The sequence below is a fragment of the Leucoraja erinacea genome, unplaced genomic scaffold (assembly GCF_028641065.1).
Source record: "Leucoraja erinacea ecotype New England unplaced genomic scaffold, Leri_hhj_1 Leri_1126S, whole genome shotgun sequence".
In the NCBI taxonomy this organism is placed as follows: Eukaryota; Metazoa; Chordata; class Chondrichthyes; order Rajiformes; family Rajidae; genus Leucoraja; species Leucoraja erinaceus.
The window spans coordinates 1-51702 of record NW_026575370.1 but is presented as its reverse complement, the minus strand read 5'-3'; the positions used below and the strand labels follow the sequence as shown (position 1 = coordinate 51702).

General features: G+C 46.4%; 1 protein-coding gene across 1 annotated transcript; it reads left to right on the top strand.

Moving 5' to 3' along the window:
- The first annotated feature begins 28203 nt into the window (after positions 1-28203).
- LOC129715333 (advanced glycosylation end product-specific receptor-like) lies at positions 28204-49187 on the top strand. The gene is made up of 5 exons (XM_055665206.1): positions 28204-28583; positions 36353-36462; positions 42864-43056; positions 46863-46927; positions 49002-49187. The coding sequence occupies exons 1-5, from the start codon at positions 28460-28462 to the stop codon at positions 49185-49187; spliced, it is 678 nt and encodes a 225-aa protein (XP_055521181.1). The 5' UTR covers positions 28204-28459.
- Positions 49188-51702: the final 2515 nt, after the last annotated feature.

Here is a 51702-nt window from a genome sequence, read left to right as displayed (position 1 = left end):
AATCTAAAAATAAAAAATAAAGATGCCTTCCTTAGTGAAGACAGAACCAAAGTAGTTATTCAATTGGCCTGCCATGCCCTTGTTCCCTATGATCAATTCACCTGTTTCTGACTGCAAGGGGGATGATCAGCCATGATGACATTGAATGGTGGTGCTGGCTCGAAGGGCCGAATGGCCTACTCCTGCACCTATTGTCTAATGTCTATTGCCTCCAGCATTTTTGTATACTTCGATTTTTCCAGCATCTGCAGTTCCTTCTTAGTAAGTGTTCAGATTGTGTTCTGGTGCATGCAGACTTGAAACGCAGCGTCTCAACCCGAAAACTCGACCATTCTTCTGCTTCCACAGATGCTGCCTGACCCACAGCATTCTTCCAGCAGTTTAACTTTTGCTCGGGATTCCAGCATCTGCAGCCTCCACAGTCAGGCTCAGCTGCAGGTCCACACTCTGAAACTGCACCACACCGCCATCACTTGCTTAGATAGCAGTACTACAAGCAGGGTAGCACCAGTGGCCCAGATAATAAATAACACACTCTCAATGTTGATAAATAGAAACATAGAAATTAGGTGCAGGAGTAGGCCATTCAGCCCTTCGAGCCTGCACCATTCGCCATTCAATATGATCATGGCTGATCATCCAACTCAGTATCCCGTACCTGCCTTCTCTCCATACTTCCTCATCCCCTTAGATTCAGATTCAGATTCAATTTTAATTGTCATTGTCAGTGTACAGTACAGAGACAACAAAATGCATTGTCACAAGGGCCACATCTAACTCCCTCTTAAATATAGTCAATGAACTGTGGCCTCAACTACCCTCTGTGGCAGAGAGTTCCAGAGACTCACCACTCTCTGTGTGAAAAAAGTTCTTCTCATCTCGGTTTTAAAAGATTTCCCTCTTATCCTTAAGCTGTGACCCCTTGTCCCGGACTTCCCCAACATCGGGAACAATCTTCCTGCATCTAGCCTGTCCAACCCCTTAAGAATTTTGTAAGTTTCTATAAGATCCCCTCTCAATCTCCTAAATTCTAGAGAGTATAAACCAAGTCTATCCAGTCTTTCTTCATAAGACAGTCCTGACATCCCAGGAATCATTCTGGTGAACCGTCTCTGCACTCCCTCTATGGCAATAATGTCCTTCCTCAGATTTGGAGACCAAAACTGTATGCAATACTCCAGGTGTGGTCTCACCAAGACCCTGTACAACTGCAGTAGAACCTCCCTGCTCCTATACTCAAATGCTTTTGCAATGAAAGCTAACATACCATTCGCTTTCTTCACTGCCTGCTGCACCTGCATGCCTACCTTCAATGACTGGTGTACCATGACACCCAGGTCTCGCTGCATCTCCCCCTTTCCCCAATCGGCCACCATTTAAGACCTGCCATAAAATCCTAAATTTGCGGGCATGTGCAAAACCCCAGCCACTGAGCCAGCCCCACTGCTCTCTGGCAAGAACTTCACAAAGCATATGAAGGATATGGAGAGGACTTAGCAAGCTTTCGGTCTCATGAGGGCAGGCCCCGGGACGAGCAAAACCAAAAACACTAAGCAGCAGCACCCCATCGCATCCACCAGTCGATGTCTACATATGGGACTGGTGTAAAGCTCGGGGTCCGCATCTATCACCGAAAGTCTTCTTTAGACCAGGGCCCAGAGCGGACCCCATGGAAAATGTGCCACCCCCCAACATCACCGCCACGTCAGACTACGTGCAACAGCCGTTGGACCGGCAGGAAACAGAAGAATGCAAATCAAAATAGGACGTACATGGTAAATGGTAGGGAATTGAAGAATACAGTTGAACAGAGGGATCTGGGTATAACCGTGCATAGTTCCTTGAAGGTGGAATCTCATATAGATAGGGTGGTAAAGAAAGCTTTTGATATGCTAGCCTTTATAAATCAGAGCATTGAGTATAGAAGCTGGGATGTAATGTTAAAATTGTACAAGGCATTGGTGAGGCCAATTCTGGAGTATGGTGTACAATTTTGGTCACCCAATTATAGGAAGGATGTCAACAAAATAGAGAGAGTACAGAGGAGATTTACTAGAATGTTGCCTGGGTTTCAACAACTAAGTTACAGAGATAGGTTGAATAAGTTAGGTCTTTATTCTCTGGAGCGCAGAAGGTTAAGGGGGGACTTGATAGAGGTCTTTAAAATGATGAGAGGGATAGACAGAGTTGATGTGGACAAGCTTTTCCCTTTGAGAATAGGGAAGATTTAAACAAGAGGACATGACTTTAGAATTAAGGGACAGAAGTTTAGGGGTAATATGAGGGGGAACTTCTTTACTCAGAGAGTGGTAGCGGTGTGGAATGAGCTTCCAGTGGAAGTGGTGGAGGCAGGTTCATTGGTATCATTTAAAAATAAATTGGATAGGCATATGGATGAGAAGGGAATGGAGGGTTCTGGTATGAGTGCAGGCAGGTGGGACTAAGGGGAAAAAATTTGTTCGGCACGGACTCCCAGGGTCGAGATGGCCTGTTTCCGTGCTGTAATTGTTATATGGTTATATGGTTAATGCCCATAACCATGGAGGTAGGTGGGCCTGGTTCCTACCAGCATATGGAGTAATACTAACACACGGGAGTCTATCACGAGTGATCAGTATATACTCAATGGCATTAGTGGATACAAATACAATTCATACTAGAAAAATTGCCACCAGGTCAACATTCACCCCAGAGGGTGAATATTTTCCCCTCTCCGTTAAAGAAACGAGAGGGACAAGCTGAACTGGTGAGACTAATTACAAAGGGTATCATGGGAAAACATGAACCCTTGCAATATATTCACTAAACCCAAGCAAGATGGTGGTAGTCGCATCATCATTGACTTAACTTCACTAAATATGTTTGTTAAGTATATACATTTCAAAATGGAAACAGTTGTTACTGCCAAAAAACTACATTCCAAAGGATACTTCATGGCAAGCATTAATCTTAAAGATGTTTACTATTTAGTACCATTCACAAGGATCATCGCAGATACCTGAAATTTAACTGGATGGGGCAGCTATAGCAGTTTAAAGCGTTACCCAATGGGCTCACATCAGCCCAAGAGTGTCACCCAGACACTAAAACCAGCTCTGGCAATATTCAGAAGACAAAAACATATTGTCATGGCATATCTTGATGATATCCTAAATAGAACCATAGAAACATAGAAATTAGGTGCAGGAGTAGGCCATTCGGCCCTTCGAGCCTGCACCGCCATTCAATATGATCATGGCTGATCATCCAACTCAGTATCCCGTACCTGCCTTCTCTCCATACCCTCTGATCCCTTGGCCACAAGGGCCACATCTAACTCCCTCTTAAATATAGCCAATGAACTGGCCTCAACTACCCTCTGTGGCAGAGAGTTCCAGAGATTCACCACTCTCTGTGTGAAAAAAGTTCTTCTCTCATCTCGGTTTTAAAGGATTTCCCCCTATCCTTAAGCTGTGACCCCTTGTCCTGGACTTCCCCAACATCGGGAACAATCTTCCTGCATCTAGCCTGTCCAACCCCTTAAGAATTTTGTAAGTTTCTATAAGATCCCCTCTCAATCTCCTAAATTCTAGAGAGTATAAACCAAGTCTATCCAGTCTTTCTCATAAGACAGTCCTGACATCCCAGGAATCAGTCTGGTGAACCTTCTCTGCACTCCCTCTATGGCAATAATGTCCTTCCTCAGTGGTAGGCAAGACCATGGAATTGACTATGTTAGCTGTATCAGCTACAAAACAGTTATTCGAAACCCTGGGGTTGTCTTACATCCAGATAAATCTAAGTTTAAGCATCCACAATCATGGACTACTTGGGCTTCACAATTAATTCAGTCTACGTGACTGTAACATTGCCAAGAGACAACATAGTTGAATTGGCACAATCATGCAACAATTTAATGGTCAACAAACTACCAACTACTCAACAAGTAACAGGTTAATTGAAAAAATGGTAGCAGCATTTTCCGGCTACATAATTCGGACCTTTGCACCAAAAACAACATATAGGTCATTATGATCGTGTCATGACGTTACCCACTGAAGCAATATCAGAACTACAGTGGTGGGCAAAAAACGTTTGGCATAGTTTCAGCCTATTATCATCACTAACCCAATGTTAGTTATCCAAACAGATGCCAGTGCTCAAGGCTGGGGAGCAACTAACACCATATCCAGCACAGGTAATAGATGGACTAACCCTGAGTCGTCATTACTACTTACACTGGGCATTAATTATCTAGAGATGTTTGGGTGACTTTTATGGTTTAAAGCATATGCACAAATATGCATCACTTGCATGTACGGTTACAAATAGATAAATACTACGGTGGTGGCCTACATTAACCATATGGACGGCATAAAATCGGTATCATGCGACAAGTTGGTCAACACAATTTGGCAATGGTGTGTCGAAAGACATATTTGGCTATCAGCAACTTACCTGCCAGGTAAGCTAAATACAGTGGCAGACACCAGGTCACGTAAATTTAATGACAACATCGAATGGATGTTAAAACCCCCAGAAAAAGATTTCGCAAAAGTTATCAAGCAATATGGTACGCCAGATATTGATTTATTTGCATCCAGGCTAAATCACCAGGTACCTATGTATGTCGCTTGGGAACCAGACCCTGAGGCAGCAGCGGTAGATGCTTTCGCGCTGGATTGGGGAAATTCTTCTTCTATGCATTTCCTCCCTTCTGCCTCATCAGTCGGGGGCTACGCACAGTACAAATGGACTCTGCTTCAGGTATTTTGATAGTACCCGACTGGCCTACACAGCCATGGTTCCCAATACTCCATGACATGGTTGTTGAAACTCCGATGGTATTCCCCAGTGACCCAGAGTTATTAACACCCTGTGTCGGGCACAAGCCACCCGTGCCATGAAAAAATCAAACTCCTGGGTTGCAGATGCTGCACAAACCACTTCTGGGACTGGGATTATCAGAACAAACTGTCGACATCATGTCAGCATCCCTCCGAACATCCACTAAAAAACAGCACTTGTCCAGCATCAAAAAATGGGAGAAGTACTGCTTGGGTACAGGGACCACCTACTCAACCGCTACAGTTACCAACGTACTGGAATTCCTGGCGAACCTTCACCACGATGAAGGACTCAGCTACAGAGCCATCAACACAGCTAGAAGTGCCCTGCCTGTCTATTTAAAACCAGCTCCAGGACAACAGGCCATGGGGTCCCACCCGCTGGTGGTCAAACTAATCAAGGGTATTTACAACTCTAACCCCCTAGACCAAGGTACACCCATACATGGGATGTCCTGACATACCTCAGGGGATGGCCACCAGCCAGATCCCTCAACCTGGAACCATCTATGCTCAGAACACTCATGTTGATGGCACTTGTAGCTGCACAGAGGGTCCAGTCACTACACCTATTGCGACTGGACACCATGCTCACAGCTCCAGACCAGATCTCTGTCGTTATCCAGGGAATGATCAAACAGAGCAGACCGGGAACACCTAATCCAGTCGTGGAATTCCGGGCTTACCCGCCAGAACCACGGTTATGTGCCATGACCCTACTATCCTACATAGACACAACCAAAACATTCGAGGGAGATGGAAAGCCTTGTGGGTCAGTCATAAAAAACCTTATGGTCGGGTGACGAGCCAAACCATTTCGAGATGGCTCAAGCAGGTGCTAAAAGCTGCTGGGATAAATACTAACATGTACAAATTTCATTCCACCAGGGCAGCATCCACGTCAACGGCTAAAAGAATGGACGTGCCTATAGACCACATCCTGGCTACAGCAGGATGGTGGGGGGAAAGACCGTTCAGAAAATTTTATAATAACCCGTTGGCAAAACCTGTTTTATTTGCAGGAAAGATTTTACAGACTGCTAATATTTATAAGCCCAGGGGAGCCCAGGGGAGCAATATAAGCCCAGGGGAGCAATTTAATTTATTTGTTGTTATTGTTAAAAAATACCATTGTGTTTTGCTACAAACAGATTCATTGGTTGATTACGATAACACACTTCCTCCCTCAAAGACTTCGGCAGTGCGTGAAGTAGTAACTGTTACAAGGTTTGAAATCACAGAGCTTTGAAGTCTTCACGGAATCACTCACGTGACTCCGAAGTAAATTAGTAAGATTAAACGCAAACTTACCAGTTTGGAGTTTGATCTGTATTTTATGAGGAGTTACGATGAGGGATTACGTGCCCTCCGCTCCCACCCTCAATAATATGGGTCAAATTCATAAACTGATGTCTCCTTATCTTTACTATGTTTACTTCAATAACTGTGTCTATCTGTGATTCCACACCGCTGCTTTGAAGTAATCCCTCATCGTAACTCCTCATAAAATACAGATCAAACTTCAAACTGGTAAGTTCTCATTTAATCTTACTATTCTCTGCCACAGAAGGCAGTGGAGGCCAATTCACTGGATGTTTTCTGGAGAGAACTTTTCGGGCTAACGGAATCAAGGGATATAGGGAGAAAGCAGGAACGGGATACTGATTTTAGATAATCAGCCATGATCATATCGAATGGCAGTTTAGGCTCGATGGGCCGAATGGCCTACTCCTGCACCTATTTTTCCAAGTTTCTATGTTTCTGCTGACAGGTTAGCGCACTACAAAAACTTTTCACTGTGGTAACTTGGCACACATGGTATTAGTCTCAGTTTAGTTTATTGTCTTGTGTACCGAGGTACAGTGAAAAGCTTTTTGTTGCCTGCTAACCAGTCAGCGAAAAGACAATACATGATTACAATCAATTCTTTTGCAGTGCAGCGAGACTTCTGACGGGTGCCCGTAAAAGGGACCACATCACCCCGATTCTGGCCTCTCTCCACTGGCTCCCAGTATGGTACAGGTAGTCAACAGTTAGGCATGCAGGTGCAGCAGGCAGTAAAGAAAGCGAATGGTATGTTAGCTTTCATTGCAAAAGGATTTGAGTATAGGAGCAGGGAGGTTCTACTGCAGTTGTACAGGGTCTTGGTGAGACCACACCTGGAGTATTGCGTACAGTTTTGGTCTCCAAATCTGAGGAAGGACATTATTGCCATAGAGGGAGTGCAGAGACGGTTCACCAGACTGATTCCTGGGATGTCAGGACTGTCTTATGAAGAAAGACTGGATAGACTTGGTTTATACTCTCTAGAATTTAGGAGATTGAGAGGGGATCTTATAGAAACTTACAAATTCTTAAGGGGTTGGACAGGCTAGATGCAGGAAGATTGTTCCCGATGTTAGGGAAGTCCAGGACAAGGGGTCACAGCTTAAGGATAAGGGGGAAATCCTTTAAAACCGAGATGAGAAGAAACTTTTTTCACACAGAGAGTGGTGAATCTCTGGAACTCTCTGCCACAGAGGGTAGTTGAGGCCAGTTCATTGGCTATATTTAAGAGCGAGTTAGATGTGGCCCTTGTGGCCAAGGGGATCAGAGGGTATGGAGAGAAGGCAGGTACGGGATACTGAGTTGGATGATCAGCCATGATCATATTGAATGGCGGTGCAGGCTCGAAGGGCCGAATGGCCTACTCCTGCACCTAATTTCTATGTTTCTATGTTTCTATGTCAAGATGGGAAGGAATACATCGAAGTCCCTCACCCTGAGCACAGGATCGCCCCAGGGTTGCGTCCTCAGCCCCCTATTGTACTCCCTGTACACACATGACTGTGTGGCTAGGTTCAGCTCCAATTCAATAATTAAGTTTGCTGATGACACTGTGGTGGTGGGCCTGATCTCAGACAACGATGAGAAGGCCTACCGGGAGGAGGTGGCTGATCTAGCACTCTGGTGCCAGGATAACAGCCTCCTCTTGAACATCAAAAAAACGAAGGAGCTGATCATGGACTTTAGGAGGGCACATCATCCGAGGACGTACACTCCATTGAGTATAAATGGGGATCCTGTGGATAGGGTGAACTGTTTTAAATATCTGGGAGTCCACATCTCCGAGGATATGACATGGTCATCACACGCCTCAGCACTCGTAAGTAAGGCAAGGCAGCGCCTTTACCACCTCAGGCAATTGAGGAAATTCAGAGTGTCTCCGAGGATCCTCCAGTGCTTCTACGCAGTGGCGGTGGAAAGCATCTTGTCCGGGAACATTACCATCTGGTTCGGGAATTGCTCTGCCCAGGACAAGAAGGCTCTGCAGAGAGTAGTGCGTTCGGCCGAACGCACTATGGGAACTTCACTCGCCCCCCTGCAGGAACTATACAACAGGAGGTGCAACTCCAGAGCCATGGGAGACCCCTTCCACCCCTGCAACGGACTGTTCCAGCTGCCTCGGTCAGGCAAACACCTCCGTTGCCATGCGGTGAGAACGGAGAGGTTGAGAAGGAGTTTCTTCCCAGAGGCAATTCGGACTGTAAACGCCTATCTCACCAGGGACTAACTCTACAGAACGTTTTTTCCTTCCATTATTTATTATGTAAAAGAATATGTGTGTTATGATTGTGTTTATAATTTGTTTGGTTGTTTTGTTGTTCCGCGAGCATTGCCACTTTCATTTCACTGCACATCTCGTATGTGTATGTGACAAATAAACTTGACTGACTGACTGACTGACTGACTTTATGTACGTATTGTTAGATCTATGTACCATTGTATGTAGCATGTTAGTACCTGCACTTATATAAAGCACTTTGATTAACGAGAGTTGATTTTAAATGTGCTATTGAAATTAAATTGACTTGTCTTGACTTGACTACAGATACATGATAAGGGAATAACGTTTAGTGCAAGGTAAAACCAGTGAAGTCTGATCAAGGATAGTCCGAGGGTCACCAATGAGGTAGATAGTAGTTTTAAACCTGGGTTTTATGATGGACGGTGATTTTGAATTAGATAAACAAATAGGCGCAGTGGTTAAGTCCAGCTTCTTTCACCTAAGGAAGCTGGCAAAGGTGAAGCCCATTCTCGAGCGGCAGCATTTTGAAACAGTAATTCATGCCTTTATTTCATCTCGGCTGGATTACTGTAACGCACTCTATTCTGGAGTCTCACGGGCCTCGTTGGCTCGTCTCCAGTTGGTCCAAAATGCTGCCGCTCGCCTTTTAACTGGAACTCGAAAGAGGGAGCACATTACGCCAATTTTGGCCTCCCTTCACTGGCTTCCAGTGCACTTTCGAGTTCATTTTAAAATTCTTTTATTTGTTTTTAAATCATTGAATGGCCTCGCCCCGCCTTACCTCTCTGAGCTGCTCCACCTATACGCTCCTGCCCGGTGCCTCAGGTCAGCTGATCAACTGCTCCTTGAGGTACCAAGGTCTAAGCGGAAGCTCAGAGGGGATAGAGCCTTTTCTGTTGCTGCCCCGGCACTCTGGAACACCTTGCCGCTGCAGATCAGACAGGCCCCTTCACTGTCCATCTTTAAATCCTCCCTAAACACTCACTTTTATTCACTGGCTTTCGACACTGGCTGAGACATTGTTCCTGTTTTAGTGCTTTTAATGTCTTTTAATTTTTACTGTTTTTATAGTCCTGTCGTCTTAATGGTTTTAGTAGTTTGTAATAACTTTTTGTTGACTTCCCATGTACAGCACTTTGTGGTAACTGATGTTGTCTAAAAGCGCTTTATAAATAAAGTTGTTATTATTATTATTATTATTATTATTATTATTATTCAGGACCGCTCTCTGGTTGTGGTAGGATGGTTCAGTTCCCTGATAACAGCTGGGAAGAAACTGTCCCCGAATCTGGAGGTGTGCGTTTGTTTTCACACCAAACTAAACTCTGGAGTTTAGAAGGATGAGAGGGTATCTCATTGAAACATGTAAGATTATTAAGGGTTTGGACACGCTAGAGGCAGGAAACATGTTCCCGATGTTGGGGGAGTCCAGAACCAGGGGCCACACACACACAGTTTAAGAATAAGGGGTCGACCATTTAGAACGGAGATGAGGAGAAACTTTTTCTCCCAGAGAGTTGTGAATCTGTGGGATTCTCTGCCTTAGAGGGCGGTGGAGGCCGGTTCTCTGGATGCTTTCAAGAGAGAGTTAGATAGTTCTTAAAGATAGCGGAGTCAGGGGATATGAGGTGTAGGCAGGGAAGGGGTGCTGATTGTGGATGATCAGCCATGATCATATTGAATGGCGGTGCTGGCTGAAAGGGCCGAATGGCCTACTCCTGCACCTGTTGTATATTGTCTATTGTGAATGGCCTAATTCTGCCCCTATCACTTATGACCGAATACACCTCCGATCCCAAAGCTGAGTAAATCGGTATTGATCAGCTTTTAGTGACTGGAGTTTCAGTCAAAATTGAGATAATCTTCCCAAAACATTCACCACATTCATTCAATGTAAACTTATCTCTTTCATTAATCTTTGGCCTTTCATCTTTTATGACTCCGTCATATTTGCTCAGTTACCTTACATCAAATGTCCTTTGATCATTTTATGATGTGGAGGGTGAATCAGAAATTCACAGCAATTTTACTTATCGGTTCCGTTTGTGTCCAGCTTTGTCGAAGATCTTTGCAGACTTCATCAATGTCATTCCAGCTTTGATATTTGCAGAGATAACATCATCTTCTTCATCTGCAGCAACTAACATAGAGTGATACAGTGTGGAAACAGGCCCTTCGGCCCAACTTGCCTACACCGTCCCAACATGTCCCAGCTACACTAGTCCCACCTGCCTGTGTTTACATAGAAACATAGAAACATCGAAATTAGGTGCAGGAGTAGGCCATTCGGCCCTTCGAGCCTGCACCGCCATTCAATATGATCATGGCTGATCATCCAACTCAGTATCCCGTACCTGCCTTCTCTCCATACCCTCTGATCCCCTTAGCCACAAGGGCCACATCTAACTCCCTCTTAAATATAGCCAATGAACTGTGGCCTCGACTACCCTCTGTGGCAGAGAGTTCCAGAGATTCACCACTCTCTGTGTGAAAAAAGTTCTCCTCATCTCGGTTTTAAAGGATTTCCCCCTTATCCTTAAGCTGTGACCCCTTGTCCTGGACTTTCCCAACATCGGGAACAATCTTCCTGCATCTAGCCTGTCCAACCCCGTAAGAATTTTGTAAGTTTCTATAAGATCCCCTCTCAATCTCCTAAATTCTAGAGAGTATAAACCAAGTCTATCCAGTCTTTCTTCATAAGACAGTCCTGACATCCCAGGAATCAGTTTGGTTCACATCCCTTCAAACCTGTCCTATCCATGTACCTGTCTAACTGTTTCTTAAATGTTGGGATAGTCCCAGCCACAACTACCTCCTCTGGCAGCTTGTTCCACACACCCACCACCCTTTGTGTGAAAAGTTACCCCTCAGATTCCTATTAAATCTTTTCCTCTTCACCTTAAACCTATGTCCTCTGGTCCTCGATTCCCCTACTCTGGGCAAGAGACTCTACCCTATCTATTCCTCTTGTGATTTTTCGCCTTTATAAGATCACCCCTCATCCTCCTGCGCTCCATGGAATAGAGTCCCAGCCTACTAAACATCCCCCTATAGCTCACACCTTATAGTCCTGGCAACATCCTCGGAAATCTTCGCTATCTTTCCAACTAATGAAAGGATGACACACAGGAGTGCTGCAAAGATGGAAAATTCTCAAAATCAGAAATTGAGAGAATGACGAAGGGCACGGTGGCGTAGTGGTAGAGTTACTGCCTCAAACGCCAGAGACCTGGGTTCGATCCTGACTACGGGTGCTTGTCTATAAGGTGTTTGTAGATTCTTCCCATGACCAGCGTGGATTTTATCCGAGATCTTCGGTTTCCTCCCACACTCCAAAGACGTGCACTCCATTGAGGATAAATGGGGATCCTGTGGACAGGGTGAACTGTTTTAAATATCTGGGAGTCCACATCTCTGAGGATATGACATGGGCATCACACGCCTCAGCACTTGTGAGTAAGGCAAGGCAGCGCCTTTACCACCTCAGGCAATTGAGGAAATTCAGAGTGTCTCCGAGGATCCTCCAGTGCTTCTACGCAGCGGCGGTGGAAAGCATCTTGTCCGGGAACATTACCATCTGGTTTGGGAATTGCTCTGCCAAGGACAAGAAGGCTCTGCAGAGAGTAGTGCGTTCGGCCGAACGCACTATGGGAACTTCACTCGCCCCCCTGCAGGAACTATACGGTGCAACTCCAGAGCAAACAAAATCATGGGAGACCTCTTCCACCCCTGCAACGGACTGTTCCAGCTGCTACGGTCAGGCAAACGCCTCCGTTGCCATGCGGTGAGAACGGAGAGGTTGAGAAGGAGTTTCTTCCCAGAGGCAATTCGGACTGTAAACGCCTATCTCACCAGGGACTAACTCTACAGAACGTTTTTCCTTCCATTATTTATTATGTCACACCATTTATGGAGCTATAGTGAAGCCAACCAAATATATCATTCATGCTTTAGCCTCCATAGTTACTTAGCGTTACTTATTGGTTGGTGGGGGCACTGCACTGGCGGCAGCCCTGTCAGCAGCGCGTTAGTTTTTTCAACTTTTTTTATTTTTTTGGTATGTTTTGAAGTGTGTTTTTAATGTTCCTTCATGTGTTCTGTGTGGGGGGTGGTGTGGGGGGGGTGAGGGGGACCGTTTCGGTTGCCTCCTCCAAGGAGAGGCGACTTTTTCCAGGTCGCCTCCCCCGTGGCCTAACAGCGAGGATCGGCGAGGCCTTTCCCGGAGACGCGCCCGGGGCTCGGGGCTCCGGCGGCGGGTGCAGCGGGGGCTGTCAGCACGGAGCTGGGGCTCGCTGGAGGGGAGCGCTCCGTTCCGTTGGCCCGCAGCAGACGGCAGCCTGAAGCCGCGGTCTGCACAGCTCCAGCTGGCGTGGCGTCTACAGCCCGGGATCCCTCGTGGGGGACCCGGGGGGAAGAAGAAGCTTCCACCGCCGGCCCGCGGCCAACTTCTACCGCGGGTCCGGTATGGACTTAACATCACCCCTGGAGGGGAGCTTCGACCGCCGGCCCTGCAGATATAGAAACATAGAAACATAGAAATTAGGTGCAGGAGTAGAGGCCATTCGGCCCTTCGAGCCTGCACCATTCGCCATTCAATATGATCATGGCTGATCATCCAACTCAGTATCCCGTACCTGCCTTCTCTCCATACCCCCTGATCCCCTTAGCCACAAGGGCCACATCTAACTCCCTCTTAAATATAGCCAATGAACTGTGGCCTCAACTACCCTCTGTGGCAGAGAGTTCCACAGATTCACCACTCTCTGTGTGAAAAAAGTTATTCTCATCTCGGTTTTAAAGGATTTCCCCTTTATCCTTAAGCTGTGACCCCTTGTCCTGGAGCTGTGACCCCTTGTCCTGCGGTGCTTATGGCTGCGACGTGGAGGGAACTTTAAATCTTCAGCCGCCGGCCTCTACCAACCTGAAGCTGCGGTCTCCGGTGGGGAAGAGCTGACTCTGGACTTACCTGGACTTGTACCTTGTCCTTTTACCATCTGGACGCCCGCAGCAACGGCTGCGGAGGGTTGAGGTCCCGACCACGGGGGGAAATGGAGGAGGACTGGCCAAATTGTGTGCCTTCCACCACAGTGATGAATGCTGTGGTGGATGTTTATGTTAAAATTTTATTGTGTTTTTGTGTGTGCCCTTTATCTAGCAATGTTACAAAATTTTGAGATTTAAAAAATCAAGTCTGCAATTTATCCCATCAGATAAAGCATAACAATAAGTTTAATTTGACACCTAATTCACTTTCATATCTCAAGTATTAAAAAAGTTATGACCATTTTCATACTCGGAAATTAGCATCTTGTTCCCTATTGATTTTCAATGGACATTACAAAAAAGCTGTGATCTTGGATATTTCTTAAGGAAAGATTAACATTTTTAAATAGCCTAAGTGTCCAAAGATTATTCACAAATAATTCGCAATATAACATGATTTTTATATCTAATTTACATTAATTTATAGGCCAAATGGAAGGAATTTAGTGTTCAATTGCTGTAAATAAATGCCCATTTAAATCGGCTTTCTAGTGGGTTCTTGTGAACGCGCTGGTTTAGAACGTTGACATAGCGCTGGATTAGTGCCCTCAAATGCCGAGAAAAATACTGCGGGATATAAAAAGCCCAAAATGAACTATTCGTTATAGATAATTTGATATTCAGGGTTATATACATGCCCCATTTAATGTAAAAATAAGGTACATACCTTTAATTGTTTGCTTTATAAAACCCTGGGGCTGCGAGAGGTTGCGGAATGAGACAGTAATTTTAAAACTATTATAACTATATTATCGAGGCCTATAAAACTAATAATACCTTTTGCGACCGGGTCTTGCAGCGATTTTTCGTTAATGATTTACTAGGCTGAACATGTGCGATTAGTACAGCCTAGTAAAAATCGCGTTTTAAAACCCGCCCCCTCCAAACAGCGCCAAAATCGCCGACATGGCTGAGGGCAGATTCCCAATGACGATTCAGGTAGGTTTTGTAACATACCTACTTTATCATTGTATCGCTGCTGACATATCATTTCACTTGCACTTTTTGTGCAATGTGACAAATAAACCGTTGTATTGTATTGTATTGTATTGTATTGTATTGTATTACAGCAATCCTGAACTACTATCCGCCTCATTTGGAGATCCTCGGGCTATCTTTGATCAGACTTCACTGGCTTCATCTTGCACTGGGGGTCAGGTGTCAGGGGTTACAGGGCGAAGGCAGGAGAATGGGGTCAGGAAAGATCGATCAGCTATGATTGAATGGCGGGATAGACTTGATGGGCCGAATGGCCTAATTCTGCTCCTATCACTTATGAACTGAAAGTCATTCCTTTATCATGTATCTGTACACTGTGAATGACTCGATTGTAATCATGTATTGTCTTTCCGCTGACTGGTTAGCACGCAACAAAAGCTTTTCACTGTACCTCGGCACACGTGACAATAAACTAAACTAAACTAAACCAAAATAAGTCAGGCAACCGGGTTAATATAGGCTATATATGTGCAGGAGTAGGCCATTCGGCCCTTTTCGAGCCAGCACCGCCATTCAAAGTGATCATGGCTGATCATCCCCAATCAGTACCCCGTTCCTGCCTTCTCCCCATATCCCCTGACTCCGCTATTTTTAAGAGCCCTATCCAGCTCTTTCTTGAAAGCATCCAGAGAACCGGCCTCCACCCCCCTCTGAGGCAGAGAATTCCACATTCACCACTCACTGTGTGAAAAAGTGTTTCCTCGTCTCCGTTCTAAATGACTTACCTCTTATCCTTAAACTGTGGCCCCTGGTTCTGGACTCCCCCAACATCGGGAACATGTTTCCTGCCACTAGCGTGTCCAAACCCTTAAAAATCTTATATGTTTCAATAAGATGCCCTCTCATCCTTCTAAACTCCAGAGTGTACAAGCCCAGCTGCTCCATTCCCTCATCATATGACAGTCCCGCCATCCCGGGAATTAACCTTGTAAACCTACACTGCACTCCCTCAATAGCAAGAATTTCCTTCCTCAAATTAGGGGACCAAAACCACACACAATACTCCAGGTGTGGTCTCACTAGGGCCCTGTACAACTGCAGAAGGACCTCTTTGCTCCTGTACTCAACTCCTCTTGTTATAAACCATATAACCATATAACAATTACAGCACGGAAACAGGCCATCTCGACCCTTCTAGTCCGTGCCGAACACATAATCTCCCCTAGTCCCATATACCTGCGCTCAGACCATAACCCTCCATTCCCTTCCCATCCATATAACTATCCCATTTATTTTTAAATGATAATACCTGCCTCTACCCGCTTCACTGGAAGCTCATTCCACACAGCGGCCACGCTCGGAGTAAAGAAGTTCCCCCTCATGTTACCCCTAAACTTCAGTCCCTTAATTCTCGAGTCATGTCCCCTTGTTTGAATCTTCCCTACTCTCAGTGGGAAAAGCTTTTCCACGTCAACTCTGTCTATCCCTCTCATCATTTTAAAAACCTCTATCAAGTCCCCCCTTAACCTTCTGCGCTCCAAAGAATAAAGCCCTAACTTGTTCAACCTTTCTCTGTAACTAAAGGCCAACATGCCAGTCGCTTTCTTCACTACCTGCTGTACCTGCATGCTTACTTTCATTGACTGATGAACAATGTCCCCCGGATCCCATTGTACTTCCCCTTTTCACAACTTGACACCATTTAGATAATAATTTGCCTTCCTGTTTTTGCTACCAAAGTGGATAACCTCACATTATTGTCGTCCAGATAAATGAATATAAAAGGCAGACCAGGTTCATCAGCCGCTGGAACGCCTGTGCACCGTTCTTTAATCCGAACGGCATTCAAAGCGAAGCGAACAGGCCGAACGGGGTGATCTTGGTGGTTTTCGCGACGTCATCGGGGTGCAGGGCGGCGGAAGGGCCATCGATATCGGCGACGGCGTTGAGCTGCTCGTCGGGCGGGAACGGGGACGGGGCCCGCGCCACGGATGAACTGATAGCCGATCACGGAGTCACGCAACCGCCCCGTAAATCCACAAGTTAGGGAGAAAGTGCCGAGGAAGTCGGCTCCCAAGAGCGGCTGAGTGACGTCGGCCACAATAAGTCAAGTCAAGTCAAGTCAAGTCAAGTTTATTTGTCACATACACATACGAGATGTGCAGTGAAATGAAAGTGGCAATGCTCGCGGACTTTTGTGCAAAAGACAAACACCAAAACAACCAAACAAATTATAAACACAATCATAACACACGTATTCTTTTACATAATAAATAATGGAAGGAAAAACGTTCAGTAGAGTTAGTCCCTGGTGAGATAGGCGTTTACAGTCCGAATTGCCTCTGGGAAGAAACTCCTTCTCAACCTCTCCGTTCTCACCGCATGGCAACGGAGGCGTTTGCCTGACCGTAGCGGCTGGAACAGTCCGTTGCAGGGGTGGAAGGGGTCTCCCATGATTTTGTTTGCTCTGGAGTTGCACCTCCTGTTGTATAGTTCCTGCAGGGGGGCGAGTGAAGTTCCCATAGTGCGTTCGGCCGAACGCACTACTCTCTGCAGAGCCTTCTTGTCCTTGGCAGAGCAATTCCCAAACCAGATGGTAATGTTCCCGGACAAGATGCTTTCCACCGCCGCTGCGTAGAAGCACTGGAGGATCCTCGGAGACACTCTGAATTTCCTCAATTGCCTGAGGTGGTAAAGGCGCTGCCTTGCCTTACTCACCAGTGCTGAGGCGTGTGATGCCCATGTCATATCCTCGGAGATGTGGACTCCCAGATATTTAAAACAGTTCACCCTATCCACAGGATCCCCATTTATCCTCAATGGAGTGTACGTCCTCGGATGATGTGCCCTCCTAAAGTCCACGATCAGCTCCTTCGTTTTTTTGATGTTCAAGAGGAGGCTGTTCTCCTGGCACCAGAGTGCTAGATCAGCCACCTCCTCCCGGTAGGCCTTCTCATCGTTGTCAATAAATGTCCACTCGTATGGGCGGGAGTCGATGATGAGTGCAAGGGTCCGCGTACCGTACGTTCGGATGTCGCTACCATTAACGGCAGTGAGCACGAGGCCTCGCTTACCAGCACGAATGTCCCTTAATTCTGTCCCTTAATTCTGAAGTCATGTCCTCTTGTTTGAATCTTCCCTATTCTCAAAGGGAAAAGCTGATTCACATCAACTCTCATCATTTTGGAGTCTATCCCTCTCATCATTTTAAAGACCTCTATCAAGTCCCCCCTTAACCTTCTGCGCTCCAGAGAATAAAGACCTAACTTATTCAACCTATCTCTGTAACTTAGTTGCTGAAGCCCAGTCAACATTCTAGTAAATCTCGTCTGTGCACTCTCTATTTTGTTGACATCCTTCCTATAATTGGGCGACCAAAATTGTACACCATACTCCAGATTTGGTCTCACCAATGCCTTGTACAATTTTAACATTACATCCCAGCTTCTATACTCAATGCTCTGATTTATAAAGGCTAGCATACCAAAAGCTTTCTTTACCACCCTATCTATATGAGATTCCACCTTCAAGGAACTATGCATGGTTATACCCAGATCCCTCTGTTCAACTGTATTCTTCAATTCCCTACCATATGCCATGTACGTCCTATTTTGATTTGTCCTGCCAAGGTGTAGCACCTCACATTTATCAGCATTAAGCTACCATTAACGGCAGTGAGCACGAGGCCTCGCTTACCAGCACGAATGTCACGCCCAGTCAGAGAGAGGACGCTGACGATTGCACCGGGGTCCACTAGGAAACGGCGGCCGGATTGACGGTCGCGTAGGTAGCGGCGGTTGATCGTGATCGCCGCTACAGACGATCGGCCGAGGCATTTCCCTGAAACGTACAGGGTTGGCAGCAGCGCCGGGCCTCCGCGCCATAGCGGAGGTGATAGTAACACCAACGGTTCCTACCGCGAGCCCCGGACATGTACATCAATGATCTGGATGATGGTGTGGTAAATTGGATTAGTAAGTATGCAGATGATACTAAGATAGGTGGGGTTGTGGGTAATGAAGTAGAGTTTCAAAGTCTACAGAGAGATTTATGCCATTTGGAAGAGTGGGCTGAAAGATGGCAGATGGAGTTTAATGCTGATAAGTGTGAGGTTCTACATCTTGGCAGGACAAATCAAAATAGGACGTACATGGTAAATGGTAGGGAATTGAAGAATGTAGGTGAACAGAGGGATCTGGGAATAACTGTGCACAGTTCCCTGAAAGTGGAATCTCATGTAGATAGGGTGGTAAAGACAGCTTTTGGTGTGCTGGCCTTTATAAATCAGAGCATTGAGTATAGAAGCTGGGATGTAATGTTAAAATTGTACAAGGCATTGGTGAGGCCAATTCTGGAGTATGGTGTACAATTTTGGTCGCCCAATTATAGGAAGGATGTCAACAAAATAGAGAGAGTACAGAGGAGATTTACTAGAATGTTGCCTGGGTTTCAGCAACTAAGTTACAGAGAAAGGTTGAACAAGTTAGGGCTTTATTCTTTGGAGCGCAGAAGGTTAAGGGGGGACTTGATAGAGGTTTTTTAAATGATGAGAGGGATAGACAGAGTTGACGTGGAAAAGCTTTTCCCACTGAGAGTAGGGAAGATTCAAACAAGGGGACATGACTTGAGAATTAAGGGACTGAAGTTTAGGGGTAACATGAGGGGGAACATCTGTACTCAGTGAGTGGTAGCGGTGTGGAATGAGCTTCCAGTGGAAGTGGTGGTGGCAGGTTCATTGGTATCATTTAAAAATAAATTGGATAGTTATATGGATGAGAAGGGAATGGAGGGTTATGGTCTGAGCGCAGGTATATGGGACTAGGGGAGATTATGTGTTCGGCACGGACTAGAAGGGTCGAGATGGCCTGTTTCCGTGCTGTAATTGTTATATGGTTATATGGTTAATGGCACCACCATCTTGATGCTTTTGTCGGCCAGATTTCGTCGGCCCGTTTGGCGAGCTGCAGCGGATTGGTGATATCCGCAACCACGAGCATGAGGTGGACATCGTCCGGCATTTGTTCGAGGAACACCTGCTCGAAAAGCAGGCACTGGCGGTGGCCGTCCATTAACGCGAGCATCTGGGTCATAACCATATAACCATATAACAATTACAGCACGGAAACAGGCCATCTCGGCCCTACAAGTCCGTGCCGAACAACTTTTTTTCCCCTTAGTCCCACCTGCCTGCACTCATACCATAACCCTCCATTCCCTTCTCATCCATATGCCTATCCAATTTATTTTTAAATGATACCAATGAACCTGCCTCCACCACTTCCACTGGAAGCTCATTCCACACCGCTACCACTCTCTGAGTAAAGAAGTTCCCCCTCATATTACCCCTAAACTTCTGTCCCTTAATTCTGAAGTCATGTCCTCTTGTTTGAATCTTCCCTATTCTCAAAGGGAAAAGCTTGTCCACATCAACTCTGTCTATCCCTCTCATCATTTTAAAGACCTCTATCAGGTCCCCCCTTAACCTTCTGCGCTCCAGAGAATAAAGACCTAACTTATTCAACCTATCTCTGTAACTTAGTTGTTGAAGCCCAGTCAACATTCTAGTAAATCTCCTCTGTACTCTCTCTATTTTGTTGACATCCTTCCTATAATTGGGCGACCAAAATTGTACACCAAGGGAAAAGCTTGTCCACATCAACTCTGTCATCATTTTAAAGACCTCTATCAGGTCCCCCCTTAACCTTCTGCGCTCCAGAGAATAAAGACCTAACTTATTCAACCTATCTCTGTAACTTAGTTACTTAGAGGAATCTCATCTCTTCCAGATGTAATGTTTCAAACATATTTGATAGCCACATTTTTATTGTTGGTGTCGGCGCATTTTTCCAAAATTTAAGTATAAGCTTTTTTCCCATTATTAGCCCGTAATTAAATAAATTCTTCTGAAACACGTTTAGTTCAGGATTACCTTCTGATATTCGAAAAGTAATCCATTCTGGTTTTGGTTCCAGTTTTATTTTGATTAATTTTGAAAAAATATCAAATATTTCATACCAGAATTTTTGGATTTTTGTACAAAAAATCTTTCAGACTTTAAAAAAAAATTGTTTACCGTTTTCTGGAAAGGTGTATGCGTGTTCAGTAAGATTAAATTGTTTATATTTTCAAAGGACGGCATGTGGGATAGGAATGAGACTGCATCACGTCTGCCATGAACCATGCGATTTGTAGAACAGGCTCCAACACGTTGAGACAACCCGCATGGTGAAACCCACAAACACTAGGACATAATGAGCAAACAAGATTGTACCCGCTAGCAGACCCAGTGATTCACTTGAATTAAATTGTTGTCTTGGCTTAGTTTACAGATACAGTTTACAGATACAGTTTACAGTGGATAAATGTGAGGTTATCCATTTTGGTGACAAAAACGGGAAAGCAGACTATTATCTAAACATTGGCCGATTGGGAAAGGGGGAGATGCAGCGAGACCTGGATGTCATGGTACACCAGTCATTGAAGGTAGGCATGCAGGTGCAGCAAGCAGTAAAGAAAGCGAATGGTATGTTAGCTTTCATTGCAAAAGGATTTGAGTATAGGAGCAGGGAGGTTCTACTGCAGTTGTACAGGGTCTTGGTGAGACCCCACCTGGAGTATTGCGTACAGTTCTGGTCTCCAAATCTGAGGAAGGACATTATTGCCATAGAGGGAGTACAGAGAAGGTTCACCAGACTGATTCCTGGGATGTCAGGACTGTCTTATGAAGAAAGACTGGATAGATTTGGTTTATACTCTCTAGAATTTAGGAGATTGAGTGGGGATCTTATAGAAACTTACAAAATTCTTAAGGGGTTGGACAGGCTAGATGCAGGAAGATTGTTCCCGATGTTAGGGGAAGTCCAGGACAAGGGGCACAGCTTAAGGATAAGGGGGAAATCTTTTAAAACCGAGATGAGAAGAACTTTTTTCACACAGAGAGTGGTGAATCCCTGGAACTCTCTGCCACAGAGGGTAGTTGAGGCCACAGTTCATTGGCTATATTTAAGAGGGAGGTAGATGTGGCCCTTGTAGCTAAGGGGATCAGGGGGTATGGAGAGAAGGCAGGTACGGGATACTGAGTTGGATGATCAGCCATGACCATTTTGAATGGCGGTGCAGGCTCGAAGGCCCGAATGGCCTACTCCTGCACCTAATTTCTATGTTTCTATGTAACAGGCCCTTTAGTCACCGAGTCTGCCCAGACCAGCAATCCCCGCATTCTAACACTATCCCACACAAACTAAGGACAATTTTACATTGATGCCTAACCAATTAACCTGCAAACCTGTATATCATTGGAGTGTGGGAGCAAAGGCATGCAGGTAACAGGAGAAGAAAGCACACCCGGAGATCGACCGACTGACCAAATGATGCCAGCACAACAACCTGGCCCTCAACACCAGCAAAACCAAGGAACTGATTGTGGACTTTGGAAGGGGTAGGATGGGGACCCACAGTCCTGTTTATATCAACGGGTCGATGGTGGAAAGGGTCAAGTGTTGTACTTCCGGTGGCGCTGGTGCCAGCAGCCTCCACCTACAGCCCGATATCTTTTTGTTTTTTTGTTTATTTAGTTATGTTGACGTGTGTTTTTTTGTCTTTTTTTGGTGTCTTTATGTGGGGGAAGAGGGCACGGTGCGGGGGATACCGTCCTTCAGCGCTTCCTGGTGAGGACGCGACTATTATTCGAGTCCCCCCCACAGCGGCCTACCTACCGGGATTGGCGCGGCCTTTCCTGCCGGGATCGACCGCAGCTCCAGCTCCAACGGGATCCCACCCCGAGCCACATTTTCCCATCTCCACCCCTTCTGCCTTACCGCAGAGACCGTTCCCTCAGCAACTCCCTGGTTAACTCATCCCCTCCCACCCAAACCACCCCCTCCCCGGGTACTTTCCCCAGCAAACGCAGGAGATGCAACACCTGTCCCTTTACCTCCCCCTCCTCCACTCCATCCAAGGACCCCGACAGCCTTTCCAGGTGAGGCAGAGGTTCACTTGCACCTCCTCCAACCTCATCTACTGTATCCGCTGTTCCAGGTGTCAACGTCTCTACATCGGCGAGACCAAGCGCAGGCTCGGCGATCGTTTCGCTGAACACCTCCGCTCAGTCCGCCCAAACCTACCTGATATCCCGGTGGCTCAGCACTTCAACTCCCCCTCCCATTCCCACACTGACCTTTCTGTCCTGGGCCTCCTCCACTGTCAGAGTGAGGCCCAGCGCAAATTGGAGGAACAGCACCTCATATTTCACTTGGGGCAGCTTACACCCCAGCGGTATGAACATTGATTTCTCTAACTTCAGGTAGCCCCGGCATTCCCTCTCTCTCCATCCCTCCCCCACCCAAGTCACACCAGCTTCTCGTTCTCACCCAGCAAACAGCTAACAAATGGCCTGTTTCCTTTATCATCGTGACTTTTTTGCACATCTTTCATTCAATGTTCCTTATCTCTCCACATCATCATCTATATCTCTCGTTTCCCTTATCCCTAAACAGTCTGAAGAAGGGTCTCGACCCGAAACGTCACCCATTCCTTCTCTCCAGAGATGCTGCCTGTCCCGCTGAGTTACTCCGGCATTTTGTAGGTATGTTACAAAACCTACCTGAATCGTGGCTGAGAATCTGCCCCACCCCGTGTGTGTGTGATTTTGCCGCTGTTTAGAGGGGGCGGGTTTAAAACGCGATTTTTACTAGGCTGTTGCAATCGAAAATGTTCAGCCTAGTAAATCATTAACGAAAAATCGCTGAAAGACCCCGTCGCAAAAGGTCTTATTAGTTTTTATGGCCTTGTATAGTAGTTATAGTAGTTTAAAAATCACTCTCTCAACCCGCAACCTCTCGCAGCCCCAGGGTTTTATAAAGCAAACAATTAAAGGTATGTACCTTATTTTTACATTAAAAAGGGGCTTCCTAAGACTAAACCAGCATCTGCAGTTCATTCCTACACATTTCATCTGCAGTTTTTTGTTTCTGCATACCAGGGATTGTTGATGGGCAGGAACAGAATTCAAAATAGAGTTCCAGTTTGGGGGTCGGAGAAAGGGTTGAAATGGTATTACGATTAGAATTAGAATACGTTTACGGTTGAGCTTACAATCAAGATTGGAATTAAAGATATATGTCAGGATGGGATTACGATTTAGGTTAGAAATGGATAATTTGTACTGAGGTGAGGGCTTGGATTTGTTTAAAGTATTAGAAACATAGAAACATAGAAATTAGGTGCAGGAGTAGGCCATTCGGCCCTTCGAGCCTGCACCGCCATTCAATATGATCATGGCTGATCATCCAACTCAGTATCCCGTACCTGCCTTCTCTCCATACCCCCTGATCCCCTTAGCCACAAGGGCCACATCTAACTCCCTCTTAAATATAGCCAATGAACTGTGTGGCCTCAACTACCCTCTCTGGCAGAGAGTTCCAGAGATTCACCACTCTCTGTGTGAAAAGAGAAGGTTGCAGGTGGTTGCCAGAGGTTGCAGGTAGTGGAAGCAGGTAGGGAGACTGACGAAAACCTCCGGGAACCGCACGGAAACCTTGGGTGGGGCGCAAAGTCTCCAGAGGTTTCCGTTCAGGTTTCCTAAGTGGGACAGGGGGATATTAGTCCCTATTTTTGGTTGAAACCAGCATCTGCTGTTCCTTCTAACCACAAAATCCTTGATTGGAACGGGTGTCAAGGGTTATGGGGAGAAGGCAGGAAAATGGGATGAGGAGTCAGAGATCAGCCGTGATTGAATGGCGGAGTAGAATGGCCTGACTCTACTCCTATAAGTTGTGAACTTGTGAAACTTTGAAAACCGCAGACTGGATGCTGGCTCTTGAAGTAACAGCTTCAGCAGTGGCCTCGTAGATCAAAAAGCTATTTAAATATTTGCCCAATTGCACTTCCTGAATCACGCTGTCACAGACTTGGCTGAATAGTTAGCATTTTCATTTTACTGATTGCAGGGTCTAAAACAAAGACAGTCATTGTGGAAGTTGAAACATACTAGACGCAATAAAACTCGGCCATTAAACTCAGACTGAAGTACTTGTAAACATTTGATGCCTGGGTGAAAACTATAAAGACCTTAACGACCTTAGAGGCTTGCCCTGGTAGGGAATTGAAGAATACAGTTGAACAGAGGGATCTGGGTATAACCGTGCATAGTTCCTTGAAGGTGGAATCTCATATAGATAGGGTGGTAAAGTAAGCTTTTGGTATGCTAGCCTTTATAAATCAGAGCATTGAGTATAGAAGCTGGGATGTAATGTTAAAATTGTACAATGCATTGGTGAGACCAAATCTGGAGTATTTAAGAGGGAACTGCAGATGCTGGAGAATCGAAGGTTACACAGAAAAGCTGGAGAAACTCAGCGGGTGCAGCAGCATCTATGGAGCGAAGGAAATAGGCAACGTTTCGGGCCGAAACCCTTCTTCAGACTGATCGGGGGCGGGGGTGGGTGGGGACAAGAAAGGGAAAAGGAGGAGTAGCCAGAAGGCTGGAGGGTGGGAGGAGACAGCAGGGGAGCTGAGGAAGGGGAGGAGACAGCAAGGACTAACAAAATTTCTGTGTTTGTGCTTTTTTTTAATTCAATATAATTTTATTTTTAATATGTTTTATTATTTATTTATTATTATTTTTATTTTTTTTGTGATTTTTTTTATGATACTGCCTGTAAGGGAAATTCATTTCGTTGTCTCAAATTGAAACAATGACAATAAATTTGAATACAATACAATACAATACAAGAATGTTGCCTGGGTTTCAACAACTAAGTTACAGAGATAGGTTGAATAAGTTAGGTCTTTATTCTCTGGAGCGCAGAAGGTTAAGGGGGGACTTGATAGAGGTCTTTAAAATGATGAGAGGGATAGACAGAGTTGATGTGGACAAGCTTTTCCCTTTGAGAATAGGGAAGATTCAAACAAGAGGACATGACTTCAGAATTAAGGGACAGAAGTTTAGGGGTAATATGAGGGGGAACTTCTTTACTCAGAGAGTGGTAGCGGTGTGGAATGAGCTTCCAGTGGATGTGGTGGAGGCAGGTTCATTGGTATCATTTAAAAATAAATTGGATAGGCATATGGATGAGAAGGGAATGGAGGGTTATGGTAGGAGTGCAGGCAGGTGGGACTAAGGGGAAAAAAAGTTGTTCGGCACGGACTTGTAGGGCCGAGATGGCCTGTTTCCGTGCTGTAATTGTTATATGGTTATATGGTTATAAGGTTTAGCACAAAGATCTTAGAGCTCTAAGATCTTTGGTTTAGCACTGTGTAGGAAGGAACTGCAGATGCTGGTTCAAACCGAAGGTAGACACAAAATGCTGGAGTAACTGAGAGGGACAGGCAGAATCTCTGGAGAGAAGGAATGGGTGACGTTTCGGGTCGAGACACTTCCTCAGACTGGTTAGGGGATAAGGGAAATGAGAGATATCGAGAGATATGTAGTTTTTGTTATTTTTTGTTATTTTTTGTTGCCTCACCTCACCATCGCGGAGCTGGCCGAGTCCGGAGCGGGTGGAGCGGTGGTGGAGCGCTGCTGCTGCTGCTGCTGCTGCGGCCCGACCGGAGAGTCGGAGGCTGCAACTGCAGGTCTGTGGACGGCGGCACCGGGAGCCCGCGGGTCCCTGGAGGGAGACCGCTTTTCAGGGCTCCCGCAACGGCGACTTCTCCCGCCCGAGTTGCGGGGTTGAAGAGCTCCTGGAGCGGGGCTTGACATCACCGCCCCGCGCGGCTTGGAATGGCCGCGGGACTCTGCGAGCGCACGCCGGGGGCTCTAACACCAAGACCCGGTGTGCGACCTCGCACCACCCGGCATGGCTTTAATGGCCGCGGGACAATCGCCATCGCCAGCCGGGGGCTTTGACTTTGACTCTGACATCGGGGGGGGGGGGAGTGCAGTGGAGAGATAAGTTTTTTTGGCCTTCCATCACAGCGATGTGATGGATGTTTATGTAAATTATGTTGTGTCTTGGGTCTATTTGTTTGTAATGTATGGCTGCAGAAACGGCATTTCGTTTGGACCTCAAGGGGTCTAAATGACAATTAAATTGTATCTTGTATCTTGAATCTTGAATCTTGTATCTTGTGAAACTTCCATTATTTATTATGTAAAAGAATATGTGTGTTATGATTGTGTTTATAATTTGTTTGGTTGTTTTGTTGTTTGTCTTTTGCACAAAAGTCCGCGAGCATTGCCACTTTCATTTCACTGCACATCTCGTATGTGTATGTGACAAATAAACTTGACTTGACTTGACTTGATGATGTAGAGCGGAAAAGGAACAATGAATGAAAGATATGCAAAAAAAGCAACGTGCAGGAAGGAACTGCAGGTGCTGGTTTAAACTGTAAATAGACACAAAATGCTGGAGTAACTCTGCGGGACTGACAGCATCTCTGGAGAGAAGGAATCGGCGACGTTTCGGGTCGAGACCCTTCTTCGGGGGGGCAGGAAAAAGAAAGGAAGAGGCGGAGGCAGTGGGCTGTGGGAGAGCTGGGAAGGGGAGGGGAAGGAGGGAGAAAGCAGGGACTACCTGAAATCGGAGAAGTCAATGTTCATACCGCTGGGGTGTAAACTACACAAGCGGAATATGAGGTGCTGCTCCTCCCATTTACGGTGGGACTCACTCTGGCCATGGAGGAGGCCCAGGACAGAAAGGTCGGATTTGGAATGGGAGGGGGAGTTGAAGTGCTGAGCCACCGGGAGATCAGGTTGGTTATTGTGAACCGAGCGGAGGTGTTGGGCGAAACGATCGCCAAGCCTACGCTTGGTCTCACCGATGTAGAGCAGCTGACACCTAGAGCAGCGGATGCAATAGATGAGGTTGGAGGAGGTGCAGGTGAATGAGCTCCTTGGTCTTCTTGGAGTTAAGGGCCAGGTTGTTGTCAGCACACCATGCTGCTAAGTGCTGGACCTCCTCCCTGTAGGCCAGCTCATCGTTGTTGCTGATGAGGCCAATCACCGTTGTATCATCTGCATACATGGTGGACAGAGTCCAGAACCAGGGGCCACACACAGTTTAAGAATAAGGGGTAAGCCATTTAGAACTGAGACGAGGAAACACTTTTTCTCACAGATTGTGGTGAGTCTGTGGAATTCTCTGCCTCAGAAGGCGATGGAGGGTGGTTCTCAGGATGCTTTCAAGAGAGAGCTAGATAGGGCTCTTAAAGATAGAGGAGTCAGGGGAGAAGGCAGGAACAGGGTACTGATTGTGGATAACATAGAAACATAGAAATTAGGTGCAGGAGTAGGCCAGTCGGCCCTTCGAGCCTGCACCATTCGCCATTCAATATGATCATGGCTGATCATCCAACTCAGTATCCCGTACCTGCCTTCTCTCCATACCCCCTAATCCCCTTAGCCACAAGGGCCACATCTAACTCCCTCTTAAATATAGCCAATGAACTGGCCTCAACTACCCTCTGTGGCAGAGAGTCCCAGAGATTCACCACTCTCTGCGTGAAAAAGGTTCTTCTCATCTCGGTTTTAAAGGATTTCCCCTTTATCCTTAAGCTGTGACCCCTTGTCCTGGACTTCCCTAACATCGGGAACAATCTTCCTGCATCTAGCCTGTCCAACCCCTTAAGAATTTTGTAAGTTTCTATAAGATCCCCTCTCAATCTCCTAAATTTTAGAGAGTATAAACCAAGTCTATCCAGTCTTTCTTCATAAGACAGTCCTGACATCCCAGGAATCAGTCTGGTGAACCGTCTCTGCACTCCCTCTATGGCAATAATGTCCTTCCTCAGATTTGGAGACCAAAACTGTACGCAATACTCCAGGTGTGGTCTCACCAAGACCCTGTACAACTGCAGTAGAACCTCTCTGCTCCTATACTCAAATCCTAGCCATGGTCACATTGAATGGCGGTGCTGGCTCGAAGGGCCGAATGGCCTCTACTCCTGCACCTATTGTCAATCTAGCTCTCTCTTGAAGGGACTACAGATGCTGGTTTACACAGAAGGTTGTGAGGTGTAAAGGTGAGGGAGTTTGATTCGGCATGGAAAGGGTTAAACTACTCAGGGCTGCCCTGCTAGTGCCAGGCTCGACAGTCTGCAGGAGTTCCGGCTGATAAGGAGCAGTGATCTCCAAGTGAAAATGCAAATTGCAACGCAGTGTAAACACAAGGCAAGCTCCTCGGCTCCTGTCAGCATGGCCTCCGCTCCTGCTCTGCTCTGCGCATTTCTCATCTCCGTTTATGCTCCTCCTGTCTCTGCCCAAGGTAAGCCCTTCATTGTCAATGTCCATCTCTTTCCCTTTGTGCTGGGCGTAACTTAGAGATGCTGGTTTTTCACCAGCAGAGTAAGGCACAAAGGTGCTGGTGTAACTCAGTGGGACAGGCAGCACCAAAGCTCATAGAGCGGAGATCTCTGTGCAGCATCTCTGGAGAGAAGGAACATATAACAATTACTGCACGGAAACAAGCCATCTCGACCCTTCTAGTCCGTGCCGAACACATAATCTCCCCTAGTCCCATATACCTGCGCTCAGACCATAACCCTCCATTCCCTTCCCATCCATATAACTATCCAATTTATTTTTAAATGATAAAAACGAACCTGCCTCCACCACCTTCACTGGAAGCTCATTCCACACCGCTACCATTCTCTGAGTAAAGAAGTTCCCCCTCATGTTACCCCTAAACTTCAGTCCCTTAATTCTCATGTCATGTCCCCTTGTTTGAATCTTCCCTACTCTCAGTGGGAAAAGCTTTTCCACATCAACTCTGTCTATCCCTCTCATCATTTTAAAAACCTCTATCAAGTCCCCCCTTAATCTTCTGTGCTCCAAAGAATAAAGCCCTAACTTGTTCAACCTTTCTCTGTAACTTAGTTGCTGAAACCCAGGCAACATTCTAGTAAATCTCCTCTGTACTCTCTATATTTTGTTGACAGCTGACATCTCAATAGACAATAGACAATAGGTGCAGGAGTAGGCCATTCAGCCCATTCAATTTGACCATGGCTGATCATCCCCAATCAGTACCCCGTTCCTGCCTTCTCCCCATATCCCCTGACTCCACTATCTTTAAGAGCCCTATCTAGCTCTCTCTTAAAAGCATCCAGGGAACCTGCCTCCACCGCCCTCTGAGTCAGAGAATTCCATAGACTCACAACTTAAAACCGAGATGAGAAGAACTTTTTTCACACAGAGAGTGGTGAGTCTCTGGAACTCTCTGCCACAGAGGGTAGTTGAGGCCACAGATCATTGGCTATATTTAAGAGGGAGTTAGATGTGGCCCTTGTGGCTAAGGGGATCAGGGGGTATGGAGAGAAGGCAGGTACGGGATACTGAGTTGGATGATCAGCCATGATCATATTGAATGGCGGTGCAGGCTCGAAGGGCCGAATGGCCTACCCCTGCACCTAATTTCTATGTTTCTATGTTTCTATGTTTCTATGTTTTTATTTTAAAGAAACATTGAACTGTGAGCAGCGGTAGATTTGCTGCCTCTCGGAGTTACTGCTCTCTGGTTGTGGTAGGATGGTTCAGTTGCCGGATAGCAGCTGGGTCGGTGCGGACTCGGATAGCCGAAGGGCCGCGCTGTGCCTCTGAACTAAACCAAATAATACGGGGCCAAAGATTGCTCACTATGTGGTGTGAGGAGGGGCTGGGCCTGTTCGTACCAGCTTGTGTCGCCCGCAATCACTTCCATCAAAGGGAGGGGAGACGCAGCAGAGATGCATGGCAGATATCTTCATCGCACGCCACACATGTTGCACTTATCAGCCCTGCCATCTGCAGCATTCTCTCTTGCCACTGACTCACCCACCTTCCCTTCCACCCACAACCCCGAGCTGCCATAGAGGGAGTACAGAGACGGTTCACCAGACTGATTCCTGGGATGGCAGGACTTTCATATGAAGAAAGGCCGGATAGACTCGGCTTGTACTCGCTAGAATTTAGAAGATTGAGGGGGGATCTTATAGAAACGTACAAAATTCTTAAGGGGTTGGACAGGCTAGATGTAGGAAGATTGTTCCCGATGTTGGGGAAGTCCAGGACAAGGGGTCACACAGTTTAAGGATAAGAGAGAAGTCCTTTAGGACTGAGATGAGAAAATCATTTTTCACACAGAGAGTGGGGAATCTGTGGAATTCTCTGCCACAGAAAGTAGTTGAGGCCACAGTTCATTGGCTATATTTAAGAGGGAGTTAGATGTGGCCCTTGTGGCTAAAGGGATCAGGGGGTATGGAGAGAAGGCAGGGATGGGATACTGAGTTGGATGATCAGCCATGATCATATTGAATGGCGAATGGTGCAGGCTCGAAAGGGCCGAATGGCCTCTACTCCTGCGCCTATTTTCAATGTTTCTATGTTTCTATGTAAGCGATAGGGGCAGAATTAGGCCATTTGGCCCGTCGAGTAACTCAGCGGGACAGGCAGCATCTCTGGAGAGAAGGAATAGGCGACGTTTCGGGTCGAGACCCTTCTTCAGACTGAGAGTCAGGGGAGAGGGCGGGACAGAGAGAAAATGTAGTCAGAGGCAGTAGGACTGGTTGGAGAGCTGGGAAGGGAGAGGGGATGGGGAGAGAGGGAAAGCAAGAGTTACTTGAAGTAATTAAGGTGGGTAAAGCTTGATGGACCATGAGACATATGAGCAGAATTAGGCCATTCAGCCCATCAAGTCTACTCCACCATTCTATCCCTCCCTCCTATCCCCATTGTCCTGCCTTCTCCCCTTTTAGCCACAGACACCCGTGCCAATCAAGAATCTATCTCTGCCTCAAAATTATCAGTTAAAGTCTACCCCATAGAAGAGAGGTGGTCTCCTGGTGAAGGTGGTCTCCTGGTGAAGGTGGTCTCCTGGTGAAGGTGGTCTCCTGGTGAAGGTGGTCTCCTGGTGAAGGTGGTCTCCTGGTGAAGGTGGTCTCCAGGTGAAGGTGGTCTCCTGGTGAAGGTGGTCTCCTGGAGAAGGTGGTCTCCTGGTGAAGGTGGTCTCCTGGTGAAGGTGGTCTCCTGGTGAAGGTGGTGGTGAAGGTGGTCTCCTGGTGAAGGTGGTCTCCTGGTGAAGGTGGTCTCCTGGCGAAGGTGGTCTCCTGGCGAAGGTGGTCTCCTGGTGAAGGTGGTCTCCTGGCGAAGGTGGTCTTCTGGCGAAGGTGGTCTTCTGGCGAAGGTGGTCTCCTGGTGAAGGTGGTCTCCTGGTGAAGGTGGTCTCCTGGTGAAGGTGGTCTCCTGGTGAAGGTGGTCTCCAGGTGAAGGTGGTCTCCTGGTGATGCTGGTCTCCTGGTGAAGGTGGTCTCCTGGTGAAGGCGGTCTCCTGGTGAAGGCGGTCTCCTGGTGAAGGTGGTCTCCTGGTGAAGGTGGTCTCCTGGTGAAGCCCCCAATACAGTGGCTAGAATCTCACAACCTGCTCCCCTCTGCCTAACGAGGCGTTACCTCTGGGTGGCACAGTGGCTCATCGGTAGAGTTGCTGCCTTACAGCACCTCCAGCCCCAGAGACGTGGGTTCGATCCCGACTACGGGTGCTGACTGCGCGGAGTTTGTACGTTCTCCCCGTGACCTGCGTGGGTTTTCTCCGAGATCTTCCTCCCCCCCACACACACTCCAAAGACGTGCAGGTTTGTAGCTTGATTGGTCTCCAAATCTGAGGAAGGACATTATTGCCATAGAGGGAGTGCAGAGACGGTTCACCAGACTGATTCCTGGGATGTCAGGACTGTCTTATGAAGAAAGACTGGATAGACTTGGTTTATACTCTCTAGAATTTAGGAGATTGAGAGGGGATCTTATAGAAACTTACAAAATTCTTAAGGGGTTGGACAGGCTAGATGCAGGAAGATTGTTCCCGATGTTGGGGAAGTCCAGGACAAGGGGTCACAGCTTAAGGATAAAGGGGAAATCCTTTAAAACCGAGATGAGAAGAACTTTTTTCACACAGAGAGTGGGGGAAGTCCAGAACAAGGGGTCACAGCTTAAGGATAAGAGGGAAATCCTTTAAAACCGAGATGAGAAGAACTTTTTTCATACAGAGAGTGGTGAATCTCTGGAACTCTCTGCCACAGAGGGTAGTCGAGGCCACAGTTCATTGGCTATATTTAAGAGGGAGTTAGATGTGGCCCTTGTGGCTAAGGGGATCAGGGGGTATGGAGAGAAGGCCGGTACAGGATACTGAGTTGGATGATCAGCCATGATCATATTGAATGGCGAATGGTGCAGGCTCGAAGGGCCGAATGGCCTACTCCTGCACCTAATTTCTATGTTTCTATATTTCTATGATTGCCTTTGGTATAAAAAGTGGAAATTGTCCCTAGTGTGTGTGTGTAGGATAGTGTTAGTGTGCGGGGATCGCTGGTCGGTACGGACTCGGTGGGCCGAAGGGCCTGTTTCCGCTCTGTATCTCTGACGGATAACCAAACCTCACACAGTGTGCTGATCCCAAAGCAGACTCACCAGGCTGTGCAAATCCCCTCTTGTATCCCACCACCGCTGCATCCAACCCGAAATAGTCCACCACACCAGTTTCCACAAGAAATGCATTGATGACTGTGTTAGGACGAATGCAATTCAAGTCAAGGGCGGCACGGTGGAGCAGTGGTAGAGTTGCTGCCTCACAGCGTCAGAGACCAGGTTCAATCCCCTGCGAGATTGATCCCTGGGATGGCGGGACTGTCATATGGCATTGGGGGTTCAGTATTGATGTGGATAGAGAACTGGCTGGCAAACAGGAAGCAAAGAGTAGGAGTAAACGGGTCCTTTTCACAATGGCAGGCAGTGACTAGTGGGGTACCGCAAGGCTCAGTGTTGGGACCCCAGCTATTTACAATATATATTAATGATCTGGATGAGGGAATTGAAGGCAATATCTCCAAGTTTGCGGATGACACTAAGCTGGGGGGCAGTGTTAGCTGTGAGGAGGATGCTAGGAGACTGCAAGGTGACTTGGATAGGCTGGGTGAGTGGGCAAATGTTTGGCAATGCAGTATAATGTGGATAAATGTGAGGTTATCCATTTTGGTGGCAAAAACGGGAAAGCAGACTATTATCTAAACGGTGGCCGATTGGGAAAGGGGGAGATGCAGCGAGACCTGGGTGTCATGGTACACTAGTCATTGAAGGTAGGCATGCAGGTGCAGCAGGCAGTAAAGAAAGCGAATGGCATGTTGGCTTTCATAGCAAGAGGATTTGAGTATAGGAGCAGGGAGGTTCTACTGCAGTTGTACAGGGTCTTGGTGAGACCACACCTGGAGTATTGCGTGCAGTTTTGGTCTCCAAATCTGAGGAAGGACATTATTGCCATAGAGGGAGTGCAGAGAAGGTTCACCAGACTGATTCCTGGGATGTCAGGACTGTCTTATGAAGAAAGACTGGATAGACTTGGTTTATACTCTCTAGCATTTAGGAGATTGAGAGGGGATCTTATAGAAACTTACAAAATTCTTAAGGGGTTGGACAGGCTAGATGCAGGAAGATTGTTCCCGATGTTGGGGAAGTCCAGGACAAGGGGTCACAGCTTAAGGATAAGGGGCAAATCCTTTAAAACCGAGATGAGGAGAACTTTTTTCACACAGAGAGTGGTGAATCTCTGGAACTCTCTGCCACAGAGGGTAGTTGAGGCCACAGTTCATTGGCTATATTTAAGAGGGAGTTAGATGTGGCCCTTGTGGCCAAGGGGATCAGAGGGTATGGAGAGAAGGCAGGTACGGGATACTGAGTTGGATGATCAGCCATGATCATATTAAATGGCGGTGCAGGCTCGAAGGGCCGAATGGCCTACTCCTGCACCTAATTTCTATGTTTCTATGTTTCTATATGAGGAAAGATTGAAAAGACTAGGCTTGTATTCACTGGAGTTTAGAAGCATGAGGGGGAATCTTATAGAAACACATAACATTATAAAAGGACTGGACAAGCTAGATGCGGGAAAAATGTTCCCAATGTTGGGCAAGTCCAGATCCAGGGGCCACACACACAGTCTTAGAATAAAGGGGAGGTCATTTAAGACTGAGGTGAGAAAAAACTTTTTCACCCAGAGAGTTGTGAATTTGTGGAATTCCCTGCCACAGAGGGCAGTGGAGGCCAAATCACTGGATGGATTTAAGAGAGAGTTAGATAGAGCTCTAGGGGCTAGTGGAATCAAGGGATATGGGGAGAAGGCAGGCACGGGTTATTGATATGGGACGATCAGCCATGATCACAATGAATGGCCTCCTCCTGCACCTATTTTCTATGTTTCTCTCATCCTGACTACGGCTGCTGCCTGTACGGAGTTTGCATGTTCTCCCTATTAGCTCAGGTTTACAGCCTGATTTTCCCCCACATCCCTCCTCTGTACCCATGCTCCTTACCCCCGCTGCCTCTGTATTCCTCCCTGTGTCCCTGCTCCATATCCCCGTTCCTGATCCCATTCCGTCTACCTGCCTCTGGTCCTGCCCGTTGCCATTCCCGATCCCGTTCCCTAAACCTGTACGTAATCCCATTCCGTCTCCCTGCTCCCGATCCCGTTTCGAGTCCCTGCTCCCGATCGCCGCTTCCCATCCCTGTTCCCAATCCCACTCCATCTCCCTGCTCCCGATCCCGCTTCGAATCCTTGCTCCCGATGCCCACTTCCTATCCCCGTTCCCAATCCCACTCCGTCTCCCTGCTCCCGATCCCGCTTTGAATCCCTGCTCCCGATCCCATTCCAAATCCCTGCTCCTGGTCCAGCTCGTCGCCATTCCATAATCCTGTTCGCAACCCCACTCCGTCTCCCTGGTCCTGAACCTGTTCTGTGTTCCCGTTCTTGATCCTTTCCCGTTTCCCTCCCATCCCCACCCTGTATCCCTGCCCCTGAGATTATTCCATATGTCTGCTCCTTACTTCCCGCACCCATCTCCATATCCTTACCTCCCACCCCACTCCATACGGAGCTTTGTACCTTCTCCCCGGGACCTGCGTGGGTTTTCTCCAGGCGCTCCGGTTTCCTCCCACACTCGTGCAGACGTGCAGGTTTGTAGGTTAATTGGCTTCGGTAAAGATTGTAAATTGTCCCCAGTGTGTGTGGGATAGTGTTAGTGTGCGGGGATCGCTGGTCGGCACGGACTCGGTGGGCCGAAGGGCCTGTTTCTGCTCTGTATCTCTAAACTAAACTAAACTAAAGGCGACTGCACGTACTTTCGCAGGAAGTGATGTTCAGTCACGCAGTCAAAGTGTTACAATACATGTGTGTAGGAAGGAACTGCAGATGCTTGTTTACACCGAAGATCAAGTCAAGTCAAGTCAAGTCAAGTTTATTTGTCACATACACATACGAGATGTGCAGTGAAATGAAAGTGGCAATGCTCGCGGACTTTTGTGTAAAAGACAAACAACAAAACAACCAAACAAATTATAAACACAATCATAACACACATATTCTTTTACATAATAAATAATAGAAGGAAAAACGTTCTGTAGAGTTAGTCCCTGGTGAGATAGGCGTTTACAGTCCGAATTGCCTCTGGGAAGAAACTCCTTCTCAACCTCTCCGTTCTCACCGCATGGCAACGGAGGCGTTTGCCTGACCGTAGCAGCTGGAACAGTCCGTTGCAGGGGTGGAAGGGGTCTCCCATGATTTTGTTTGCTCTGGAGTTGCACCTCCTGTTGTATAGTTCCTGCAGGGGGGTGAGTGAAGTTCCCATAGTGCGTTCGGCCGAACGCACTACTCTCAGCAGAGCCTTCTTGTCCTTGGCAGAGCAATTCCCAAACCAGATGGTAATGTTACCGGACAAGATGCTTTCCACCGCCGCTGCGTAGAAGCACTGGAGGATCCTCGGAGACACTCTGAATTTCCTCAATTGCCTGAGGTGGTAAAGGCGCTGCCTTGCCTTACTCACCAGTACTGAGGCGTGTGATGCCTATGTGATAGACACAAAGTGCTGGAGTAACTCAGCGGGACAGGCAGCATCTCTGGAGAGAAGGAATGGGTAACGTTTCTGGCAGAGACCCTTCTTCAGACTGAATAAAGTAACTTTAAGTAAATGAGTGGTGAATGGAACTAATTACGTTTCTCTGCATTAAACTTGCTTTCAGATCAGCGTGAAATTGCACCCATCAGACTTCTTGCCTCATTCGGGCTGAAACACACGCTTTCCTGTACCTCAGCTCATCAGAACAGCATCCAGACTGTGCAATGGCTACAGGTAAATACATGTCTTTCCAGGTGACTTTGGCCTTTTCATAGCAAAAGGATTTGAGTATAGGAGCAGGGACGTTCTACTGCAGTTGTACAGGGTCTTGGTGAGACCACACCTCGAGTATTGCGTACAGTTTTGGTCTCCTAATCTGAGGAAAGACATTCTTGCCATAGAGGGAGTACAGAGAAGGTTCACCAGACTGATTCCTGGGATGGCAGGACTTTCATATGAAGAAAGACTGGATAGACTCGGATTGTACTCGCCAGAATTTAGAAGATTGAGGGGAGGATCTTAAAGAAACTTATAAAATTCATTAAGGGGTTGGACAGGCTAGATGCAGGAAGATTGTTCCCGATGTTGGGGAAGTCCAGAACAAGGGGTCACACAGTTTAAGGATAAGGGGGAAGTCTTTTAGGACCGAGATGAGAAAAACATTTTTCACACACAGAGAGTGGTGAATCTGTGGAACTCTCTGCCACAGAAGGTAGTTGAGGCCACAGTTCATTGGCTATATTTAAGAGGGAGTTAGATGTGGCCCTTGTGGCTAAGGGGATCAGGGGGTATGGAGAGAAGGCAGGTACGGGATACTGAGTTGGATGATCAGCCATGATCATATTGAATGGCGGTGCAGGCTCGAAGGGCCGAATGGCCTACTCCTGCACCTATTTTCTACGTTTCATAAGCTCATAAGTGTTAGGGGCAGAATCAGACCATTCGGCCCATCTGGTCTACACCACCATTTAATCATGGCTGATCTATCTCTCCCTCTCAACCCCATTCTCCTGCCTTCATCCAGTAACCCTTGACATCCGTGCTAAGCAAGAATCTATCAATCTCCTCCTTACAAAAGTGTGGCACGGTGGTACAGTGGTAGACCTGTTGTCTAACAGCGCTTGCAACGCCGGTTTCCATCCCGACTACGGGTGCTGTCTGTACGGAGTTTGCGTGGATTTTCTCCGAGGTCTTCGGTTTCCTCCCACACTCCAAAGACGTGCAGGTATGTAGGTTAATTGGCTTGGTGTAAATGTAAATTGTCCCTAGTGTGTGTCGGATAGAAACATAGAAATTAGGTGCAGGAGTAGAGGCCATTCGGCCCTTCGAGCCTGCACCGCCATTCACTATGATCATGGCTGATCATCCAACTCAGTATCCCGTACCTGCCTTCTCTCCATACCCCCTGATCCCCTTGGCCACAAGGGCCACATCTAACTCCCTCTTAAATATAGCCAATGAACTGTGGCCTCAACTACCCTCTGTGGCAGAGAGTTCCAGAGATTCACCACTCTCTGTGTGAAAAAAAGTTCTCCTCATCTCGGTTTTAAAGGATTTCCCCCTTATCCTTAAGCTGTGACCCCTTGTCCTGGACTTCCCCAACATCGGGAACAATCTTCCTGCATCTAGCCTGTCCAACCCCTTAAGAATTTTGTAAGTTTCTATAAGATCCCCTCTCAATCTCCTAAATTCTAGAGAGTATAAACCAAGTCTATCCAGTCTCTCTTCATAAGACAGTCCTGACATCCCAGGAATCAGTCTGGTGAACCTTCTCTGCACTCCCTCTATGGCAATAATGTCCTTCCTCAGATTTGGAGACCAAAACTGTATGCAATACTCCAGGTGTGGTCTCACCAAGACCCTGTACAACTGCAGTAGAACCTCCCTGCTCCTATACTCAAATCCTCTTGCTATGAAAGCCAACATACCATTCGCTTTCTTTACTGCCTGCTGCACCTGCATGCCTACCTTCAATGACTGGTGTACCATGACACCCAGGTCTCGCTGCATCTCCCCCTTTCCCAATCGGCCACCATTTAGATAATAGTCTGCTTTCCCGTTTTTGCCACCAAATAGTCTTAGGATCACAGGTCGGCGCGGACTCGGTGGGCCGAAGGGCCTGTTTCCACGCTGTATCTCTAAACTAAACTAAAATATTCATTGACGGACTCCACAGCCTTCTGTGGCAATGAATTCCACTAGTGGGATAGTCTAGGACCAGAGGCCACAGCCTCAGAATGAAAGGACGTACCTTTGGAAAGGAGATTAGGAGGAATTTCATTAGTCAGAGGCTGGTGAATCTGCGGAACTCATTGCCACAGTCAGCTGTGGAGGCCAACTCAACCTGTTTTTACCCCACATCCTTCAAAACCTGTCCTATCCATGTACCTGTCCAAATGTCTTCTACATATTGTGATAGTCCCAGCCTCAACTACCTCCTCTGGCAGCTTGTTCCATGCACACACCATACAACGGTGAAACCGTTGCCCCCTCAGGTTCCTATTAACTCTTTCCCCTCTCACACCTTAAACTTACATGGTAAATGGTAGGGAATTGAAGAATGTAGGTGAACAGAGGGATCTGGGAATAACTGTGCACAGTTCCCTGAAAGTGGAATCTCATGTAGATAGGGTGGTAAAGAAAGCTTTTGGTGTGCAGGCCTTTATAAATCAGAGCACTGAGTATAGAAGTTGGGATGTAATGTTAAAATTGTACAAGGCATTGGTGAGGCCAATTCTGGAGTATGGTGTACAATTTTGGTCGCCCAATTATAGGAAGGATGTCAACAAAATAGAGAGAGTACAGAGGAGATTTATTAGAATGTTGCCTGGGTTTCAGCAACTAAGTTACAGAGAAAGGTTGAACAAGTTAGGGCTTTATTCTTTGGAGCGCAGAAGGTTAAGGGGGGACTTGATAGAGGTTTTTAAAATGATGAGAGGGATAGACAGAGTTGACATGGAAAAGCTTTTCCCACTGAGAGTAGGGAAGATTCAAACAAGGGGACATGGCTTGAGAATTAAGGGACTGAAGTTTAGGGGTAACATGAGGGGGAACGTCTTTACTCAGAGAGTGGTAGCTGTGTGGAATGAGCTTCCAGTGAAGGTGGTGGAGGCAGGTTCGTTTTTATCATTTAAAAATAAATTGGATAGTTATATGGATAGGAAGGGAATGGAGGGTTATGGTCTGAGCGCAGGTATATGGGACTAGGGGAGATTATGTGTTCGGCACGGACTAGAAGGGTCGAGATGGCCTGTTTCTGTGCTGTCGTTGTTATATGGTTATATATGGTTATATGGTTATGTCCTCTGGTTCTTGAATCCCCTACTCTGGGTAAAAGAGTTATTCTATCTATTTGCCTTGATTGAATGGCAGAGCAGACTTGAGGGGCCGAATGGCCTAACTCTGCTCCTATGTCTCATGGCCCATCATCCGTAATCCAGAAAGACTGGATAGACTCGGCTTGTACTCGCTAGAATTCAGAAGATTGAGAGGGGATCTTATAGAAACTTACAACATTCTTAAGGGGTTGGACAGGCTAGATGCAGGAAGATTATTCCCGATATTGGGGAAGTCCAGAACAAGGGGTCACACAGTTTAAGGATAAGAGGGAAGTCTTTTAGGACCGAGATGAGAAAATCATTTTTTACCCAGAGAGTGGTGAATCTGTGGAATTCTCTGCCACAGAAGGTAGTTGAGGCCACAGTTCATTGGCTATATTTAAGAGGGAGTTAGATGTGGCCCTTGTGGCTAAAGGGATCAGAGGGTATGGAGAGAAGGCAGGGATGGGATACTGAGTTGGATGATCAGCCATAATCATATTGAATGGCGGTGCAGGCTCGAAGGGCCGAATGGCCTACTCCTGCACCTATTGTCTATGTAATCCTCCCTGATTTGGTACTTTATACATGCCATGTGACCAAGGTATTTAAATAAAGGAGAGATTGATGGGTTCTTGATTAGACAATAGACAATAGGTGCAGGAGTAGGCGATTCAGCCCTTCGAGCCTGCACCGCCATTCAATGTGATCATGGCTGATCATCCTCAATCAGTACCCCGTTCCTGCCTTCTCCCCATATCCCCCGACTCCGCTATTTCGGTAGAAAGGTTCCAGGGAGAGAGCGGGAGAATGGGGGTTGAGAGGGAAAGATAGATTAGCCATTATGGATTGTCAGAGTAGACTTGATGGGCTGAATCCCGGGAACGAGTGGGTTGACATATGATGAGCGTTTGTCGGAACTGGGTCTCTACTCGCTGGAGTTTTGAAGGATGAATTGAGGAATCTTTGAAAGGTGCTACACCTTGGCAGGACAAATCAAAATAGGACGTACATGGTAAATGGTAGGGAATTGAAGAATACAGTTGAACAGAGGGATCTAGGTATAACCGTGCATAGTTCCTTGAAGGTGGAATCTCATATAGATAGGGTGGTAAAGAAAGCTTTTGATATACTAGCCTTTATAAATCAGAGCATTGAGTATAGAAGCTGGGATGTAATGTTAAAATTGTATAAGGCATTGGTGAGACCAAATCTGGAGTATGGTGTACAATTTTGGTCGCCCAATTATAGGAAGGATGTCAACAAAATAGAGAGAGTACAGAGGCGATTTACTAGAATGTTGCCTGGGTTCAACAACTAAGTTACAGAGATAGGTTGAATAAGTTAGGTCTTTATTCTCTGGAGCGCAGAAGGTTAAGGGGGGGACCTGATAGAGGTCTTTAAAATGATGAGAGGGATAGACAGTGTTGATGTGGACAAGCTTTTCCCTTTGAGAATAGGGAGGATTCAAACAAGAGGACATGACTTCAGAATTAAGGGACTGAAGTTTAGGGGTAATATGAGGGGGAACTTCTTTACTCAGAGAGTGGTAGCGGTGTGGAATGAGCTTCCAGTGGAAGTGGTGGAGGCAGGTTCATTGGTATCATTTAAAAATAAATTGGATAGGCATATGGATGAGAAGGGAATGGAGGGTTATGGTATGAGTGCAGGCAGGTGGGACTAAGGGGAAAAAAACATTTGTTCGGCACGGACTTGTAGGGTCGAGATGGCCTGTTTCCGTGCTGTAATTGTTATATGGTTATATGGATTAGAAGATAAGTTGTTGAGCCAGAGCTGAACACAGCCCTTGGCATCTGCACAAAATGGTGTGTCTTGTACATGGTGGTGGAACGCATGGTGGAAAACGCTCTTATTTGACCCCACCGAATAGTGAAAGGCCTGGATAGAGCGGATGTTTCCACTGGTGGGAGAGTCTAGGCCCAGAGGGCACAGCCTCACAATAAAAGGACCTACCTTTAGAATGGAGATTTAGATGAATTCCTTTAGCCAGAGGGTGGTGAATCTGTGGAATTCTTTGCCACAGACGGCTGTAGAGGCCACGTCAGTGGATATATTTAATAATAATAATAATAATAATAATAATAATTTTATTTATAGAGCACTTTAAAAACAAACATAGCTGCAACAAAGTGCTGTACATCATTAACCATTGACAAAAAAGTTAATACACACCAAAAATAACAATCAAAAGAAATAGTAGGAAAAGACAAGTAAAATAAAGAAACATCAAAAACACCACAAACAGAAGCAAAGCCTCAGGCATGGTCAAAAGCCAGGGAGTACAAATGTAGAGATAGATAGATTCTTGATTAGTGCGGGTGTCAGGGGTTATGGGGAGAAGGCAGGAGAGTGGGGTTAGGAGGGAGAGATAGATAAGGCTTGATTGAATGGCAGGGTAGACATGATGGGCTGAATGGCCTCATTCTGCTCCAACGTCAATAGACAATAGACAATAGGTGCATAAGGAGCCCATTTGTCCCTTCGAGCCGACACCGCTATTCAATGTGATTGTGGCTGATCATCCCCAATCAGTTTCCCGTTCCTGCCTTCTCCCCATATCCCCTGACTCCACTATAACCATATAACCATATAAGAATTACAGCACGGAAACAGGCCATCTCGGCCCTACAAGTCCGTGCTGAACAACTTTTTTTTCCCTTAGTCCCACCTGCCTGCACTCATACCATAACCCTCCATTCCCTTCTCATCCATATGCCTATCCAATTTATTTTTAAATGATACCAATGAACCTGCCTCCACCACTTCCACTGGAAGCTCATTCCACACCGCTACCACTCTCTGAGTAAAGAAGTTCCCCCTCATATTACCCCTAAACTTTTGTCCCTTAATTCTGAAGTCATGTCCTCTGAAGTCATGTCCTCATATCTTTAAGAGCCCTATCTAGCTCTCTCTTGAAAGAATCCAGTGAACCGGCCTCCACCGCCCTCTGAGGCAGAGAATTCCACAGACTCACAACTCTCTGTGAGAAAAAGTGTTTCCTCGTTTTCCTCATTTTCCTCATCACCCTTAATCCTCCTTAATTTCTCTAACTTCAAGTAGCCCTTGCTTTGCCTCTCTCTCCATCCCCTCCTTCCCAATTCTCCCACCAGTCTTACTGTCTCCGACTACATTTTATCTCTGTGTCTCTCTCTGCCCTGCCATCGGTCTGAAGAAGGGTCTCGACCCGAAACGTCACCCATTCCTTCTCTCCAGAGACGCTGCCGGTCCCGCTGAGTTACTCCAGCGTTTTGTGTCTATCCAGTTAATCCTCCCTTGTTTTGTGCTTGCTCATCGCAGAAAAGAAGTTTCATGGAACGCTGGGAAGAGATTGCCGAGTTATCGGTGCCAGTGAACAAGGAGAGATTTCAGGTCCTTGACGATGGCTCCCTGGTGATTCTGTCTGTCGGTGTCGAGGATGAGGGTCTGTTCAAGTGTCGAGTGGGGAAGGACAGCACAGAGGACCTCTCTGTAACCAGCGTGGTCGTCTATAGTGAGTACCCTTTCTCTGTTGTGGCCTCCACAGCCGTCTGTGGCAGAGAATACCACAGGTTCACCACCCACTGATTAACAAAATTCCACATCATCTCCTTCCTAGAGGAATCTATCTATATATCTATAAAACTCTGGGGCTATCCGGCCGGCTGCCGTCCGGATCCCTTTCTGCCTTTTGATTCGTGCCCGATACTCGCAGATGTCCAATCGGAATGGCCAATGCTCGCAGATGTCCAATCGGAATGGATTCATTTGCATGTACGGCTGCCGGCTGCATTTCTTCCTTTGATTCATTGCCACGCCCAATCCAGACGCTCAATCTCCGAGATATTTTCCATTTCGGTAGAGATTTCGATTTTCTTTCTAAGTATCCACTCCTCATTATATTTCGTTGTGTTGAAGTACACGTTTTTAATCAAATCCTTCTCCCCCCCCCCACCCCCAAGTATTTCAAAAATAAACTGGCTTCTCCATTTACATGCCAGCTTCCAACACACTTCGAAACAAAGTTGCAAGACAGGAACACTCTGAACCTTTCACTGCTGCAGCAGGCAGGGGAGGTGCCATTGGATTATTTTTTAAATCCACTGCTGAGGGAGGCAGGGGAGTGCTGGAATCTTACTTTTGAGAACGGCTTCAGTTCCATTGGAGGAGACGGGTGCATGGTGGAATATTGGGTTGGGGGATCACACCATTGGGGGAGCAGACCCAACGGGTCTGCACTTGGTCTAGTGTCCTTTAATTCTGAGGCTGTGACCTCTGTGCCTAGACTCTCCCAGTCCACTCCACACCCATCTCCCACGTTGTGGGCCCTTCAACAACGCCAGATCCCACCTGATAGTTCAGTCCCGATTCCCGATCTCACAAGATAGACACAAAATGCCGGAGTAACTCAGCGGGACAGGCAGCAACTCCGGAGAGAAGGAATGGGTTGGTTTTGTGTTTTGTGTTGAGACCCTTCTTCAGTCTTGGGAGTCAGGGGAGAGGGAGACAGAGATATGGTGGCCGATTGGGAAAGGGGGAGATGCAGCGAGACTTGGGTGTCATGGTACACCAGTCATTGAAAGTAGGCATGCAGGTGCAGCAGGCAGTAAAGAAAGCGAATGGTATGTTGGCTTTCATAGCAAGAGGATTTGAGTATAGGAGCAGGGAGGTTCTACTGCAGTTGTACAGGGTCTTGGTGAGACCACACCTGGAGTATTGCGTGCAGTTTTGGTCTCCAAATCTGAGGAAAGACATTCTTGCCATAGAGGGAGTACCGAGAAGGTTCACCAGACTGATTCCTGGGATGTCAGGACTGTCTTATGAAGAAAGACTGGATAGACTTGGTTTATACTCTCTAGAATTTAGGAGATTGAGAGGGGATCTTATAGAAACTTACAAAATTCTTAAGGAGTTGGACAGGCTAGATGCAGGAAGATTGTTCCCGATGTTGGGGAAGTCCAGGACAAGGGGTCACAGCTTAAGGATAAGGGGGGAATCCTTTAAAACCAAGATGAGGAGAACTTTTTTCACACAGAGAGTGGTGAATCTCTGGAACTCTCTGCCGCAGAGGGTAGTTGAGGCCACAGTTCATTGGCTATATTTAAGAGGGAGTTAGATGTGGCCCTTGTGGCCAAGGGGATCAGAGGGTATGGAGAGAAGGCAGGTACGGGATACTGAGTTGGATGATCAGCCATGATCATATTGAATGGCGGTGCAGGCTCGAAGGGCTGAATGGCCTACTCCTGCACCTAATTTCTATGTTTTTATGTTTCTATATGGAAGGTAAGGTGTGAAAATGAGAGATCAAAGCAGATGGTGATCCAGGAAATGAGGGGAAGTTGACAACGAGGCATACAAACAGTAAAATGAATCAGGAGGACAGTGAGAAGAACTAGTCGGAGAACTAGGATGGGGAAGGGACGGGAAGACATGGAACGCAAGCGTTACTTCTGTGAAACTAATTGCCACCGACGGCTGTGGAGGCCACAAGTCAGTGGATATTTTTAAGGCAGAGATAGATAGATTCCTGATTAGTGCGGGTGTCAGGGGTTATGGGGAGGAGGCAGGAGAATGGGGTTAGGAGGGAGAGATAGATCAGCCAAGATTGGATGGCGGTGTAGACTTGATGGGCCGAATGGCCTCATTCTACACCTATCACTTATGACTTTATGACCTTAGACTTGAAGGTAATAATAATAATAATAATAATAATAATCATTTTATTTATAGAGCACTTTAAAAACAAACATAGCTGCAACAAAGTGCTGTACATCACTAATCATTGACAAAAAAGTTAATACACACCAAAAATAACAATCAAAAGAAATAGTAGGAAAAGACATGTGAAATAAAGAAACATCAAAAACACCACAAACAGAAGCAAAGCCTCAGGCATGGTCAAAAGCCAGGGAGTACAAATGCGTTTTAACACTGGATTTGAAGGTAGAGACATCTATATTCATAGCACTGCCGAAACAAACATTGAAACATTGAAACATAGAAAATAGGTGCAGGAGTAGGCCATTCGGCCCTTCGAGTCAGCACCACCATTCATTGTGATCATGGCTGATCGTCCCCAATCAATAACCCATGCCTGCCTCCTCCCCATATCCCTTGACTCCACTAGCCCCTAGAGCTCTATCAAACTCTCTCTTAAATCCATCCAGTGATTTGGCCTCCACTGCCCTCTGCGGCAGGGAATTCCACAGATTCACAACTCTCTGGGTGGAAACGTTTTTTCTCACCTCAGTCTTAAATGGCCTCCCCTTTATTCTAAGACTGTGGCCCCTGGTTCTGGACTCGCCCAACATTGGGAACATTTTTCCCATAGAAACATAGAATGAGGTGCTGTTAACCATATAACAATTACAGCACGGAAACAGGCCATCTCGGCCCTACAAGTCCGTGCCGAACAAATTTTTTTCCCCTTAGTCCCACCTGCCTGCACTCATACCATAACCCTCCATTCCCTTCTCATCCATATGCCTATCCAATTTATTTTTAAATGATACCAATGAACCTGCCTCCACCTCTTCCACTGGAAGCTCATTCCACACCGCTACCACTCTCTGAGTAAAGAAGTTCCCCCTCATATTACCCCTAAACTTCTGTCCCTTAATTCTGAAGTCATGTCCTCTCGTTTGAATCTTCCCTATTCTCAAAGGGAAAAGCTTGTCCACATCAACTCTGTCTATCCCTCTCATCATTTTAAAGACCTCTATCAAGTCCCCCCTTAACCTTCTGCACTACAGAGAATAAAGACCTAACTTATTCAACCTATCTCTGTAACTTAGTTGTTGAAACCCAGGCAACATTCTAGTAAATCTCCTCTGTACTCTCTCTATTTTGTTGACATCCTTCCTGTAATTGGGCGACCAAAATTGTACACCATACTCCAGATTTGGTCTCACCAATGCCTTGTACAATTTTAACATTACATCCCAGCTTCTATACTCAATGCTCTGATTTATAAAGGCCAGCATACCAAAAGCTTTCTTTACCACCCTATCTATATGAGATTCCACCTTCAAGGAACTATGCACGGTTATACCTAGATCCCTCTGTTCAACTGTATTCTTCAATTCCCTACCATTTACCATGTACGTCCTATTTTGATTTGTCCTGCCAAGGTGTAGCACCTCACATTTATCAGCATTAAACTCCATCTGCCATCTTTCAGCCCATTTTTCCAAATGGCCTAAATCACTCTGTTCTTCCAGTTTGCATGATAAAATGCTGGAAGTTATAAAGCCTTAGATCATCTGCATTGTTATCTCCGCTGCTGCTCTGTGCTGTGACACTGATCCATCTTCCCCGCAGAGTCGCCCAGCGAGCCGATGCTAAAGGAGAGATTCCTGACGTTCACAGCTGGAGCACTGTCTGAGGTAACGTCAGCTTCGGACGGAGCAGAACCCAATCTCACCCCGGCCACTCCCCCTTCCATCGCCTCCATCTACACCTCACGCTGCCTCGGCAAGGCCAGCAGCATCATCAAGGACCAGTCTCACCCCGGCCACTCCCTCTTCTCCCCTCTCCCATCGGGCAAGAGGTACAGAAGTGTGAAAACAAACGCACACACACCTCCAGATTCAGGGACAGTTTCTTCCCAGCTGTTATCAGGCAACTGAACCATCCTACCACAACCAGAGAGCAGTCCTGAACTACTATCTACCTCATTGGGGACCCTCGGACTATCCTTGATCGGACTTTGCTGGCTTTACCTTGCACTAAACGTTATTCCCTTATCATGTATCTGTACACTGTAAATGGCTCGATTGTAATCATGTGTTGTCTTTCCGCTTGGGGAGTCTGCATCCTGGGGGCATGAATGTAACCCCAACATAAATACAGAGGAAACATAGAAACATAGAAACATAGAAATTAGGTGCAGGAGTAGGCCATTCGGCCCTTCAAGCCAGCACCGCCATTCAATGTGATCATGGCTGATCATCCCCAATCAGTACCCTGTTCTGCCTTCTCCCCATATCATAGAAACATAGAAACATAGAAATTAGGTGCAGGAGTAGGCCATTCGGCCCTTCGAGCCTGCACCGCCATTCAATATAATCATGGCTGATCATCCAACTCAGTATCCCGTACCTGTCTTCTCTCCATACCCCCTTATCCCTTTAGCCACAAGGGCCACATCTAACTCCCTCTTAAATATAGCCAATGAACTGGCCTCAACTACCTTCCGTGGCAGAGAATTCCACAGATTCACCACTCTCTGTGTGAAAAAATGTTTTTCTCATCTCAGTCCTAAAAGATTTCCCCCTTATCCTTAAACTGTGACCCGTTGTTCTGGACTTCCCCAACATCGGGAACAATCTTCCTGCATCTAGCCTGACCAACCCCTTAAGAATTTTGTAAGTTTCTATAAGATCCCCCCCTCAATCTTCTAAATTCTAGCGAGTACAAGCCGAGTCTATCCAGTCTTTCTTCATATGAAAGTCCTGACATCCCAGGAATCAGTCTGGTGAACCTTCTCTGTACTCCCTCTACGGCAAGAATGTCTTTCCTCAGATTAGGAGACCAAAACTGTACGCAATACTCCAGGTGTGGTCTCACCAAGACCCTGTACAACTGCAGTAGAACCTCCCTGCTCCTATACTCAAATCCTCTTGCAACGAAAGCTAACATAACTCCAGCATTTTGTATCTGTCTTTGGAATCAAAAGGAAATAAAGAAAGCAGGCAGTAAAGAAAGCGAATGGTATGTTTAGCTTTCATTGCAAAAGGATTTGAGTATAGGAGCAGGGAGGTTCTACTGCAGTTGCATCTCCCCTTTTCCTAATCGGCCACCATTTAGATAATAGTGTACTTTCCTGTTCTTGCCACCAAAGTGGATAACTTCACATTTATCCACATTATACTGCATTTGCCATGCATTTGCCCACTCACCCAGCCTATCCAAGTCACCTTGCAGCCTCCTAGCATCCTCCTCACAGCTAACACTGCCTCCCAGGAATCAGTCTGGTGAACTTTCTCTGTACTCCCTCTATGGCAAGAATGTCTTTCCTCAGATTAGGAGACCAAAACTGTACGCAATACTCCAGGTGTGGTCTCACCAAGACCCTGTACAGCTGCAGTAGAACCTCCCTGCTCATATCCCCGGACTCCGCTATTTTTATGAGCCCCATCTGGCTCTCTCCTGAAAGTATCCAGAGAACCGGCCTCCACCGAATTCTCTGAGGCAGAGGCGGAGACGAGGAAACACTTTTTCTCACAGAGAGTGGTGAGTCTGTGGAATTCTCTGAGGCAGAGAATTCCACAGACTCGCCACTCTCTGTGAGAAAAAGTGTTTCCTCGTCTCCGCCATCCTATCACAACTACGGAGGCACAGCGGTAGAGTTGCTGCCTTACAGCGCTGGAGTACTAAGTTCAATTGTAACGTTGGCGTGAACATATGTTGAGCTTTCTCGACGGCCAGCCTCTGATTTTCCCATTTTCTTCCTCCCAGATTGGGACGTGCATCTCTAACGATGGCCACCCCATCAGTAACATTACTTGGTACAAGGATGGCAAAGAGGTGTTTGCCAGCAGGAACGGTGAGAAACCAGCTGATGAGATCACTACCTTCATAGCAAAGAAAAGGCTTTCAGTTGCACCAGTCTTTCACAACCTCAGATATATCATAGAAACATAGAAACATAGAAACATATAAATTAGGTGCAGGAGTAGGCCATTCGGCCCTTCCAGCCTGCACCGCCATTCAATATGATCATGGCTGATCATCCAACTCAGTATCCCGAACCTGCCTTCTCTCCATACCCCCTGATCCCCTTAGCCACAAGGGCCACATCTAACTCCCTCTTAAATATAGCCAATGAACTGCTTAAGGATAAGGGGGAAGTCTTGAAGAAAGACTGGATAGACTCGGTTTGTACTCGCTAGAATTTAGAACATTGAGGGGGGATCTTAAAGAAACTTACAAAATTCTTAAGGGGTTGGACAGGCTAGATGCTGGAAGATTGTTCCCGATGTTGGGGAAGTCCAGAACAAGGGGTCACACAGTTTAAGGATAAGGGGGAAGTCTTTTAGGACCGAGATGAGAAAAACATTTTTCACACACAGAGAGTGGAGAATCTCTGGAACTCTCTGCCACAGAGGGTAGTTGAGGCCACAGTTCATTGGCTATATTTAAGAGGGAGTTAGATGTGGCCCTTGTGGCTGAAGGGATCAGGGGGTATGGAGAGAAGGCAGGGACGGGATACTGAGTTGGATGATCAGCCATGATCATATTGAATGGCGGTGCAGGCTGGAAGGGCCGAATGGCCTACTCCTGCACCTATTTTCTATGTTTTGTATTGTATTGTATTGAAAATTATCTCAATTTGAAGCAACAAAATGAATTTCCCTTACAGGCAGTATCATAAAAACAAAAATCATTAAAAAAAATAAATAAATAAATAAAAACATAAATAAATAAATAAATAAATAATAAATGAGTAAATAAATAAATAAAACATATTAAAAATAAAATTGAAATTGAATTTTAAAAAAAGCACAAACACAGAAAGTCCACGACACAACATAACATAACCATATAACAATTACAGCACGGAAACAGGCCATCTCGGCCCTACAAGTCCATGCCGAACACATTTTTTTTTCCCCTTAGTTCCACCTGCCTGCACTCATACCATAACCCTCCATTCCCTTCTCATCCATATGCCTATCCAATTTATTTTTAAATGATACCAATGAACCTGCCTCCACCACTTCCACTGGGAGCTCATTCGACACCGCCACCACTCTCTGCGTAAAGAAGTTCCCCCTCATATTACCCCTAAACTTCTGTCCCTTAATTCTGAAGTCATGTCCTCTTGTTTGAATCTTCCCTATTCTCAAAGGGAAAAGCTTGTCCACATCAACTCTGTCTATCCCTCTCATCATTTTAAAGACCTCTATCAGGTCCCCCCTTAACCTTCTGCGCTCCAGAGAATAAAGACCTAACTTATTCAACCTTTCTCTGTAACTTAGTTGTTGAAACCCAGGCAACATTCTAGTAAAAAACTCACATAAATGGCACCAAGGTGAGGATGGCACCATAGATGGCACCGAACATCATGTTTCTATGTTTCTTAACGTCCTACCCATGTACTTGTCGAACTGTTTCTTAAATGATGGGATAGTCCCAGCCTCCACTACCTCCCCTGACAGCTCATTCCATACACCTGCCACCCTTTGTGTGGAAAAGTTACCCCTCAGATTCCTACTGAATCTTTTCCCCCCTTCACCTTAAATCTGTGTGTCCTCTGGTCCTCGATTCCCCTACTCTGGGCAAGAGACCTATTCCTCTTGTGATGTTATACACCTCTATAAGATCACCCCTCATCCTCCTGCGCTCCATGGAATAGAGACCCAGCCCTGCTCAACCTCTCCCTGTGGCTCTGATGAAGTCGAATTTTAGTTAAAAATATAAGAAGATTTTAAATTGGCTTCTGGGCTAGCTTACAGCTTATATTTAGTCTCAAATTAGGCTTTCCTTAGGTTGCGGGTGTGTGAGATAATAAATCCTATAACATTGTCTCCCAAGTGACAGGCAGGGAAGAGAAGCTAGAGAGATATCTTTGAAGTAAGATGCCATAAACCAAATGACCAATGTTTATGGGGGAGGAGGCAATAAAGGAAGAGAGAAATAGCCAGTCACATCTTTGTAAACAAATGGCCTATGTTTATGAGGGACCAAGTGACAGAGAGGAAGCAGCGAAAAGAGCTAGGGTGGTCTATTTGGAGATAAAATGACCTAAAGCAAATGGCCAATGTTTTTAGTATATCTTGTACCATGTAAACCAAAGGTTTGATGTGATGCATTCTGTGGAAACCTTTTCCTGTACCTCTGACCATGACTAATGTCTGTGGAATGTGCTAAGGGGACAAAAAAACCCTATTTAAGGCAATGTAATTCTGTTGTTCAGAGAAGGTGGCTGAGGACAGTTAAGTGTCTACATTGGTCACTTAGCTGGAATTCTCGCTCCCTTCCATTGGCCGATGTTAAGTAAAGTTTTGAACTGGTCTACCAAACAGTTTGTGTGGTGTCTGTTTATTAAGAAGCGAACCTGGTTTAGTAGTTATAAAAGTTGCTTTTTCAGCTCAAGAGTGCTTTAAAACAATGTCATGCTTGTTGTAATGCTCTGCCTCTGTAATTTCAGAAGCGC

What these genes read in the sequence shown, in the direction of transcription:
- LOC129715333 (XM_055665206.1), top strand. Translation starts at nt 28,460, where the DNA reads ATGCAAATTGCAACGCAGTGTAAACACAAGGCAAGCTCCTCGGCTCCT. An exon ending in TCCTCCTGTCTCTGCCCAAG is followed by an intron (nt 28,584 to 36,352) that starts GTAAGCCCTTCA and finishes ACTTGCTTTCAG; the next exon opens with ATCAGCGTGAAATTGCACCC. An exon ending in AACCAGCGTGGTCGTCTATA is followed by an intron (nt 43,057 to 46,862) that starts GTGAGTACCCTT and finishes TCTTCCCCGCAG; the next exon opens with AGTCGCCCAGCGAGCCGATG.